Consider the following 60,948-nt stretch of genomic DNA (forward strand, 5'->3'; position numbering starts at 1 on the left):
TATGGTGCGCGATTTGACTAAAGTAGACCATTATTGTTTTTGTGAGCGGGGAATTCAAAATTTTCGAAACCAGTATAAATTAAAAACGTTAATCTCTCCGTTAGGAGTTAATTTCAGTAATTTTTGTTGCGCGATCGTGTTTTACAGGGTATGCCATAATTTCTTCATTTTCAAATTCCCTGACTTTCCCCTGACTTTTTTTGCTTTTCCCTGACTCCAAATTTTTTTAGTTCACTGACTTTTCCTTACCTTTGAAAAAAATTTCCCTTGGGGGGAAAAAAAAACAAAAAAACAAACAAAAAAACACTGACTTCCACTAGGCTTGGATCGGTAGATGTGTGGGAAATTCCCTGACTTCTCCCAGTCACCGTGGCGGTTCCCTTTCCTGGTTTCCTAGACCGCCGGCGCCGGCAACTCTGCATGTATGAGAATTCTTCAGTCCGCATATTGTCAACTGGACGTATTTCTGTTACACGGAACCAGAGACAGGAGACAGGTGGGAAAGAAGCGGTGTGCTCGTTAGTGGTCGGGCGGTAAGAATGGACGGGAGTTATGAAGCGCCAGTGACGTCAGCGGCGACAACGACGAGCAACGCGCTCTTTAACTCATGAGCCCTGTCCACAACGATCTTTTGCCATGCCCACGGCTCACGAGCCCCGCAGCCAATAGCAGCTCATGACAGTTCCGTTTGACCCGATGTAAAATTCCGCTTTTCCATTTCCACAAAACGAATCACGCCCACCTGCACGCTGTCTCTTTAAGCAACTCAAACGAGCACACCCCATCTTTCCCACCCGTGCATACTTCCGTTTAGCAGAAACGCGTCCAATTGCAAAATGCAGTCCACTTTGCTGTAGGTATCGCATGCCTGCAATATCCCCGTTTTTCTTCCTCTCCTCAGTTCCTTCTTCTCCCAGTTGTATATTCGAACGTATCCTATGTGACATTGGACGTATTTCTACCAAAAGGACTATGTGCATTGAGACATGAGCCCTGAAACCCATGAGAATATGTACATAACACTGCCGTGATAGCGAAGAGAGCCGTAAGTGCAATATTTTCGAAATCGAGTTTTCTTCAAAATTCGTCTAAACTCTTTTAGATTGAATTAACTGAGACAGCAAAATTCATCCTAATTTAATGAAAACGAGACGTATGAAAAACCGTAAGTGTACAAAAAATGACATAGTTTTTTTCAAGACAGCCGTAGGTGCATAGGAGCCAATGAAAACAGTACTTTCAAGAGGAATGCCGCCCTCATCTGCCGATTTCTAACCTGAAAATGTGTTTGTTGTGTGTCCAACACGCTACCACAAAAGCACGCGGAAGATGGCACTTACGGCTGTCTTGCCAAATACTACTTAACCTAACATGAAACTGAATTTTACCTTTTTCATGTGCTTTAAAATAAAATCGGTCGAGTTTTAATCCCCCAAATGATTTATATTAGAGTCTATCGAATGATGGGTTGCAATTTGACAAGGAACGGAGGCTTCTTTCAATAAAATGTTTCACTCTGAAGCTTCCCGGCGTATTTTCTCAAAACTTCATTTTTGCACTTACCGCCCTCTCTGCTATCACGGCAGATTACGTGCATATGTCTGGAGTCCTACACGATTGCATACTCTTTTTCAATAACTTAATATCCATATGATCCGATGATAGTCGAGCTGCGGTTCTTGAGCCACTACCGGCTCCGGCCCCGTGTGGTTTCGCAACGGCTCCGTGACCCGGCCCGCGAGTGGGCGCCCCATCGCCCCGGCGCCCACTCCCGCGTTGCCGCCCCTTCTCGAAATCCCCTTCAAAAGGCGACTTCTCCTTCCGTTCGGTCAGGCTAAAAGGGGCGTCTTAATCATTCACTTTCCTGCTTTGTTTTTCTTCCGCTTTCCCCGCTTCCGAACTTGATCCGACTGTTTTATATCGTCTCTTTCCTCATCTTCTCGATTTTCTCCTGTGCACCGAGATCCTTGTCTTTCTCCCTTTTTTCACTCTGCCCCGATTGGACGTCAAATCGCACCCGTGGCCAAACGTGCTATCGACTATGGTTATTCCTCATTTGAAGCTATGGTATACCTATGGTATACCTAGAGTACCTTCATAGGGAGAGTATGCTGCCGTGATAGCGAAGAGAGCCGTAAGTGCAAAATTTTCGAAATGGAGTTTTCTTCAAAATTCGTCTAAACTCTTTTAGATGAAATTAATGAGACAGCTAAAACAGCAAAATTCATCCTAATTTAATGAAAACGAGACGTATGAAAAAACCGTAAGTGCACAAAAAATGACATGGTTTTTTTCAAGACAGCCGTCATGAGAGCCAATGAAAACAGTACTTTCAAGAGGAATGCCACCCTCATCTGCCGATTTCTAACCTGAAAATGTGTTTGTTGTGTGTCCAACACGCTACCACAAAAGCACGCAGAAGATAGCACTTACGGCTGTCTTGCCAAATACTCCTTAACTTAATATAAAACTGAATTTTACTTTTTTCATGTACTTTAAAATAAAATCGGTCGAGTTTTAATCTCCTCAATGATTTCTAAGAGTCTATCGAATGATTGGTTGCGATTTGACAAAGAACGGAGGCTTTCTTCAATAAAATGTTCCACTCAGAAGCTTCTAGGCCCATTTTCTCAAAACTTCATTTTTGCACTTACCGCTCTCTTCGCTATCACGGCAGTATGGACAACTCGATTTATGTAGCTCTTAGGGCCCTAAAGGGTGACAACGTGTAAAAAGAAATTCACTAGAAAAGTGCCGTTGTCAACCTATGCATTTGAAGGAGTAATCAATTAGGCCGACAGCGCGTTGTAAACCGGCGTTTTTAAGGATAAGGACTTTAGAACTGAGAAACTTTATGTGAAATCGAAGTTTTATACGTGCTTTTATAATTTTTGATCAGTTATGAAACGACGGGTAGTAAGAATTATGAAAATTATTACCATTGGATAATTCGAGTTCATAAGATTAACAGCCCTTTTGGGCCCCAAGAGCTATAAGACCTGATCAGTGATCAAACCTAACCTCCAAATTTTCGAGTTGTCCATACTCTCCGTATATAGGGACTCTATACCCTGATAATGGATCCTTATCCATACAGGGTGTCTATAAGATTTTCAAAATGAAATTCCCTGACAATTCCAGGTTTTCCATGACAAAAAATGACAAAATTCCCTGACTTTTTGGGTTTAGCCATACGATGAACTAGTCAGAAAATGTTAAAAAAAACTATCCTTAGGAATGACCCCGTAAAGTCATATTCTGAATTACCATGGCGTCGGAAGGAGTTGAGTAATACTTTTGAAAGGAACGAGATCCAAAATACTCAAAATAAAGCTAATTTCAAAATGGTATACTCAGACTAAAATTCACCTTCAAAATTTAATTTTTAAGCTCTACTACGCTCTCTTTGTGACATATTGCCCCGTATACTTTTGAAAATTCAAACTATAGTTCACCCTGGTGGTTTCATAAATATTGGCATATTACTTAGTGCCTGAAATACAAGTATCTTTTTCTTAAATTATAAAACAAGAGTTGTAAATGTGCTTAACTCAGGTAGATTTTGCTATAATCAAGAGGAAATACGAGTCTCTTCTCGATTTTAGATAAATTTGCTTGATTCGGGATTTTTTTTTTTTTATTTATTATTATTTAAGGTGATAGGTCAAAATGTCCAAAAAAAAGATTCTCCAAAGATTCTCAAATCTTCCCCGTCGTCTCCATGGATTCGAATTTATTTAGTATTCAAGCCGACAATGTCGCCACCTTCTAATTTTTTTGCAAAGGGAATGGACTTTTGGGCATTTTTGTCTTTGGACAAAAAACCAGTATTGGACATTTAAGATACTTGGACATTTTTACAATATGGACATTCTCAACTCTGGACATTCTTGCTTGTTGGACATTTTTTTTGGGACATTTTGACCTATCACCTTATTTAAGGTCAATTAATTCAATGGATTCCAGAACCTATTGTTGGTATTGAATTTGTCTTATACTCAACAAACGTTGGCTTGTTAGAATATAATCCACCAATAATATTTCTACAAGATGGATGCACCAGTTGTGAACATGCTGATTTAAGAACCAGAAAAATTTCATGCAAAATGCAGTTGACATTAAATATTTCTTTACTCAGTTAAAGAAAAACTAAAATTCTAGCACTTTCATTAAATTTCCTAACTTATTGAAAAAATTGTTTAACCATCTGCTCAAAACTGGGGCACTTAGTTTCCTGTCATTATTTACTGTAATTTTCTGCTGTTAGCAAGTTAACTTAATTCAAGTCTATTTAGTCTATCTTGCCATTTGGCATGAATTAAGTAGATAAATTAAATAGGGCAGATCGATTCGATCTTTAACGTTAGCGAACACACAATAGTGAACCTAGCGGCCGTGTTGCAAACTGGTTGAACAGAGCAGTTTACATTATCAGCCACGCGAGCGCGCTACTCGGCCAATTCGGCAGTGACGAGCAAAAATAGCCGCGAAATGTTCGAATTGCGAAAATTCCCTGACTTTTGCCGCAATCAGACGCTGAATTTAGCAGCTGACTGTGGAAGTCAACAGTCATCGCCCAACGGCTGAAATTTAGCAAATTCGAGTTATTTTCATCCAGATGTGTATTAAATCTACTCGAATAGTTCAGACAAATTCAAAATTGGTCCGATGGTTGCTGAGAATCGTTGCTGAATTTTGCGCGTCACGCGCAAATTTCAGGCATCGGGCCGATGACTTCCACATTCAAGCCACATTCAGCTCCCACATTCAGCGTGTGATTGCGGTGTTTCACCGGTTTCCGATCGAATTCCCTGACTTTTCCCGGTTTTCCAGACAGTGATCAAATTCCCTGATTTTTCCCGGTTTTCCAGACCTGCAGACACCCTGCCATAGGTTTAAACGGCGGCAGATGGATCCACCCATCGCAAATCGGACGTCAAGACGAGTGCACTCAATCCATCGTCTTCATCGTCGGCTTCCTTTTCCTGGCGGCCGCGGCCGATGAGGAGACACGCCTCTCGCGCCTCGTCTCCGCGCTCCCAATCAATTTTCTCCGCCGCGCCAAGCCGCGCTCCCACAGGCGGACGCCGCGCCGCGCCAAGCCGCGCTCCCACAGGCGGACGCCGCGCCGCGCCGACGCGACCAAAACCAAGCTTCCCGTGATTCTAAAGGGCCCATGCCGGAATCACCTGCTGAATTTGGCGGCTGAATGTGCAAGTCAACAGACATCGCTCAGCAGCTGAAATTTTCCAAATTCGAGTTAGAGTACCTTTATGGGGAGAGTATGGACGACTCGATTTACGTAGCTCTCAGGGTCCAAAAGGGCGACAACGTGAAAAATGAAAAGCACTGGAAAAGTGCCGTTGCCAACCTATGCATTTGAAAGATCACTCAATATGGTCAAATGTGCATTACAAACAAGCGTCTTATAGCATTAGAACTTTGAAACGGAGAAAACGTAAGCGAAATCAAAGTTTTATACGTGCTTTCATACTTTATGATCAGTAAAAATAGTTGAAATGTAAAAATTGGTACCGCTGGATAATTCGAGGTCATAGGTTGGCTCCCCTTTTGGGCCCCAAGAGCTACATGACCTGATCAAACCTAACCTCCTTTTCGAGCTGTCCATACTCTCCCTATAAAGGTACTCTAATTCGAGTGATTTTCATCCAGATTTGTATCAAATTGTTTCGAATAGCTCAGACGAATCTGACACTATCCGGTGGTCGCTGAGCCTCGTTGCTGAATTTTGTGCGCCGATGACTTCCACATTCAAGCCACGCTCAGCTCCCACATTCAGCGTGTGATTCCGGCTTCAGGTTCGTTGCAGGGGTACGGAATCTTCTGGGCTACCAGCTACCACGTTTCCACGCGCCCGCCAGCCGCCTTTCCACGTTTCCACGCGCCCGCCAGCCGCCTTTCCACCTTAATCTTATCGCTTATACACAATATTCTCCACAAATTTCAAAAGTGTGGACCTTCTTCCTCTTCTGTACTTCAATTTTCGACTTTTGACCTTTAAAAATGTTCCTTCCTTCTATATTTGTGAGGACCTTTCCACGTTTTCACACGCCCGGGCGGGCGCGTGATCGAGCATTCTCAGCACCCCTGGTTCGTTGGATGGACCCAAACATTGGGAATTTTTGAAAAACACAAAGGTGCAGTAGTTTAGGGATCCCAACTTTGTCAGGTGGGACCGCACTAGAGATGGAAAGAGGAGGGAGAGGAAGACGGAGAGGACGCAAAAGAAGAGATGAAGGACGATGAAGGAGAGAAGTAGAGAGAAAATGAAGAAGTAGAGAAGGAAAAGAAGAGAAAGAAAAAGAATGAAAAGGCGAAGAAAAAAGATGAAGGACAGGATGAAGAAGAAGAAGAAGAAGAAGATGAAAATGACGAGGAGGAAGAAAGAAGAAGATGAAGAAGAAGAGCAGTAAGAAGAACATCGTTCTGGCTATTTCAGTGATCTCATCTGAAAGAGACATGATGAATACTGAAAGATACTCGGCTTGGAAAATTTGAGAGTCATGCAGAGGTCTCTTGGCTATCACGGCAGTTCGAGGAGGAGAGCGGTGCGAAGTGCGGAGTCAATAAACTATATCTATATAGTTTAGGTACATGTAGTTATCTGTATAACAACATCTATAATCGTCACGGTTGGCGCGGCGCCGCCTGTGTGAGCTGGCCTCCGTCTCGCGGGCCGTCACAGTCGGCGGGTCAAGCGGGTGAAACGATACCTGACGGTAATTTTTCACCAACTCAACCGCTGCTCGGCTCCTGCTCGCCGATGATTCCTCCCGTCCGCGGCCGTACCGCACCCACCTTTACGGTTCCGCCGCTTTAAAGGCGGCTAATGGTGTCCCAGAAAAGAACACACACAACCTCCAAGCGGTGATAGGAGCGATTAGCGCTTCGTCAATTTAAGGAACTCGCCCGAGAGCGAGCAGTGCTGCACAGTCGCACAATGGATGGGATTAGAGTACCCAGTACCTGTGTGCGGAGGACGGAAAAGCCAGTAATGACTGCCTTTTCCGTCCTCCTTGCGTCCTCGAAATGTCGAGGTTAGGTCATGGAGCTTTTACGGCCTAAAAGGACAGCCAATCTATGATCTCAAATTATCCAGAATGATCTATTACTCAAACTGTTGCGACCCTTCCTTTGTAAAGCCCCCCCCCCCCCCCCCCCCAAATAAAAGTTGACTTGGTAGTGTAATGGGCTTTCGGGGAGACTTTAAACTCAGAGGAATTCGTGGCTAATGAATAAAGGAGTCAATTCCGTTCCTTTCTTTTTTGATTTCGACCGGTGAAATACATGAGATCATCGCTTCGAGCGGCAGCGCACTCATTTTAAACGAATCTTTCGATGCCGGTTTGATCGAAAAGTTTTGTTCGAAACGTCTTGAAAGTAGTAGATCATAACTAAAAATTAGTAAGTGACGCAGGACGCCGAAGGGCGTTGTTCTGGCGTCAGTCGCAATTCTTGTAAGTTGGCACCTCTTTTCTCCTGTATTTAAATGCGTGTAAAACAATCGACTCTTGGTGAGACAGCTTGCCTCACCTAAAATCGATATTTTAAAAGGATTTAAGTAAATGAAGGACGCCACTATGCCGTGTTACTGCCGCCACAGTGGTACTGGCGATTCTACCTATGAGGCAGGAGGCCTTACTCGAGTATGAAAGAACCGTTCAACCAACAGTAAACCTCTTGACAGATGTCGTCTACTTGAGATTCGCTTTCGATTTCGCTGCACAGGCAACGAACACATCAGCTAGCTAGAGTATTTATCTGTTCAAATAACGCACATTGGGCCTTTTGCAAACTTCAGCTTGCTAGAGCAAAAAGAAAATTTGCATCTAGTGGAAAACGACTCAGAAATCACGATGAGCGCAATAGAAGAGTCTCCTAACCTATGGAGTGGATACACTCCTAACTTCACAATCTGCGTAAGGAATATGCGTTTTTTGAGCTTCCCGCTTTAAAAACCTGTCACAACAACATGTCACTAAGGTTATGTAATGGTGTTGTGATTTTTGGTCACCGGCGCCAAGTGAGCCCAACTTGAGCTCTGAGTGGCTGCAACGCACGAACACTGCCGAAGCAGTCCGGGCCCACCCGAATCCGACGGACCGCACGCCTCGCGGAGGCGGCAGAATGTACGTAAAAAGCTCTATTCAACTCCCTTTTTAATTATGAAAACGTGATGGATACCCTTCAATATGCTTTAAAATTATTCATCACATCCTGATATCAGCTACGCAAAGAAATCAAGTCTAGACAGAAAAATCAATTTTTCGCGAATTTTTCAAAATACCGCATTTACACGTATTTGACACAGGGTGAACCTGAGTGTATACCATGTGACGTCACGGTGTCCTAGTTCCGAGGCGCAGGAAAAGACCCGTTCCAAATCATTTTTGACCGCGCGCGGGGAGCTTTTCCTCTAAGTTCAGAGTCCGGAATTTTTTTTATAAAATACCTTAATAATACTCAGTAGACTTCTACCTTGTAGAAATTGAATGAAAAAAATGTCATGCGACTACCCCATTCCCTGACTTTCCCGGTTTTTCAGGCGTGCGGCGACCCTGGGATATCGTCCTGGTCGCTCGCGATTCCCTCGGATTTTGCAAGGTGCGAACGGAGGTAGATCCGCGGTTTTGTCCCGACGGCAGACGCAGACGTCACGGGAAATTAGGTTCTCAGCGGCGACGAAGACGAGAGGCGAAAGGCGAGGAGAAATTATATTCGTCGATAAGAGTTTTTAATGAGATCCAGCTCGCGGCGCGGCGCACGGTGGATCTAGTCAATAGGAGAGGTCGGACGAAATTTGGAAACTTTAAACGCTCATAACTCCGTTTGAGCAACTTTAAGGCTCTAAGAGTGGTTCCATTGGTTTCCTCGTGAAATTTTCTTCCAAAATCGCCCATTGAAATTTAAAATGTGAGGAAATGAACATCAACATTGGCAGTTTTAGTCCAAATTTTTGTGTCCGACCTGTCTACTGGACCCGACCGCGGCGCGGCGGCTCCGCCCTGCAAAACGTATGTACATACTTTTACATGGCATACTGCCGTGCTAAGGAAAAACGCCGTATGCACATCCGAGAGTTGCCACATTTACGTCGATAAACTCTTTATTTTTGAGGAAAGTTGTGAATATTTTTCCTTCTAATTTTCAGAATCATTCGGTGACATTGCGAACAAAATTATCTGAAAAATTTGGAGGCAAATATTAATAAGTTTACCAGAAAATTCACGTTTTATGAAAGGAAGTTTGGCAACGCCTGAAGGTTCATACGGCGTTTTTCCTCAGCACGGCAGCATAGCCGACGCCCGACATCCCGACGCAGCTATGTGGGATCGGGGATCGCCGACCCCTATTTTGCCGTGCTAAGGAAAAACGCCGTGTGAACCTACAGGCATTGCCAAATTTCCTTTCATAGAACATGAAGTTTCTGGTAAGCTTATGAATACTTGCTTCTCTTCCAATTATTCACATAATGTTGATTGCAATTTCACTTAAAGTTTCTGAAAATTCCATGGAAAAATATTCGTAACTTTCTTCCAAAATAAACATTTTATCGAAGGCAGGGTGTCTACTAAAACAGGCTGGCCAAAAATCAGTACTTTTTCAGTACATTCCCGAGAAATTCAGTAGGTACCTCCTCAACAGGAACATTCAGTACTCTTTCAGTACTTCTAATAGATGGGATTCGAAAAATTTCATAAATTTGATTTTCTCGCTCGAATTGCGACAAAAATGACAAAACTTCCGCACCATCTAAGTAGCGGAATTATGGGACCGCCAAATCCTCGAAGTCTGTTGTGAACATATTTTTGCCGGAAAATCGACTTAATTCCGAAAAAAAATATGGTTTTGATTCCCCGCGTTACTTTCAACAAGGATTGAAAAAATGGTCGTCGGGTGTCTGATTGGCTGAAATAAAAGCGCGGGAGTATCTGGTGGTCACGCACTTTTTTACGCATAGGATAGTTTCTTTACTCCTCTGCCTGAACAAACCTGGTCGGCGGAGATTGAAAAAGACTGCCCGCACACGCGGGAAACTTGAATAAGCGTATTATAAATTACGTAGGTTGCGCGATAAGGAATGGATTCCATACTTTTTGACGAGCCCGACGAGAATTTCGGGCGATTTTACCCGTGAAGAGAATATTCAATTGACTATATCTCTTGCGTGAAACAGAGCCATTGCGCTGAATCGATTGACTTGCCGTTTGAACCTATAGGAAAGGATCGATTATCAGAGTGCTCACGATAAACACCTCAATTATCGATAGTTTATCATGGTTTCGAATGGGAAAATATCGATTATCAGTGCGAACACAGTCGGCCCCGATTTCGATGGTTCACCACCTCTGAACCGCTGCTTGCAAAGACGAGCGCAGGCCGCCAAATTTGGAAGCCCGCTCTTCTTACGCCATCGTTTGCTCCGCCTTACAGAGTGAGGAGGGGAGGGAGGGAGGGGGAGAGAGAGAGAGAGAAAAGCTACTCGCAGGAGCTTTCCTACCACGGCTTCCGACGGTAGGTATCCGTGATCTGTGCCAGTGTCCCAGTCCACAAGCTCAAATAGACTACATTTTGCAATTACAAACTGCAGTGGGTCACTCAGCCATGAGCGAAATACTTTTTACTTGAGAATGCATCTTTCCGAAGATAAATGATGCGTGGAACGCGATGCGGGGGGAAATTTTGCGGAAAGCCAACCGAAATACTGTGGAAAGCCGGCGCGGCGCACAGTGGAACGAGTCTTTGGAATAAGTCGCACATGAAATTTTTCACAAAAATTGTAAAAATTTACGTTTACCTCGTCACACTTTTAATTTTAAGGGGTGCTTCTTATAGAAAATATTACGGGAAACTAATGAAACTTCTTTTAAAGCATCAACATTTGATATCAATGAAGATATACGCTTTCAGAGTATTTAAATCGTGTCCGACCCCTCCTACTGACTCGATCCACTGTGCGGCGGCCGCATGCGTGAGAGCGTGGAAGCTTACGACCCCTGCGGGCCGATTATTGAAATTGATAAACAAAGCTAAAGACAAAGAAGACAAAAGAGATATGGAGAGATCCTATTGGTGGAAGCGGGTGGTTGCAATGAACAAAGGGGATAGGTAATAGACTAACTAACGGCAACCCACGAGAGACCCAACAGTTAGTCTATAATTTTCTCCCTTTGTCTATGGGAGCCACCCATTTCAACCAATAGGATCGCTCCATACTCCCTATGTCTCCTTTGTCTATAACTTTGTCCATCAATTGCAATAATCGGCCCGCTATAAAAGACTTCCTCTGCCGACTAAATTTCTCGCCTATCTTCCCTGCCACACAGTCCTACTCTGAATAAATATTGGATTTTTTCATGTTCAAATGGCTAAACTTTCCGTTTGAAGAGGCGACGGTGAATTCTCCGTGTTTCCCTTCAAGATATTTGAGTTTTACCCGCTACCTTGTAGAAACCTGCGCCGTTGCAGCGTTTTAAACACCAAAGTCAGTGTACTAATTTATCGAAATCAAGGCGCTTTTAGAATTTTCAGCAAAAAATATACTTCTAATGTTTCTGATTCGCTAACGCAACGCCGCGAATACGAATTATCGCGGGCGACAAAAGGCGCGCCTGCGTGAAGCGCCTGCAACGTCTTGGGTATACTTCAAACGCTACATTGTTACACAAAGGTCTGGCTTGCAAATTGCCCGTACTTCGCCTAACTGAGTGTACACCGTGTTTCGAGGTGAATAACATCCACCGACACCCCCATCCCCCCCCCCCCCCCCCGATCCACGAATAAGCGGCAAGGTAGGCAAATCTGGCGGAAAATTGCGGATTTCTCAGCACTGGCTGGCAACAAGGATGGGCGGTCAAGCACATTTAGCACGCTTGACAAATCGACATTTCAGAGGCGGCGCGATGCTAGGGCGCCTAGGACCCTAACTCAATATGTTCGAATGGCAAACCCTTTTTTGCGATGCACTATCGAAAACAGCGTAAAAAAAAGAGGAATTTTGGCACGGACTGAAAGTCTCTAACATCGCCTAGGGGGACCAATTTTTGGATTTTGACCTTTGGAATCTTAAAGTATGCAATTTTAGACGATTTTTCGTCCAAACCGGACGTCAATATCTTTTTTCGTTCGAAAGATATCGAGGTTCACAGGTTTTGACTTCCACCTCCCCCCCTAGTGCCCCCCAAAATATTTTGAGAGTCTGAAAATTTGGGGAAAGAAGCGCTCCAGTATGAGTAACTGATAGACGAAGTTTGAATAAGTTTTTGTGGGGGGGGGGGGGGGGCGAAAAAAGTCGTTTTTGCATACGGCTCTTTCAACTTTACTGGGCCACCATTGTGAACGGGTAATACATACGCAGGAGCCTCAGGTTTCTAATGCTTCTTATTAATGATGCACCACTCAAAGAGTACCAAATAATTTTGGCCCCCTCGAATGAAGTTTATCTTGAACCACCTTCGCCTTTGAGTCATGCACCATTGAAAAGAGATGGAAGAGAGAATATTTTTAGAGCAAACCTTGGGTTTCTATCTATCATCAGCCATGGCTGCATACTGCCGTGCTAAGGAAAAACGCCGTCAAAGGCCAAAAGGCGTTCAAGCGTTGCCGAATTTCCTCCGATAAAATGCGAGTTTTCAAGGAATCTGTTGGATGTTTTCGTTCAAATTTTTCAGAAGATTCTGTACAGAATTTGATCTAAAACTTCTGAAAATTTCAAAGGAAAATCTTCAGAACTTTCCTCAAAAATACACGTTTATTCTGGGGAAATGTTTCAAGTCTTGAATGTTCATACGGCGTTTTTTCTTAGCACGGCAGAATGAATAACAGTACTTTACTAGGAGTGACACTAAAGTCTCTTTAATTTGTTCGCTAGGTTTATGAAGAAATTTTTTCAGAGTGCAAGAATATTAGGTCCTTAAGTACTTAATTATATAAAAAAAAAAAAAAAAAAAAAAAAAAAAAAACAAATGTGGTACTGATAATAAAGTTACATTTTTCATTGCATTAGAAAAATTCCTTGCCTCAAAAAATACCTCTTAAAGTAATTTGAGGGGTTTGGTACAGGTAATTTGGGACTGTTTTTGAAAAAAAAAAAAATTATGTGCACACAAAAGCAGGGGTGCAGAAAGTTCTTCCGAGCAAAACTTGTCACAGTTTTCACTCAACAAAAATGTTGAGAGTACAGAGCAAATTTAATGAATCTTAGCTGCTTTCAGTTGCTTTCTCTTTTGCCGTTGAAAGGAGGAGGGGAAATCATTTTTTTTTTAAAACAATCCTCACCAACTTACCAGTTTCCTCATACCATACTCGATCAGAGGCTCTCTGAGTGCGCCTTGCTTGCTCTATGGACACTACTAGTGTTTCGTCAGAGAAAAGCGCCATTAATCAATTCATTCTCATTGGTAGAATTGAAAGAGGTTACGTCATTGTTAAAGTTTGGATCTAGTTCGATATAACAAAGGATCCCTGTGTAGAGGTCAAAACACTCACGAGTTTTTGACATTCAGGTGATCAGAGCCGGATTTAGGTTTTTGCTGCCCCCCTCCTCCCAGATATACGGTGTAATATCTCACAGGTGCATGCAATGCGCATGAAATTTAAGTTACAGAAACACAGTAAAAGCGTAATCCGATTCTACGATAGTGAGAAGGATGCACATTTGTGCAGGAAAGTGTCGCAAACAAATATTCAGGGCGGAGGAAATGATTCTTCAAGGAATGAGGAATTGTGACTCGAAAAAGGCGAAAATGAAACATAGTAAAAAATTAAATTAAATGTTGATGCTGAAGTGCCGAACCTCGTATCTCCGTCAAGGCATTTCAGAACTTCCGCTTCTATTTTACTTTTCACAGAGAAACAACCAAACTTTATGGCTTAAGATTCATAATCATACTGAATATTTTGCTTACAGAGTAAGTATTTCAAGAGAGTTTTCTAGAAAATATGTTGACTTCTTTTCCAAACAATAAATAAGTAGAGTGTCACAGGAAGTCTGCAACGCCGCAAATGGAGATTCGTCGTTTCCCACTTTGGTCACAGATGTACTCATGTTTTCCGAAATTTGCCTCCCAGTACCTTGGCACCATGGGCCCCCCTACTAAATTTGGCTCTGCAGCTGATACGAATTACACTTACTACTATTGTTCATAGAAGTTGATTCCAAAACTTCAAATTTTGAGAAGAAAAATATTAAAGAGCACTTTACTGCCATGCTAGGGAAAAGTGACAAGTGAGCCTGAGCCTTCAGACATTGTCGTACCTACCTCCCACCATAAAATAACTATTTTTGAAGGAATATATACATCTTTTTTCCTGTAATTTTTGGATATTTTGGATTAAGACACAAAAAAATTGTTAGAAAAATTTAAAGGAAAATATTCACAATAGCCCCTGTAAGTGGTGTAAGAAAATTAATTATGTGGTGGACGTAAAATGACAACGTCTGAAGGCTCATACAGCATTCTTTCTAGCCACGACATTTGGGCTCTTGCTTTACGTCTAGTGGCTCGTTAACTATAGTCTAGAAAACTACAGGACAAAGTCTGATTTAGAAAAAAACATTTGATATTATCTCTTCAAAATTTTAAATAGAGAACGATTTATACCATGATCACGCGATCTTGAAGCTCCTATATCAACTACTGAACAAGGCACTATCAAGTTAGTATTGGTAACACAGAAGAATCAAATGGAGGTTACTCAGATTATGTACAAATTGTCATTTTGACTACATTTCAAACTAAAACTCATACGTTAAACAAGAGATGATTTGCAGACTTCCTAGTAGATATCTTGTTCCTTATTGCATGTGGGTTAATTGATTTCTGGGCAAGGTGTGAATTGAAGCAGCATTCACAACTCAAACAACTGGAAATCGATTACTAAGCAAGATGAAAGAGTTTCCTGATGACATGATTCATATGGTCACTATTCGTAAAATCTACCTTCCATTAGTTTTCTACATCAGGGTTGGTACGTTGCAACATGTTACGTTGAAAACATGTGACACTTCCACTTCAGTTCAGACCTTCCCCAGCAACCCATTTTGGTTACAAATGTTTGGAGATTAAGTACAAATCATTGAGTAGGATACTGATTGATTCAGGATTTAGAATTTTGAAATTAAGTTGAGTAACGCAACTCACCCGTATTCATTCCTGTCCTGCGAGGTGAATCCTTCGGGAATGAGGGAGCTTTGAATTTTCGTCAACTCCTGCTTGATGTAGTTGTTTAAGTTGAAGCGAAATTCCATGGTAGGTAACACTTGATTATCCGCAACGAAACACACAAATCACAAAGAATATCGAAAGGAACTAGAAAGATTCACGAGCAATAGTCGAAATTGCGCCCAAGGAGAAGAATTCGCGACCTACGCAAACACAACGCGATAAATTTGGGACTATTCTATGACAACGACCGACGAAGCCGAACTAACCTAACCCCTGACCAACAAACCGGAGACAAATACAAACTGCCGACTGAAGCATAGAATAAAGAGACTAGTTCACTGGGAGTAAAATCGTTCTCAGGAATCAAAAGACTAGGTTGAGGAGGAGCGTTGCGTTGCGCTTGGCGCTTCATATAGAAGGGAAGGGCAAAGAGACTACACGATACACTTTTTGCTTATAATAACCGGGCTGATTCTATCAGACTCGTATCCGTATCCGATTGCGCATAGACTAATACACCCGGGCCACCCGCCATCCGCGCAACAAGAGGATGCCGCATAACTAGTTCTAGCGACCGCCGCGCCGCCGCAGCGCTGCCTACCGTAAATTACATCGGCCGACACCCGTTCACATTGTCCCCCTCAACTATTCGATATTTCCCCGCTATTCCTTCCTCTATACCTTCACCCTCCCTATTTTATAGAAACAATACGTCAACCACCGAAACCATAACCCGAGGAAAGTCTCTTCCTAGCCGAATTACCCCCATCAGATTCCCCTTCCCATCCACGATTTCTCTCCGGAATGGCAATCTTCAAAAGTTCGTAAAATTTTTTGAAACGTTCAAGTTCGATGAAACTTTTTCTGAGCCCTCCTAGCATACCTAGGGATGGATAGGGATGATACCACCGGAAAAGCCCCCATCAGATCGGCCCATCGTTCGATGCATTCACTCCGGATCATCAAATTTCAAGAGTCCATAAAAAAAATTTGACGCATACAATTTTGATGAGACATTTTCCAGGCACCCTCTGCATCCCTAGGTATCGGAAAATGTGAAAATTATCGTGTAGAAAAGTTTCCTACTGCCGGAGAAGCCCCCATCAGATTGCCCTTCCCATTCGCGATTTCTCTCCGGGATTGCAATTTTTAAAAGCTCGTAAAATTTTTTTGAATCGTACAAGTTCGATGAAACTTCTACTGAGCCCTCCTAGCACATCTAGGGATAGATAAAAATGAAAATCGTGAGGGAGAAAATTTTCCTACTACCGGAAAAACCCCCATCAGATTGCCCTTCCCATCCGCGATTTTTCTCCGGAATGAACAATTTCAAAAGCTCGTAGAAAATTTTTGAAACGCATCGAACGGAGAGCCGATCTAAGGGGGGCTTTTCCGGCAGTAGGAAAATTTTCTACACGACAATTTTTACATTTTCCGATACCTAGGGATGCAGTGGGTGCCCAGAAAAGGACTCATCAAAATTGTACGCGTCAAATTTTTTTATGGGCTCTTGAAGTTTGATGATCCGGAGTAAACGGAAACGCATCGAAGGAAGAGCCGATATGATGGGGGCTTTTCCGGCAGTAGGAAAATTTTCTACACGACAATTTTCACATTTTCCGATACCTTGGGATGCAGTGGGTGCCTGAAAAAGGTGTCATCAAAATTGTACGCGTCAACTTTTTTTTATGGGCTCTTGAAGTTTGATGATCCGGAGTAAATGCATCGAACGAAGAGCCGATCTGATGGGGGCTTTTCCGGTAGTAGGAAAATATTCTTCCTTACGATTTTTATTTTAATCCATCCCTAGGTATGCTAGGAGGGCTCAGAAGAAGTTTCATCGAACTTGTGCGATTCAAAAAAATTTTACGAGCTTTTGAAAATTCAAAATTGTAATTCCGGAGAGAAATCGTGAATGCCTGGGGAATTTGATGGGGGTTTTTCCGGTAGGAAGAGACTTTCCTCGGGTTATGCTTTCGGTGGTTGACGTATTGTTCCTAGAAAATAGGGAGGGTGAAGGTATAGAGGAAGGAATATCGCGGAGCGGAGAAATATCGAATAGTTGAGGGGGACAATGTGAACGGGTGTCGGCCGATGTAATTTACGGTAGGCAGCGCTGCGGCGGCGCGGCAGTCGCTAGAACTAGTTATGCGGCATCCTCTTGTTGCGCGGATGGCGGGTGGCCCGGGTGTATTGGTCTATGCGCAATCGGATACGAGTCGGATTCAGCCGGATTCAGTCGGATTTAGAGTACCTGTATAGGGAGAGTAGCGAACAGATCTGAAACTCCGAAAGTCCGATCAGGCCTTCACCGATGCCTCCGCGAAGTAATGTTAGGGCCCAAAAGAGCAGCCAACCTATGAATTTCGAATGTCCATGAGCGATTTACAAATACAATTGTACGAACCGTCGTTTAGAAAGCCTGTATTTGGCTTAACTATTTTGAGCTATAAATTATACTTATTTTTGCGATAGAACGCTCATTTATGTACATTCTTAGCCATCTTGGTTAGAATTGAAATCTGTAGGCTGGCAGTGAAATTTTGTGTGTTAGAAGGTTGCTCAGAAGGATTGGCTGCACTTTTGGGCCCTAAGCCTCCATGGAACCGATCTGTCGCTACTCTCCCTATACAGGTACTCTAGTCGGATTCAGCCCGGTGATTGGAGGGTTTCTTGTTTTTGTTTCTGCTCGCAGGTCCGCGTAAGAGAGGGAACTTGTTCTAGCTATCAATCTTCTCGTTTCAAAAATGTCTGAGTCTGCCGGAAACTGGTGCCTAATTGAAAGCGATCCCGGTGTATTCACAGAACTAATCAAAGAATTCGGTAAGTTGTTCTCAACTTTCAGTTAACCACCGGCGAGACCGATTTTGAGGTTATGTTTCTCTTGTCGCATCATATCCTCCGTCTAATTTTTGGAAAATGATAAAAGGAGAGCAAGTCTCCTTTCTTGACTCTTACGAGTAAATAATATTTTGCCTTGGTTTTTTGAGGACTCTCGACCTTTCTGAGAGTGTTAACGCCAACTTACAATGTGTTGGTCCCGATGAATCTGCAACTTTGAGGAGAATCTAAACCAGAAGTAAACGATCATAAACGGCTTTTACTATCCCAGTTTCTTTGTCATTATTTTCTATCTTCAAAGCGCTGATTAAGTTAAGAAACCTGAAACACCTAATTATTCCTGAAAAATCCTTTCTTTACCCTGAAGTGAAGTAAGATATTGGAATGGAATCAATGCATTCTCCTATTGGTATTAAACAATACATTTTCGCCTTATATTACTTTAAATCTCACTTCAAGATTACCAAGAAAGATTTCTAGGGAAGAGTTGTCTGAAATGTGTCCTTGAGAATAATTGTTCCATATTTGGGTAACTTTTAAGTGAAAGTCAGTACTTTAGTATAACCAGTTTGATATCTCTGCATCAGCTCACTTCTGGGATTTATTAACCATAATTTGTACAAGTAAATAACTTCATGGCGTTTTTTTTTTTTTTTTTTTTTTTTTTTTACTATTCACTTCTAAAGCATAGAGAAAATACAGAAGTGGTGGCAAGGCAGTCATCTTAAAGATTGGCTGTGACGTAGAAAAGTACGCGGACTGGCGCGCTGTTAAAAAAAAAGCACATTTCATGATTTAACCTGTGCAAAGGCCTACATCACCATTGAATCTAACATTGAAAGTCATATAATTGAACATTAGTTACCATGACTCTCCAACTGCTGCTTTTTTGACGCTCAGAATGTAATTTATCATAGTTATACCTTCAAAACAGGACGAGTAGAGATAAATGTCATTATTATAAGAAATATATATTTTCAACTCATAAATTATTCTCAATTACAGTCGAACATCGATAGAAGAACATAATGAAACAAAAAGTCAACAGTTACGAGTTTTTAGAGCCAAAATAAATGGGAACCTCACAACCTTTCCTGCTCCTTTTTAAATTTTAAACAGCTGGTCTTGGTTTTTCCGCGGGTACCATTAACCAATTAGAAAGGCGGCCTCATTTTTAGCCGTGACATAGAAAAGTACATTTCTCCGCTTGCCACCACCTTCTGTATTTTCTCTATGCTTCTAAAGAATATTAATGGTAATGCGCCATCAAACTGTTGATTTTCTTGTAGAAAGCAGTTCACATGCTGTACAAGTATCCTTGTGAAAACGCACTCATTTGCGTATCAGCAGATAATGATTCCAGTAAAATATGTAGTTTTTTTTTTTTTTTTTTATAAAATCACCAACAATCATGGTGGAATTTCCTCAAAATCTGAAGGATGATCGAGCATCGATGTAAAGTCTTTTTTACTACAAGAAACAGGGATTTATTCATTTGATATCATGGGTTTTACCTAGTAGAATGTGGCATTTTTTGCTTGTCTCCATGGCCATGTACTGCCTATAATGACAAATAAATCTAACAGACCGCAAGACAGATATAAAATCATGCTCTACATAACATCCTTTCTCATCAAAATCTCAAGCTGAGCATGTTGTAAACTTCAGGAAGTAACTGATGAGTGAGAAGTAATCATTCTTAGTCTACATCATTAACAGTAAGTTCAAAGTTTCTGCCCCTCGGAAAACCATAATCAACATTCAGAAAGAAGTTATTAAAAACGACAATGCTTCAGTCATAAAATGTACAGATAAATATTGGCTGAGGGTTTGATTTGACTTAGGTAGACTCTGTTTTATTTGTGAGCGAGAACTTTGAATGAACTCAGAGAATAACATTTTGTAACGTACAAGGTTGATGAGGAAGCATGTGTTGTAGTGCATAATTCTGTACTCAGCTGGATTGAGGTCGATGTCTAGTTCAAAGTTGTTTTGCCTTTCGATCCAAAATGTTTCATGTAAGAATCCCTCTCGGTAGTTGTAACAGTGATTTGCTTGACTTTTTCAGGTGTCAAAGGAGTTCAAGTTGAAGAACTATGGAGTTTGGACGCAGAATCATTCGAAAAACTGAAGTAAGCTGAGATGATGTTCGTTAAATAGTCTGGAAGCTGTATGCGATTATCCGTGGGAAAAGGCACTTCAGTTCCTCGGAGTCCACAAGAAAATATTTAAATCAAAAGATAGTTGCCAGATTGTGCTGAAAAGTCAGCTCTTTTCCCTTTATACACCCATTCAAAGTATTCATAATTTATCACACAATCTGACAACTGTGAATAAAAAGAACCATCCATCCAAGATTGGGACATGAGGCTGGTCTTGCATGTATTCTTATGCATCTCAGAGCTCATGTCAGTATGGGTGTACATCCTTTTGATATGGATACGTTCAATTTAGATTATATTTTTTAACCATTCATTTCAACCAATAGGACTGCTCCATACTCCTTATGTCTCCTTTGCCGGTCAATTTCAATTAATCAGCCCACTGTTTGATTTTACAAAGCAACCTATTTACTGCATTGGATCAAGTATTTCACTGTAGTGAGTGCTAAACTGTATAAATTTGAAAAATGCTCGAGGCACTCAAAATTTCCTGATCCATGACTGATTTTCCTGGTGATATCAAATTGCCGTATTTTTTCCAGTTTTTACTGACAATGGACACCCTGTCAGTAGGTTGTATGGTTTTCGTTAAGTTGGTTAAAGAAATCAGAGCTTGAGTTTTGGGGAGAAGGCTTTTTTCAATGCCCAGTGCTTTCCTTTTCCATCCTATTTCTCTGGCTTTTCTGACTCATTTTTCTTTTTCTACTCTTTCTATTCAATTTTATTCCTTTTTCTTCTTTCCTCCTCCTCCCTCCTCTGAAGAAAATTTTTTCTCTCCCTCTTCCTTTTGCTTTCCCCCATTTCCTGCTCCTCCTTTTTCCAGTCTCACAAAGGTGTAAAAAGTTTTTCACAGAAAAACCAGTGGAAAATTGCGCACCACAAAGACCGTCAAATATATCTGAATCTAAAAATCTCGGAAATGTTTTTGGTAATCTTTTTCCCCCTCATTTTTTTGTTTTAATTTAAAATGAAATTTAAAAAAATCAATCTTTCTGTCGAGAATTTCCCCATGAGCTTACAGATTTCCCCCGCCTAGCTAGGGCTCTTGCACTCAAGTGTTCTCCTTCGCGATCTTCTTAAATTCTTTTTATCTGTCCTCTTTTTTTCTCTACTTTTACTCCCATTATTTTCAGCTCATACTTTGTGTACAGATAGGATGGGATGGTTTTGGATTGCAATCTTTCAGACCTGTAGCATTACCCTCAGCCTATTCTCTGGGCAACTAAATTCAAGTAACGATTGAAGCTTATCTCGTGCATTTAAATTCTACTAAAATTATTAGAAGAAAAAGTTTTGCTTTTTCACTTTGCTTTTACTTTCAATTTAACCCAAATTCATCCCTTAAATATGCTCATTCTAAAGAATGTCTGTACTTATCGCTCAGCGACATCTGCTTATAAATCGCTCTCACAAAAATTTTTTCCTCTCATCATTTCAGACCCATCCATGGACTCATATTCTTATTCAAATTGGTTCACCAAACAGACGAGCAATCAGGGTCCATTGTCCGTGACAGTCGACTCGAAAAAATGTTTTTTGCACAACAGGTGAGTGCAACCTATTCCCTCTTGAATAACAACAATGGAGGCGTTTCTCAGTAGAAAAACCTTACACCCTCAGCAGCTCATGCCCTTTTTGTGGAGAATTTTCTATTTTCTATCAGATGTTTGGAAAATTCGGAAGGTACCTGATTTAGAATGACAAAATGACAACTAGATAGATAATGAAATTTAGCACTAAAACACATGTAAAGTGTACAATTTTGATACAGAAACTTGTATTGCATACAGATGCACGCAATTATCCTTCTTTTATTAAATTAAATACTTCACTATTCCAAACTACTCTTAATCAAAATTTTTACCCACCAGGTCATCAACAACGCCTGCGCGACGCAAGCTATCCTAAGTATCCTTCTAAACTGCAAGCACCCAGATGTTGCTCTAGGCACCACGCTAACCAACTTCAAAGAGTTCTGCTCTGACTTTGACCCGCACATGAAAGGCTTGGCTCTGAGCAACTCGCAGGACATCCGATCGGTTCACAATTCCTTTGCACCGCAGACACTGTTCGAATTAGACTCAAAACTCCCGTCAAAAGAAGAAGATGCCTATCATTTTGTAAGTTATATTCCGCTCGAGGGGCGATTGTACGAGTTGGACGGCCTGAAGGAAGGCCCGATCGATCTGGGGCCAATCCCTGAGGAAAAGGATTGGTTGGATGTAGTTAGGCCGATCATCGAGAAAAGGATCAACAAGTGAGTATCAAACAGATGGAATCTCGTTCTACCTACGGCGGGAGGTTCGAAAAAATGCAGTTAATTTTACTAGCATCCTAGTAGCATTCTTTGTTATAAAAAAGTTAACAAACTCGTAAATTTCAGAGAAGAACCTCTCATTAAAACAGAAACACTGAAATATATCCGAAAAAAGAAAGCCTTTATATGATATTATGTAAAAATGTCATTTTGTGAGTTTTTAATGATTTTTTTTTTAGTAAACTCAACGGAAAATTTTGCGTAAATTTTACATAATATTTTTGTGTTTTATGTTGCATATTTTGCAGTTTATTTTGTGTCAGGCATCAGTATGAGTGATTTGTAGAATTGAACACAAATGTATTGTCAACATTTTTTCGTACTTTTTTTTTTCAAGAGAAAAAAAATGTAAATTCACATAAACTTTACTCTAAGAACAAAATGAGTTTCCCATTTGGTACATTTTAACATTTTTTCACGTTTTTTGTAGTCCAAATTTAACAATGTTTAAAATCTCTGATCACATTTTATTTTTGTTAGAGAACACCAATCGAATTTTCATCCGCCTCTTCCTTTTTTCTTACCCTTTTTTTCTCGTTTCTTCCTCTCGTTATAATTCCTCTGCTTCTTGTTTCTCCTGTCATTTTCATTCCCCTTCCTTTTTCTTTTCCCCTCTTACCCTCTTTCTCTGCCTTTTTTAAAAACGACAACGGAGAGACAGAACACGAGTTAGAAGAAAAGAAAAAAATAAAAAGCGGAAGAAAATAAAGGACATGAAGTTAAGAAGAGAAAAGGAGGAAGAGAAAGAGAATATTATTTTATTTGTTTTTCCCTCCTTAATTTCTCAATTTTCCTTCTCCTCCTCCTTCTCTTATTTTTCAAAAAGATGAAGAAGAGGCAAAAAAGGAGTTAGAAGAAGAGAAAAAATCAGGAAAAGTGGTACCTAGAATTGTAAGGATATGAGGTCAAAAAGGGAGGGAAAAAGGAAAATAATATCTTCTTACTCTCTACTTTTTCCCTTTCCTCTTGTTCGTTTGTTTTCTTTCTCAGTGAGATTAGAAATTTCACCTTGATGGATTCCCTTTTATTTTTTTATTTTTTTTTTTAACAGGTATAACGAAGGTGAGATTCATTTCAACCTAATGGCTGTGGTATCAGATAGGAAGTTGAAATATGAAAAGCAGTTAGAAGAATTACAGAAAAAAATCGAGGTAAGTTTTCTAAGAGCGTTTTGAATTCAATGAATAATGAACAGTAATGAGAGTTTGCTCTACCTCAGTCGATGAGATTCAGCAGCACCTTGAGTTTTTAGCGTTAAGCAAACCATTAGCATTTTCCTAAGTATGCTGAGATCATTTGAAAAAGACAAGAGAACTGCATTTTGCTATTAGAAGTACAATTTCTAGCTCATCTGTAGAAGCTTTTATGTGCATAGGGAAACTAATGGTTCCTACTTTGTTTCTAAAAAAAAAATGGCTAAATATAATCAAAGAGTCAATTAGTTTGTGATTCTTATTCTGCTGCGCTAAGGAAGAAAGTCGCATGAGCCTTGATATGTTGCCAAAAGTCCTTTGATAAAATATGAATTTGCAGGTAAATTGGTGAATTCTCTTCCTCCACTTTATCAGAGAATTATATTCGCAATCAGATCTAAATAATCTGAAAGTAATTCTTAGAGAAAGTATCTATAATTCCTGAAAAATCAAAATTTTACCGGAGGAAATAAGGCAACTTACGAATGTTGATACGGCGTTTTTCTTTGGCATGGCAGTAACACAGGGTCCTGCGCCACCCCTTAACCCGGAGGGTTCTTGTTCCTTCTCAGGGTGGTTCTTCTGAAATTTTGGGCGTTCCCAAAAGTCGTTTCCTTTCACCTAGGAGCACTCACAAAATTTCAAGCCTCTGTCTCCATTCATTCAAAAGTTACAGGGATGATGCCCCATGCTGGACTTTCAGAGCATTCTGTATATCAATGGCCCAAGTGAAAAATGTGTATCTCAGTTTTTGGTATTGAATGCTGTTGCTCATGTTTAATTTTTTTGAAGGTAAACTGACCAACAGTTAAAAGTGGAATTTTTCATGAGTCTCCCTCGCTCATTGTAAAAAAATTTGATGAAATCGCAAGGAAACATGGTGATTACTTTTCCTAAAAAAAAGTACAACGTGATTGGAAATATTTAATTATTACAGTGGACAATTCCATTGGGAACAAACTTTAGAACCTAGGAATTTTCCCCCATCGAAATTTCATACTGAGCCAACGGAGGCATCAAGACTTTCCAATTTCGACTATTTGACAAAATTAAAAATGTGTTGTATCAGAGGAGGAAGGCAATGTGTTCTCCAAAGTCCATAACATCCACTTGTTTCAATCAATTGGATCATTGTCTCCTTGTTTATTGCTTTGTCCATCAATTTCAACAAGGATGTTTTGCATTCCAGAGTAGCGGAATGGATTCAGACTACAACCAGCAGGAAATCGACCGACTGAAAATGCTGATAGATCAAGAGGAAAACAAAACTCGAGAATATCAGATGGAAAACATCCGGAGGAAACACAATTATCTGCCGCTGATCGTGGAGATCCTGAAAGTGCTAGCAAAAGAAGGGCAGCTCTTGCCGCTCTACGAGAAAGCCAAACAGAAAGCGCTGGAGAAAGAGAAGAAGAAACAAGTCAAAGTTTAGTCTCAAGTTCCGTAACGTTCAACACTCCCGGTTGCCATTTTTTTTTATTAAGCAGTTTGAAATTGTGAAAAATATTCTTCAAACTTCAAGAAAGATTCCATAAAAGTTCCAAACTTCGGAAAGAATTATTTAAAAGTTCTAATTTTCAAGCAGATTCTTCGGAAAGCCCTTTTAAAGAAGATTTTTCAAAACCTTCCTAGTTTAAAAAAGACCCTTTAAGTGTCTCAATACTTAAAAAAGATGATCAATCAGACATATTTCTATCAAACGGACCTAAGCGCCATAGGGGGAGGAAGGTAGAGGGGGCTTGGATTGGCGGCGGAATTGGGCGTCCGGCTTATTCCGTCCTATACTCGGAATGCTTTTCCATGGCGCTTAGGTCCATTTGACAGAACGCGCTCTCCGGGATTCTAAATTCCTCAAAAGGAACTCAAATTGGCGCTTAGTTCCGTTTGATAGAAATACGTCCAACTGTTCAAAATTCTATTCTTGTAAGTATCTGCCGTTTGTAATAAAACTTTTTTAACTTTTCTCAAATGTTATTTATTGTTTATTTTTTAAAGTTTTCCCCTCAATTATGCTTTTCTTGCTATGCTATTTATGCTATGCCTGTGCCTTTTTATTGTTATTCTCCCATGCTAACAATATTTAGCCGTCTCCAGGCGCCATGCACCTGGAAATCGGGCTTTGGCGCCCAAAAGTTGGGAGAGCTATGTCCTCGCGTTAAAATGTTGAAACCCCCCATTAAATCTGTTCAAGTCGCGATTTCATAGGTACGCCATAATGCATATGCAAAAAGTCAATTTGGCTTTAAAAACTGGGCTCTCCCGTCTAGGTGGCTCCCACAATTTTAGGGGTAAGGCAGAAGACTGCTAGCTAACCTGATGAGCAACCGTTCGTTAAAATGACCTTAATTAGTGCTGAAAAATTTGTAATAGACCACTAGACAGAGAGAGAAATAAAGCATTAAGCACATATTTTGTCATAAAAATTTCTTGCAGGACGCATCGTATTAATCAGAAACATTCAAAAGCGAACTAAATTTTGCAATTCAAAATTACAATTCCTGGCTCATCTGAAAAAACATGCACTAATGTGCTTGCATGTACGTCCTCAATTTACTTTACCAACAGTAAATTCAAACTTCTCGTTCACAAAAAACGATAATTAACGTAGATCTAATTAGGTACCTTTTGAAATCAACCTATACTTCAGACCAATAACTACAGCTTGGTTTTACACACATTTCGATGGCTTAAGTGCGAAACCACGAATCTTCGTTCGCATTGTTGCAGACTTTTCGTTATACTTTATTCTTTTTTGGAAATCAACTTAACAGATGTTTTTGAGAACTTCCTTGATTTCTCTTCTCTGTTTGCAGAAATTTCTGTATAACTTTCAAGCTACAAGATTGGCTTGTTCGCCTGTGGAAGAATAAAAAAGTAGCAGAAATGTTGAAACGCCCCTATGGAGATATACGTCGTTACGCACTTAGGCCATCGATATCTTTCCTTATTTGATACTGAGAGCCTTTAATCTCGTAAAATAAAAGACACTTCACAGGGAATTTTTTCATGGTGAAGCATGCTGACATTCATTTTGTGCTCAATTTGACTCGCATTTTTTTGTATTCCTTATTTTTTGAGCGGTAACCTTAAATACCGTTGGCAAAAACCTTTATTTTCTAAGTGAATGGTTTAGCTTGGAAAATAAACACTCAATATACTCACTTGCACAAGAATAAATAAAATCGGTTCATTTTTATATATTTTATGTGCAAGAGATGTTTTAATAGTCTTTCATAAATTCAGTCATTTAAACTTAAAAAGTTTTGATGCGTCTGTCATGTTCTACGTGAAATTTTGATCTGGAAACAAAATATGTGCCTAAAAATCCTGACTGGTGGTCCATTGAGAAATTGGCACAACTGTTTATTGGAGGAAAGTTAGACAAATATTTTGACCCAAAAGCACCTACCTACTTGCGTGGAGGAACAATTTTTTTTTTTTTTTTTTTTTTTTTTTTTTTTTTTTTTTTTTTACTACTTTAAGTAGCCCACAAGGGCTAATCCTGCGCTGTAAGTCCCATCCCTACTGAACCAGTCCCAGGCAACCATTGTTTGAGACCATCAAACTCGGGTCGCCTGGTCGCGAATCGAACCCGAGACCTTCCGATCATAGGAACACACCACTACACCATAGGAGGCCAACAAATATGTTGAACGTAATCTAATGACAAATATGTTGTTTCTCGAATGAGTCAGAAATAATTCCTTATTGCAAAATCTTGTCTAATCGACTCAAATATGAAGAATGTTAGCCATCAGTTTTGACAATAATTTAACAATACAACAACAGTTTTAACAATAATTATTATGTTTATTTTGGACTCAAGAAAGACATAAAATGTTGAAATTTGAAAAAAATATCAAATAAATTAACTACTTAATCATTGATATTTCCATTGGCTGACAATGGAACATATGGCAAAAGCCGCAACTAAGCTTTGAAAGAAGCGTTTTCTGATCAAAATGGGACAGTGGCAAGGAATCTGGCCATCTTTCGATGCCACCAAGTTGGTGAGAATTGGTCTGGCCTGCATGACCGCATGACTAGACTGTAATTTGCAATCCTTCAAAAATTTAATTTTTTTTTTCCTGCTCCTGTATTGGAACGATAAATAACATTGAACAAATTATGAAGGATATTTTGATTTATTTGTAAAGTCACAATATATAAAAAAAATATAACTTTTTTGGTTGTGTGATGAGAGAAAAATAAGAGATATGTAATTTCGGATTTTTTTTTTATTATTTTTCCTGCTTTGACAACACAGAATTATAATCGGTCCAGTTCTGAATCATTATTCTAGATACACATAATCTACATTTAAAATAAAATAACAAAAACAATTACGAAACAATCATAAAAGACCTAAAACGTTTTATGGCGGTTTGAGGTTTCTATATAACAGGATTGTAGAATAGTGCTAGGTCCAGTGTTCGAAACTCACATTTGAGTTTTAGGAGCCATGTGGCGCATATTTTTCCCCGATTGGCCCGATTTTTCGGCACCATTGAAGATTTATTAGGGGCCAAATTGATTTATTGCGTATATATTACGGCGCATTTAGTGGAAAGTTAGACGCAAGATGTTTTCGGAACAGAACCAGTGAGTAGCTGTAGCTTGGGGAAGACAAAAGCACTAAGAATGGAATTGTGAAGAATAGAAAAAGCTTTCACTGATTGTGGTGCTGAAAATGCTGAGTTTTTTTTTTAAATTCAAATAGATTTGTTTTTCTTTCTATATGTGACTTCCTATGAAAATGCAGATGTTTAGGGGGCAATTTTTAGGGGTCACGTTGGTGCAGGGCCTTTATTTTTCAGGCGTCATGACCGATTTTTTAGGCGCATTTGGCGCGTTGGCGCCTGTGAGTTTCGAACACTGGCTAAGTTCACACTAATTTGCAAGGAAATCAAGGTGAAAACATTAGCAGTAAAATAACAAAATAAACTGTGGTGAGTTCCAGCGCAAAACCGGGGATTTTTGGATATTCTTATTGCTTTGAGTTAACCGCAGAATCGAGTGGACCCAGCCCTTTCACCTGCAGTTTTCAGGTCACATTTTTAGTGTTTTTTCATTTGCTTAAATACAGTCAGAATTGCATACAATTTAGAAATTATGACAAATTGCTTGAAATGTTACACCTCTGGTAAAAAAACTAACCTGAGTTAAGGCGAAATTTTGAAGAAGAATAGAAAAGATTAAATCACTTAAAAATCTGTTTTTTTCCAAACGTCTAACTATTCTTATGAAAATTGAAATAAAAGTTGGTACGACTTTCATGAAAAAAAGTAAAAGGAAAAAACTTTGAATAACTACATCGAAAATTAGAGGGAAAAAATTGTACTGAAATGTATGAAAACACTGATCTTTGATCGAAGTTCCAATTACTTCGACATTCCAATGTCAGATGAAAAATACTGGCAGTCAATTAACTTTATCATAAATCTGTTATGGTTACACAATCAAAATAATTTTTACCATTTACTTGTTTGCATAGAAAAATACGAAAATTGTAAAAAGATTAGAAATGTATGAGGACACAAAGGAGCCGTTCTTAAAAAAACGTGACTTTCTAGGAAGAGGGCCGTGGACAGCGCTGTAGAAATTTCTCTTAACATGGTATGAGATAGGGACCTACACAAAAACATTTCGAGGTAGGGAGATGGAGGGGGTCAAAAAATTCCAAAGTTATCATTACATATTTAATGAATGGCCCCTTGGGATACCAATGAAAATAAAATGACAATAATAAAAAGTAGCAAAATGTTGCCCAAGTCCTATTGAGAGCTACTCGGAGGAAAGTCAAGGAGCAACATGTTCAGGTGAATGATTGCTAAAGAGAGCATCTGTGTATTGAGGGAATCTAATTTTAGAGAGGTACACACATAGAATTTTAAATTATTAACAATCAAACAAACGTTTCGAACCAGAAATCCGATTTTACGTGAAAAAGTATGTAATGTAATTCCGGATATAGGTATGTAAAAAAATTCGTGCAGAATAAGCCTTAAATCATGCAAGGAGAATGTAATTGAAATTCAGCAGTGACGATTTTCGCAAGTCAGTACTGTACTAGTACCTAGATGCTCATGTGTTCACATCAATAGATCCTTGGGGCTGCCTATCTAAAATTTGCTTCAAGTTCTACATACTGACTAAAATTGCAAGCCCCTGAGTAGTTATCCTACGTGTTTCAATTGTATTTTAGCAAAAAGATATTAAGACGTGCTGGGACATACTGCTTGCCAGAGTATGGCAGAGCTAATAGTCTAGGAACCATGAAGTCTCTTTCTTGTGCCACCCTGAAACATTTGGACCGCGTTAAACAGAAAGGAACCAAGCCACATCAGTTATTGCCAAATTTAATTGCGCAATTTAATTTTTTACATGAAAACGGTATTTTCGTACAAATTTCAGTGAAAATTCTCCGTGGTGCGAAGCAAATTCCTCCACATTTTCAAAGAAATCCGAACAACCGTTCTTTAGTAAAAAATTTAATTGCCCAGTTAAACTTGGCAATCGTTGATGTGTCTTGGTTCCTTTCTGTTAAACTCGGTCCATTTAAGGTAACTTCTAGGGCCTTTGAGACACCTTTTTCTAGCAATTGAAACCTTCGTATCCTGGGGTGACAAATTCAAAATGGCCGCCATGTCCAAAATCGAGGAGTTCGGAGGTACACTAAAAAGTTTAAGATTTACCCGAAAAATATATGAGTAAACCTGAAATCTACTTCTGGATGTGCAATTGGCGTAGTTTGGAACACCTTTCCTCGAATTTCCCACGTCTGAGGGAAGTTTCCAATCACCGATTTTGGAGGCAAGTAATGGCACCTCACGATTAGCGGTAATTGACAATTTTAAACATGATATTTACCAACAAAACCTGCCGATTGATGAAATGGAGAGATGGTTTGCGGGGACAAGCACCACTATTAAAGGTCACGCTTTTCATGCAAACAAGAAAAATAAACGACAAGAACAGCAATTACGTAGCAAACTATGCAGATTATGCACTAGGGAGCATAAAAGACTTTTTAAAGGTGACCATTGTGCCATTTTACCCTTTAAAAATCTACTCACACGTTTGTATTTCTATACCGGCAACAGACATATTATAAGTCAAAATTTATTTGCAGCATCTTTTCCAAAGAGTTTTCAAAATTGAAGAAGTTCAACATTTTCTAGGATCATTTTAAGTACATCCACCAGTTACCAAGTTAGGACCCATTTTGCACGATTTTTTGTTTGATGTTTCTTCCGCTAAGCCTTGCAATCATCACTTTAGAGTATGTTTTTTTTCTCCTTCTTAAATTTATAAGCACTGCTCGAGACCTGAACCAAAATCAATCTTCCATCTTCCGTTTCATTTTAAAAGTTAGACCTATTATTAACGATTAAAAGAAAACTTTTCAAAGAGTTTCATGTTAAATACAGGTGACAAACGAATCAATTTACGATTTCACAGATGATGAGACATTTTTTTTTTATGATAGGAAACTTGATCAGCTTTGATTCTATGCAATCTTATTTGCTGCAACCGACAGGTTAAACCATAATAATGCAGAAAATCATGGTTAAGGACTTGTTTTTAGAACTGCTTTCAATAAAACAGGAAATGGGTATTCAACGTTCTCTTGATACATGATAAAAATAATGAAAAGATTGAGGAAAGATACAATTTGTTTCGTTTTGTGTAATCTGTTATCAATTCACGGAAAATAATAATTTTCCCCATTTCTTGGACCTTGGCATGATCCTTGACTGCATTTTGTTCCAGAGAGTAGTAAGAAGAATACAAAAATTTCAAAGGTCAGGATTTTTCGAGGTTGGTAACCCACAGTGTTATTTATTGCAGATTCTCATTCTAGCGGACAACTGAATGCCAAAAAAATATTCCAATCTTTTCAGGTGTTGGAACCCTTTTCATTCATTCTACACACTCTATCTAGCGAACGATGAAAAACAAAATTACTGCGGAGCATTTTCAATTTCAATATTTTTCTTTACTGTTTCTTATGAAGAACGCACATTATAAATTTAGGATTATCAATAACACTAAAGTTTGATAGAAAAAAAAAATATAAAAGCTATTTGCGACTTAATATTGTATTGAATATTCTTCAGATTGGACATTGGAATACCAACTGAGTTCCAATTATAAAATATCGATAGTTATACCTTAATGATTGGTAACATTCTTGATGATCAATTGATCCTACACAAATTAGAGGATGAATAGAAAAACAAAAGAAGAAAAACGAAAAAAATTAAAGAAAACATTCATACGAGGTCTGTCCGGAAAGTATCCGACCTTGTTGGTTATCTTGCCATCAACGATTGATAAGAAGTTGGGGCTTTGGATTATCTTTGCAGGGACTCTCCTGAGTGCAGGTGCGCAGCGTGATTATCACACGTTGAATCAGTCATTGGTAATTTGCTGATTAGTGCGTGGTATTCTGCTGTGATCGTCGGATTTCGTTTTTCCTAAAAAGAAGAAGTTAAGGAGAGTGGGGTGGGAAGAGTTTGGGAAGAAGATCATCACAGAGGACACGTCTTGGGACCCTGAGACAAAAGTACAATCGTCAGTTTGGATCACTCCTGTGAGACCTCGCCCGTAGAAAGCTCGGAGGAGTCGCAGCAATGTGAAGACAATGTTGACTGTCTTCTTTGATCATGAAGGTGTCGTCCATCAAGAACACGCTCCCATATGCTCTACTATCAGTAAAGAGAGCTACCGAGAAACGTTACGTAGCTTAAGAGGCCTTGGGGAGCATGTGCATGATGGACGACACCCTCATGATGGAAGAAGACAGTCAACATTGTCTTCAAATTGCTGCGACTCTTCCAAGCTTTCTACAGGTGAGGTCTCCCGGGTGCGATCCAAACTGACGATTGCACTTTTGTCTCAGGGTTGTACCCGTAGACCCAAGACGTGTCCCCCGTGATGATCTCCCTCACAAACTCTTCCCACCCCACTCTCATGAACTTCTTCTTTTTTAGGAAAATCGAAATCCGACGATCACAGCAGAATACCACACACTAATCAGCAAATTACCAACGACTGGTTCAACGTGTGATCCGGCTGTGCACCTGCACTCAAGAGAGTCCCTGCAAAGATAATCCCAAGCCCCAACCTCTTTTCAACCGTTGATGACTAGATAATCAACAAGGTTGGATACTTTCTGGACATACCTTGTAAAATAAAACAATGAAACAAACTTATCACAGCGCTGAGTCAGTGTAGCAAACAACACATCCAGGCAAGACAAACTAGCACGATTTAGCTCCTTTTTGATCTTGATTTATCAAAGTCGATGAGCGAACTATCGACCACTTTAGCCTCAATGCCATCAGGGCAGTAGATCGTAAAGACGCCCAGTTTCTTGATGTCTGCGATGTTTCTGAACTCGTCATCGAAGAACATCATGTCCTCATACGCAACATTTGTTTCCCTGTGAATTCTATGGGAAAGATACAAAATTAGTCACCAGATGGTATCAACAATTTTTGATCTCTTTAGAATGGACCACTTAAGGAGGTGCAACTTAAGGCATTACGATAAGTTTTCAAATTAAAACAGTCACATGGTACAAAATTTGTACAACGAAAATTACTGAAAGTACCTAACTCCAAACTAAGATTATAAATATTTTCCAATGCATAGATTCAAACTTTCGACTTACAGAAAAAACAATAATCTACTTGAGTTTAAATGCACACTAAGTATTAGCACTGAGTTGCCATACTTTCTTCAAATTATGCTTCTTTTTCCTCCTTTTTCGGGTTGACTCAGCATACTATACATCTTCAAATTCTCTGACTCCAAAATTGTCTAACTTTTCTTGGCTTTCAAACAGAATTTTTACATTTTTTTCTGTTCTTTAAAAGGTATGCTAATTTATGCTACATTTTGGACGAAATTTCCTGGTTTCGAGATCAAATTATAGAAGAAGGCATTCAGCGGCTGGTTAAAAGCTAGCGAGCCTTAAAAAAGACCGGAAAGGGTTAACAGTTGGAAGATCAGAGGTATGTTTTGGTAATCAGTACAGATGTTAGAAATTCCCAAACTTTTCCCGGTTTTCAACTTAGCTGGCAGCTCTGATCCGTGACCATCTCTGAGGTATAAAAATATGCTCAATCTCTGCGCATTGATTCAGCTGTAGGACATTGTTCACACTTTGAATGACACAGTATAAGGAAGAAAAATTGCTTATTTAAAAGCCTGCCAAAACCGTTGTTGTGCGTTATTTGATTCAAGTAGACTCATGTTTTTTTTCCTGAGCAGGAGATTCAAATTTTTCGTGACCAATGCTGAATAAAAACGTTATTATCTTGGTTTTGAGATAATACCGGTTATTTCTGTGGCATGAATCGTTTTCTGCATGAAAGAACCCCATGTTATCCTTATGAGAAATCCCTCCTGGTTGCATGAACAGCAAATATCTCTCACATGGGATCTCTTTGGGACCATGAGAGCTTTCGATCAGAATGACTAGATGAGCAACATATCCAAGTTTCATCAGATTTGACCGGCAGGGGGGGGGGGGGGGGGGGATTACCCATAAGGATGGTACAGGGTTTTTTTGAAGAGGAACTCGTTCAGAATGCTTTAATTTATACATTGTCAAGCGTTCCTGAGTTTGCATAAAAATGAAGGGGAAGATAAAGTTTTTCCAAAAAAGGTTGCTCAGCGGTACCTGCCTGGAGTCTTCCGTGAGCGATTTTTGTACTCTTCATTTCTGAAAAATGTGCCTTTTCATCGATGTAGCATCATATGTTAAATGCTGTGGATACTAATTTGACAGAAAATACTTCGAGATCTGATTAGAAAGACTTTTTACCTTCTGCTTCTGATGTGAAATTTTGTTGTGTTGAATATACAATGATTATTTCTGCCATTTACTCGGCCATTTTTAGGTATGCGAAAGTAAGAACTGTATGAACGCAATCACCGTTGATTTTAAAAAAATACTAAACTGTACTAAACTAAAAAGGAACATGCATGAAGCATGTATCGGGTTAGCAACTGCGAATTTCCCGGCGGATAATTAAAATGACAAAAAGTCATATGATTTTCACCTTGATATTGCAGAAAAAACGCAATTTTTATTTATGCCCGCCAGCTATTCATAAACGTCAGTACTTAACTTTGGATCAGCGAAAACCTATGCTTTTCCTTTAATTTTGCGTGAAACCACATGGCTCCTTAGGAGTTCAAACCGGGTACTCAGCTGGTAAAATATAATTTTCTCTCTCATTCCCTGACTTCTAATGAAATTCCCTGACTTGACTTGAGTAATAACACTTCCTGGGTTGTTGTCCCTATGGCCAATCACGAAAGAAAAATAAAGTTTGAAATTGTCACGACAATACTCACTTGGAGAAATGCGCTACTTTGCATCCTGGGTATATTTCAATATGACTGAAATATTTCTCGAAATCAAACAGTTTTAGGAGGGATTTGGCTCCGGCAATTTCTCCAGTGCGCGACACTGCTGCCAATTTGATACCTCTCCGGTGGAGTTCTTTGAGGATATCCGGCACGCCAGGGATGAATTCGACATGCCTCTTCCTGGCATCCAAAACAGTACCATCGCTGTTTAAAAAAAAAAAAAAGAGCGGTCAATCAAAAATTAGTAACATAGTAACCTGACAAGTAATCTGCCAAAATCATTGTTCACTTTATGATTCCTTCCCGCAGACGTTGATTCTTCAGCTCTTGCCTTTTCTTTCCCTCAAGTTATTCATGAGAGAAAACATTCCTAAAAGTTTTTGGCCAGCGTAACAAGACGAAAGAAAAAAAATCATTTAATTTTCGACTGGTGGATAAATTTGTTGAAAGCTGATTGAGAAAATGTGAAAAACTGATTGATGAACAGGCAAGTTTCAGCTTGGCTGTTCGTTTCAGAGAAAATTAGTGGTGCTACCAGGTTGCTAATAAGATTTTACATACATATAACTACTTCAAACCCAAATCTCTGTAACAGGCAAGAGGTCAAGCGATTTTCCAATTAATGCTAATATGTTAAACTAACCCAAATTTTTAGAACCAAAAACTAGTTAAAATTTGATTAATATTGGCTCAACCCATGGTATGGATGGGTACTTGGACAGATTGAAACAGAATCAACAAACACACCACATCACCTACTTTTCTCTGACGTTTGACTTTTTAACAGAAAACTAAAGAAACAGTGAAACTTGATATTTTGTGATTACATTCTTCATGTTCAAAGATAAGGTCACAGAAAGTTTGAATACACTGATTGATCCAAAACTAGGTAACTTGGAATGGAGTCAGCCTGAGTTAAGTTAAACTCATTTATTGCATCATTATTCTGGCACAAACGGTGAGGCAATTTTAAAACCAGGTAGGTAACCAGAATTGCAACGGTTCGAAGTTTGCAGTAAGGGAAAAACATCATCCAGCGAAAAAGTCTGTTGACTTTTGAAAGTGCAGAGTTCAGATTCAAAATCATCAGATTGAAAGGCAAATTTGAATCCTATACTGCTAGCTGATTTTTGATATTGATAGATGAAGACAAAATGAAGCGATCCTATTGGTGGAGGCAGGGGGTTGCAATGGATAAAGGAGGTGAGTAATCAAGTAACTAACCGTAACCCATGAGGCATCCTATTGTTAGTCCATCTTTTTCCCTCTTACATCTATAAGAACTATCCATTTCAACCAATAGAAATGCTTTATTTTTCCTTTGTCTATTGCTTTGTCTACCAATTTCAATAGGTAATTAGCCTGCTGATGTGTGTCAACGCATGAATGGGCTAAACTACTCTGAACTGGACTTAATTTTGCAATGAGAGACTATCATTTCTGGCTCACCCATAAATGCACTCACCTGCATATGGAAACTTATGTCACACAGGCTGTTCCTAAATCAAGTCATAAATCAGAGCAAAATTCAGTCCAGATGAGAGTTGAGGAAATACCAAATGCTTACTTACTTGCTTTTATTCCATTCTACAGAATTTTGTTTGGTACATAGAAAAAACTTTCGGGTTGAGGCGTTACTTACACGATACTAACGTAAAAAATAAATGTTACACGAGAATCTTGAAACACTGCAATGAGTTGGACGTTAGCTACCCAACTTCAGCCATCGTTATTTGAAACCTAATAAGGTTGGAAAGTAGCTTGAAAAACTCTGCTGAAAAGGTACTCACGCATTTTTGTGGAATGGTGGTGTGACATGAGTATCGACCCAGAACGGCCACAAAGTACAATCTGAAAAGAGAGAGAAGAAAGGGATAAGAACACAGAGAAAAGAAAGAAAGGAAAAATGTAGTGTGAATGGTAATCACAAAATGAGAAACAACTTAATCAGCCAAAATACACATGATAAAAGAACAACTTAATTTGGGGAAAAGGCTGCAAATAAAGAACAAAGAATAAACAAAACCCGGAACGTTTCAAAATAGTTACAGTTTCATTTTCAACTGGAAAATAAATTAAAAATAAAAATGAGCCGTCGGTAATCACAAAGATCTTACTGGATCCAGAGGTCCAGTACTACCCCTTTAGCCCTTAGGGTTCTTGTCCCTTTTCAGGATGATCCCCTTAAAATTTTAGGAGAGGGGGGGGGGTCCCAAAAATCGTTTACTTTGATCTAAAAGTACTCACAAAATTTTGAGTCTCTATCTCAATTTTTTCGAGAGTTACGGGACTTTACGGGAGTGATGCCTGGTGCAAACTTGGACTTTTGGGACACACTGTAAGTTGCCGGGTCATAAGATAAAGTTTGGATATCTTGCATGGACTTAAAGGGGATGAGGGCTGAATTTGAAGCACCATCTGGCAACATACTGATATGTCCTGTGTACCCCAGCAGGATTTTTGGACGAAGTTAACGCTGCAACCAGGGGTGCAAAAAGTTCCAAAACCTCAACCCTTATGATTGATTCGGTGTGCTCGCCTTGCATAAGCATAGATATAAGTATTCATCCAAAGCTTTGAAAAAGCTGGACAACTCATGGTTTAGGATCAAAGTCTCTCATGTGTTCATAATATAGAATGTAAAATTGACTTTCAAGGTTCCCTCTGACTTTGCGAGGCCTGATAATCCATCTGGTAGGATTAAAATATTCTTCAAAATTGTTTGCAATGGATTCAATCATGATCTAAGAGCATGACAACCAATGGATCTGAAGTATTGTTGAAATATACACTAAATAATGGTTCTCTGAAAATGTAGTCGTGGTCTAACTTTTAATTCTGGCAGCTTGACAATCCATTTTCCTTGTGGGAAATCATGGAGGAAATAAAAATCAACCATGAGGTACCCTACAAAGGAATGAGCCTCTGGACAAGGAGTAAATCATAGCAATAAACTGCCTTCTCCCTCTTCAAAATTAACAAACGCCACAACTGAGCTAGATTGGTTGTGTCACAAGTTGCCTTCCATTTACTTCTGGATCGTTTCAAATATATAGTATTTTATGAATGAACTACACATTGAATTATAATTGCCTATGATAACTTCGGTTAAATTAATTTAAAAAATGTTGAATTCTAGCCTTAGGGCTCTTTCAATCAGACAGACACTGCACTTGGGAAAAGTAAGGTTAGAGGTGTTGTCGGATAAGATGGCACTTGTTTACATAAAGTAATGAGAGAGCACAGTTTGAAGTGTTCTTACCTAGATCAAAAGCGATGATTTTAGGGTTGATCCACTCGGGATCTTTCATGCGAACAGCACTTAGGGACAGAACGTTGTTTACGTCGGTCATAACTCGCCGGCTGATTCTTGCGAATGGCGACGGTGCGGCAGGAGGATCTTGACCTTCGTTTATCAGAAGTATGTTCAACACTGATGCCAAGTTCACGAAATTCCCGCAATGGTTCACTGCGAGCGGCATTTTCTTTTACTCAAGCAGAGTCTGCTGTCTTCAAGAATGTTGTGCGGGATGCTTAAGTACTGTGATATGAAGGTAAGCACCTAATCTCCCTTAGCTACGCGAGTAGGCAAGTATTGATTTAAGAGTTTTAACCGGTTTGTAATAGCACCAGAGGCTCTCCCAGAAGTTTGGCGACGGATGATGGCGCTTAGGATTGGTCAAAGGGCCGGAGGGGATGGAGCGTTTTGGCCATTGACTTATAATACGATCTAGACCGCGCGCGTAGAGTCCCTTTATACCCAGAGTTAAGACAACTCACTTTTGGTTCGGCTGAAAGTGGCCTAAAAAAAAATCCAATTCTGATTGGTTCTCGCTCATGGAGGCCGAAAACGAGTGCACCAAGATGGCGGTACCTCGAATATGAACAAGAATAATGAAAATATCACCTAATTGTGGTTTATCAAGAGTAAATTGTCATTTCCATCGGTCCAAAATGAAAATAGATTAAGAAATTATTCACAAACCAATCTCATTTTCTTTTTAATTGATCAATTTGTTGATGTTGTTGTTTTTGTGTGACAGACATCGCAGGATTTCTGATCCTTATCCCTCAATATCGTTCGTTTGGGTGCACTCGTTTCGGCCTCCATGGCCAGCCAAGGCCGGCTGCCAGTCAGCTGATAATCGAGTTGTCTTAACTCTGGGTATAAAGGGACTCTACGCGCGCGGGGCCCGACTTTAGGCGGAATTGCGAGAGGTAAGTAGACAGCCATAGGGTAGGGGTGTTCAAACGAATTCTTGCCGAAACACTATCGACATATCGTCTCTTACCGAAACTGGCGGCAGTACCGACAGTTAGAGTACCTATATTGAGAGAGTATGGCCACTGGTGTTACCACCTCTAATTGGCTCAGCCATCTTAGGCTGAATGGAGCCCTTAGGACCCAAAAATGGCGGACGCCATAAATTAATGTAATGCAAAATGACTCAAAATGTAGTTTTCTTTGCTTATCGTAACGAGAAATTTACCAAAATGCACTATTGCGACCTCTTTACATATTTTTAAGGCTAATCGTGCGCAATTTTTAAGAAAAATTATTTTAGATGTCGTAAGATTGGCAGCAAGTGCGATTGATGATAACCGTCAAAAGTTGGCAATGACCCCACTCCCATTCACAAAAACCAAAACAAAGCACCGCCATTTTTGGGTCCTAAGCCTCTCCAAGGGGCCCAGTGGTCATACTCTCTCAATATACTGGGTGTCCCAAAAGTCCCCTCCACCCCCTCTAAAATATTACCTAATTAATATTTTGAAACGAAACTTTGGGGATGTTCATGGATCAATGTTAGCTACTTTTGGGGCTCCTCAAAATTTTCGGGCCCCCTCGTGGGGAGGGGTTGCGGACCCCAACTTTTTTTATTCGAATAGCAACCTCCCCCCCCCCCCTTTGTGACACATCAATCGAAAGAGAACAAAAAAAAGAAAATTTTTGGCGCAAACCGCGAGTCAAAATCTTAATTTTTGACAAAATGGCGGCCGGTCAAAGTTCAAAATAATGGAAATTCGACATCTCCGTTTTTTTGAAGGATTGGGACGTAAACTGGTATCCGGCGGTTTTTTGGGACGAGGAAAACGATTCTGGCATTAGTTTTCCGGGCATCCTGTTCTTCTCACAATGGCGGCGTTCAAAATGGCGACCTGGAGCGGTAAGGGAATATTTAGACTGTTTATCGGTGGATTTGTATGGAACTTTGCGTTGGGGGGGGGGGGGGGATTTAGGCATGAGATAAACGAATCGAATCGTTCATTGGGTTTTTGAAATTCTGAATAACATCAAAATGGCGCAAGAAAATGGCGGAAACTTGGAATCACAGACGATTACGGTTGGATTCACATGAAACTCGGGGTTTTGTTGGTTTCTGGTTGGAAATTTTTGAAATGTTGCACACTTTCAAAACGGCGGCCGAGTTTGATGCGAATCCAACCATAAACGTCTGTAATTCAAAGTTTCCGCCATTTTTTCGGCGCGATTTTGAAGTTATCAGAATTTCAAAAATCCAATGAACGATTCGTTTTTCTCATGCATGCTTAAATACCCCCCAATGCAAAGTTCCATACAAATCCACCGATAAACAGCCTAAATATTCCCTTACTGCTCCAGGTCGCTATTTTGAGAAGGACAGGATGTCCGGAAAACTAATGCCAGAATCGTTTTCCTCGTCCCAAAAAACCGCCGGATACCAGTTTACGTCCCAATCCTTCAAAAAAACGGAGATGTCGAATTTCCATTATTTTGAACTTTGACCGGCCGCCATTTTGTTAAAAATTAAGATTTTGACTTGCGGTTTGCGCCAAAAATTTTCTTTTTCTTGTTCTCTTTCGATTGATGTGTCACAAAGGGGGGGGGGGGTTGCTATTTGAATAAAAAAAGTTGGGGTCCGCAGCCCCTCCCCACGAGGGGGCCCCAAAAGTAGCTAACATTGATCCATGAACATCCTCAAAGTTTCGTTTCAAAATATTAATTTGGTAAAATTTTAGAGGGGGTGGAAGGGACTTTTTGGACACCCTGTAGGTACTCCACCGTCAGTGGCGATGATATCGTTAACAGGCAACAGCTGGTCTTGTCGGATTTTTGAGAGCTCACACTCAATGCATTGTTGCCCCCTGTGTCGGTTTATCAGATTATCGGGCGCGGCCGGCGGTGCGTAAAATATAGAGGTACAAATAATAGAAGCAGCTTATTTTCGTCAGCTCCGAAAACTCCGATCGCTGTCGGCAAGAGGGCTCTTATAGTAACTTTTTGTGACGGACAGTGTTGGGGATTTTTTCAATAGAATAATCGGAAAAATCTCTATTTTCCTGAGTCGAATAATCTTGTAAATCGATTTGAACGAAGAAAGACCAACTTAAGCCGAGTTTCTACGAAGAAATTTCTCTCGGCGCGCTTAGTTGAGATGATACTTGGTTGAGTTGTTGGGGATGAAGAGGTGTCTGCTGTTATAGTTGTGGGTGGGCAATAGATCAGTGGGCGTTATTTTTTCCCTTCCATTACAGACACGCATTTGAAAAATCGCGGGTTTAATTTTTTTCGATTTTTAATCGATTATTTTGAAGAAATCCCCAACACTAGCTTACCGACAACCGATAGAACATGCCCTAAGCTAGGGAGGGTAAAGCAAGGTACCTAAAGATGCCCCTTCAGCTTATACAGGGTGAGCGAAAAGTCCCCGACCCCCCCTCTAACTTTTGAACGAATTGAGCTAAGGAAATGAAACTTTGAGAATGTTTCCTATCTCAAAGGGGACCATCTTTTGAGGGGGTCAAAATTTTGGTCCCCCCCTCAGGGGGGGACAGGGGCCCCCCAACTTTTTTTTTTCAAATAGCAACCCCTATCTTGTGATACTTCATTCGAAAGAGCATAAAAAACTAAGAATTTTGGCGCAAACCGCAGATCAATATCTCAATTTTTGACCGAGTTATGATAGGTCAAAGGTCAAATTTGACCTATTTTCAAAAAATCATAACTCCGGTTCAAATTATCGTAAAGAAAAAAATAAAACGGGAAAATTTACCAAATTGTGTTCGCTTTTACGTAAAAATTTCAGAAATCACTTCGATTTAATTTTAAGGGGGGGCTCGGACCCCCAAATACGTCAATTCAAAGGTCATTCAATTTTCCCGCGAAATAAGCCAATTTCCTCAGGATTTGCCTCCACATTATCTCAGTAAGGTCAAAATCAGTTCAACATTACGTTGGCAAGTCCCCAAATTTCGGGAAAAGTTAAAAAAACGAAATTTAAACGGTCAAATTTAATCACCTTAAATTTCGTTTTTTTAACTTTTCCCGATAGGGGTTGCTATTTGAAAAAAAAAAGTTGGGGGGCCCCTGTCCCCCCCTGAGGGGGGGACCAAAATTTTGACCCCCTCAAAAGATGGTTCCCTTTGAGATAGGAACATTCCTAAAGTTTCATTTCCTTAGCTCAATTCGTTCAAAAGTTAGAGGGGGGGTCGGGGACTTTTCGCTCACCCTGTATGATACAACCTGATCAAAGACATTGAATCAAGTAGACCGTGCATCCTGTGTTACGGAAGGCGAAGCAACTTTTAAAAATTCGCATGTGATGAGTGGTGGCACTGACCCGCATCGATGAGTTCGTGTGTCCCAGTTGCGCACATCTGCGCATGCGCAGTAGCGGCTCCAGTGAATTTTTGTCGGATTGTGAGGCTTTTTTCCTCGGTCAATAATTAGTTCGGAAAAATGAAACAATGCTATTCGGGTGTAAAATTATGTGTTCTAAAACTTTTCTTCCTAGGAATTTTGTCTGAAAATGGACTCTAAACGAGGTATTCGTGAAAAACCGAGCGCGGGCATGAATTCTCCATTGCCTCTTTGCAGTCTCTTCGAGTGCTTGGGACTCACGCTCTCTCCCCTTCCCCGCCCGCCCATCATGGGGCTCCGAGAGACTTGCCTCGCTCCGCCAGTACTAAACCGAGCCGGACGCACGGTCTACGTGATTCAATGTCTTTGAACCTGATATACATGCAGTGCCGACCGCTGCTAGTATCACGTGAAAACTTCGTACTCTTTCTGCGAATTAGTGCCGCAGTTATCTCGTAATGAAAGGGTTCACTGCCTCGGTTCCATGATTCTTGAGAAGTTAGAAATTACTTACTATTTCAGGAAGATATAAAATAAAGGACTACGTGCAAAATGGATCATTTGGGGCTCGGGGCGAATACCTTTGAGACTTGCCCTATTCTTTCACTATCAATACCCCATCTTTTCCCAAAGTTTCAAGCCCCCCAAAAATTTTGGGGAGACGCGGTGGGGGGTCAAAATTAAAAACCGACAAAATTTTCGCGAATTTATTACTCGAAAACCCAGAAACGCCCAGGGCCGGAACGCTCAAAGAAGACCCCTAATTTTTTCACGTTTGGGCCGTTTTAAAAGAACGACATTTTTTTATTTTGATGAAAAACTGATATGTTGTTCCTGATTCTCTGTAGCCCCTCTAGCTCTTTACCGCATGCTGGGGAAATGTTTTGGTCGCGGGTTATAAGCGCGTAAGGGAGCGAAGGTCGGGAAAATCGGCTATTTTAAACTGCGCGCGGCGAGGGATCAGGAGACATGTGGCAACAATGCGAGGTCGGCAGAGGAGTGTTCGGCGAACAAACCCTATGATGTTATACATTTTCTGAAAGTTCTCGTCACGTTGAATACGCTCGTTTAAACCGCGTTTTCCGAAACTTCTGGGTTTTCGAGTAATAATTTGGCGAAAATTTTGCCGGTTTTTAATTTTGACCCCCCCACCGCGTCTCCCCAGAATTTTTGGGGGGCTTGAAACTTTGGGAAAAGATGGGGTATTGTTAGGTGAATGAATAGGGCAAGTCTCAAAGGTATCCGCCCCGAGCCCCAAATGGCCCGTTTTGCACGTAGTCCTTTTTAGCAGATATTTTGACTTTGCAACTTTGATTCCGGATGATTATTTCATGAAAAAAGAAGTAACTATACATAAGAAAATGTGGAAAATAAAATATTTGGGGGGGGGGTGGAAGGATACGTAATTTAAGTGCACTTTAAAAAATTGATTCAACGAGTAACAAGGAAAGCTGTTTTTAATTTTAAAAAAGAACAGAGAAGGAAAGGAAACTGTCACATGAGTTTGATGTTGGTAAATACCCTGTGCCTTTAAGTCAGATTTCTTTAACATTTTTCTAACACTGGGATGTTCCTCTTTTTGCTACAAAAAATAATGTCACTCGCTGTCCGTAAAACGTCATGCATGAAGGAATGAGTTGATAATAGGTAATATTTACGATCAGGAGCAGCATCATAACTGAAAATTTCAATTTTTGTGGAAAAAAGGAAAGGAAAATATCAAAATTAGGTGCAAGAACATTTTAAAAAAGGGTAATCATCCATTCACGTGGTAACGACGAAGACACTGGCAACTTGGCAAGCTAGCCGACACTACATGTAATCCGGGATGCCTATCGTCTCATTAAAAGATCTCATTAAAAGATAGATTGTATTATAAGTCAATGGTTTTTGCATTCAGAGACTCCTCGAATGAACGGGATCCCAACTTATCCTTCGCAGCGAGTGTATTTGCACTCCCTGATCTGCAGAATAATCGGACGTCATATTGCAATAGGTTTGTTGCACTCGGGAGGGATTTGGAGAATGATGAGCCCACCATGGGTAAATTCTCACGAAAAAACGGCCGGTGTGGTTAAAAACACTCTCAGCTTGATATTAAAGCTGCAAAAGCTAAATAAAGTTCTAAGTTCCAACGGAGGCCTCTCATTGGTCGGCTCTACGTCACAACCAGCATGTTTATCTCCCGCCGTTTCGATGCACCTGTGCTACCCCATAGGGAATCTAAAGTCGTTTTTCTATAACGAGTTTAGGTCAATTTGTAACTTATCTTACCAAATTTTCTTGCAGTTATCGGCTCTTCACATCCTCTACTTTACGACTGCATCTACGAATGTTTTAAAATTGCATCATATTAAAGCTTAATACATTTATTTAAGTCCCGTAAGTGAGGTTATGTCTCCTTTTAGAGGGTTTCGCTGGTCAAGTTAAGTAATGCTGTTTGCCCGTATTTGCTCAAATACATCAACGCATGTATTGGATATTGGATACCTAAAACCAAGTTTGTATCCATTATTTGACTCTTAATGATGACTTATTGTCTGCAGTATTTCAGTGCATATGATGTATGCGAGCCAAATTTTGCTACTACGAGTAATAACAGGACTTCCACGAATACAATTTTTTTTTGTACGCCTACCTTGAGGGTTAATTTCAATTTTTACTTTTTCATGAGACGTGGCCCTCGAGAGAGTGCATAACGTAAAGTTGTCCATGGGTGAATGCAGGCTGTGGCAGGTAAATGCCAGCACGATCTAATGTCACAAAATGGCTACAATCTACGAGCATTTGTAATTTTAAATTTTCCCGCCAAAACTTTTTGAACGGTACAGACCCGCCTCGTAAAAACACTTACACTTAAGAGGAAACTAATGGTAGGTACAGACGTCGTTTCTAAACTAAGGCAGTTATTGCAGTTTCAAGTTTCAAAGTGCCAAGTTTGCACATCGATACGCTCACGCGGAAATGTTCCGTCTGCGCCCAGAACGCATGGATTTACACGCAGGGACGTAAGTATTACCACAGGATAAATAGACTACGCAGGCGTAGTCTATTAAATTCTTATGGCTTCAAGTAATGAGACCTCGACAATTAAGAAACGACCGTGAATATGACCCCTCGATGCGCCCAACCTCACATTTCACACACATTGCAAGAAAACTTTGGAAATTTTAGCCGGCCAGGGCTAACATGGAAGAGCGGTGATCATCGCCGCATCCATGGGGTCGAAAGGGGGACTGTCCCTCCCTCTCCCCCACTCTAAAAAATCTACTTAGCGCCCGTTCCAAGAAATGTGACGGATTTTGGAAAAAGAAAGTAAGACATAATTATTTCACACCGTTGGAATTTTAATTCGATTAATTTGCTGGCAAGAACATCTCGCAACATTGCTTCTGCTGATCCTTGAAAATTCGTACTTTATCGCTGGAAAGTTGGAAACTTCTGAAAGGCCCGTTATATGGTGTTGTTTCTTATGGCACGGCATGCTATGGATACCTGTAGATGTGTTCCTGGATACGTTTGGCTGCTGAAATCGGAAACAACTTTTGTGTTTCCCTATCATGCACCGAATTTTGGGATAATCTAATTTCCTCCGAAGAAGCTCACGGGGGGAGGGGGGCGGCTAATAATGAGGAAACAATGCGAAAGGTTGTTAGACGGCTGTCCAAATTACAATAAACTGGCACCTTATTTATCACAAAACAGCACGAGTCGGAAGTGTTTTCTCGACGAGGGATAGGTAATGATTACGATTATATTAATAATGAATGAATCGCTTTGTTTGAAAACGCCATTCCCACAAGCACAGCAAAATCACAGAATGCATAGCCTACATATTCTGTTGTAGAAGTAGGTACCTATGGTTTTATCAAGACATCGGCCATTAACTTAATTATGCCATTGAAATTTGAAGAGCAGAAAAAAAGTCATCGCTCCGATTACAAACGTTGAAAGTGAGTTGCCGGTCGGTCGGAGCTATTCAATAGAATTTTTGAGGGGTCTTGTTTGCCCACAATGCTCCCTACAATATCTGTGGTATACTTGTTGACCCAAATACCCGTCTGTTTTCTTCAGGAGACCACAGTTCTTTCGCCCACGCACCTGGTGGAACCGACACAGATCCCACTCTACAGGCCGAAATTGATCATTTTCGAAACAGGTAAATCTTATTCCTCCTTACAATGCCTACGGCATAATCGAGATTGATAGACAAAGTGATATCGACAATGGAGAAAAAGAGAAAATAAGCCGATACTCTTAAACGGGTGTTTCTTTTAGACTAAGGGAGAAAATCATGGGTTAAATTCTCTCTTGTGGTCTCCAGAGGGTTGTAGTCTATTTCTTATCTCCTCGATCTTTCACAACTACATGCTTCCACCAATGTAGGATCCCTCTATTTTACTGTCGTCTTCTTTTTCTATATAGCTTCGTCTATCAACTTAAATTATCAGCCCGAAGTAGGGTTTTTTGAAAAATAGGACTTCCATTTCACAATAGGGAACTACGATTTTTGGCTCATCCATAGAAGCACCTATCTACATTGGAGAACCTATGACATGCTTATGCGTGGTTTAAAAAATGAGCCAAAATGTAATTTTTATGTATCACTGCGGTTTCTGTATGCAGCGGGAAAAACGATCGACAAACTAGACAGAAAGAAATAAATGTAGCGATCCTATTAGTGGAAGCGGCTGATTGCTGATACTCCTCCAGCTTCAGTTGCCTCAAAAGCAATTTTGAGCAGTTCTTGCCAACAAATTGATTTTAAAAAAATTAAAAATTGAGAAATATGTCACATTTTCAGCTAAGTCCCCCAAAAAATCCTGGGAGATTTTTCGAGGGGGTAGCCCTTCCTCGTCCTGCCCATGACAGGAGTTCAATGAAATTGAGTATGTACGTCTTTTTTTGGGGGGGGGTGGGGGGGCGAGGGAACAGTGTCTGCATTTATCTGTAGGTATATCCGCAACGCGGACAGTCGCAGCGCACAAATAGTTGCCTCTATGGGTGTTTATAGTACCTATATTAAGAGAGTATAGCCATTGGTGTTACCACTCCTGATTGGCTCAGCTATCTCAGGCTGAATGGAGCCCTTAGGCACCAAAAATGGCGGACGCCATAATTAATGTAATGCAAAATGACTCAAAATGTAGTTTTCTTTGCTTATCGTAACGAGGAATTTACCCAAATGCACTATTGCGACTTCTTTACATATTTTTAAGGCTAATCGTGTGCAATTTTTGCGAAAAATTATTTTACACGTAGATGTAGTAAGGTTGGCAGCTAAGTGCGGTTGGTGATAACCGTCAAAACTTGGCAATGACCCCCCTCGCATCCGCAAAAACCAAAACAAAGCACCGACGCTTTTGGGTCTTAAGCCTCTCTATGGGGCCCAGTGGCCATACTCTTTCAATGTAGGTACTCTATGGGTGTTCAAACGAATTCTTGCCTGATCACTATCGATATTGTCTCTTGCCGAAACTGGCGGCAGTACCGACAGTGGCGATGATATCGTTAACAGCCGGGCTTATCGGATTTTGAGAACTCGCACTCAGTGCATTTTTGCCCCGTGTGTCGGTTTATCAGATTGCTTGGTGCGGCGGCGCGTAAAATAGATGTACAAATGGCAATAACTTATTTTCGTCAGCTCCGAAAACTCTGATCACTATCGGCAAGAGCGCTTTTATCGTAACTTTTTCTTGAGGAACTGTTTTGGTAGCTTACCGATAACCGATAGAACAGCCCTAGTTGCCTCTGAGCGACAAGCTCGGCGCTACAATGGACTAAAAGAGAGGGAAAAGGGCTAGACGTCTTAAAAGCATGTGTCCTCATCCAAATTCCACAGAGAGCTCGAACGTACAGCTTGAATTCTAAAAAAAGTCGTAGACGAAACATGAATGTCCATTACATTCATCATTTGACAGACTGCTTCCGACCAATACATGAAACCTATCCTTTTTATTCTTTTTCCCAGATCATTTACTGTGGCCGTTTTGGGTGGACTACACGAACGTGATCCCTCCTTTCAAGAAAGACGAGTGAGTTCGTGCAGGCTGTAAAAAAACTTTACAAACTTGTTTTCAAAGAGAAAGCTCCTAAAAAACTGTGTAAAATATCTGAGTTAAGAGACCTTCTTCTATTTTTTACGTGAAAATGCCACATTTTTCTCTTTTGCAAGTCTTTCATCGCCTTGATAACATTTTTACACGAATTTTGCTATGATTTTATTTTTTTTACCTACCTAGCATGTTTTGCATTTAGTTTTTTGTTTAGCATCTATATAAAAGTAAGTTTTGGGATTTAACAATATTTTTGATGTGAATTTTTCTTTATAACTTATTTTGATGAACGGATAAATTTCACACACATTTTCCATGGAAAGAGGAAAAACGGTTGCCGACAACTCGAGCCTTTTCGATGATTTTTTAAACATTTTTAATTTTTTTTTTAAACAATGGGCCTGTTGCATGCAAGAGATACAGCCGCGCGAATAGACTTTTTATAGGTTAAATGACACGAAAATTACGATGGTCACATTAAAAAAGTCTGATGTACACTCCTTACTGCGCAATTTGCGTTGTTAGGAACGCGCTTTTTCAAATTTCCCGCGTCTGGGGGCAGTTTTCTAATCACCGGAAACGAGCAAACGGAGGGCTCGGTGATTTCCGGAAGATGCCGAGTCGTTTTTGTTGTTGTTATTTTTTCCTTCAGTTTGTTTACAAACCCAACGTGATCTCTTATAGTGGTCCATATACGCTTTATGCGGTAACCAAATCGATCAACTTTTAAATATCCAACGCAATCCTTCTACATTTCATTTCACCATATCACGAGCTCCGATTTTTAGGTTATGTTGTCAGTTTTAGTTGAGCGGAAATAGCCGCGAGTTGCCGTTAATTGTTTCCGTTAGAAAACTGCCCCCAGAAGCGGGAAATTTGAAAAAGCGCGTTCCTAACAACGCAAATTGCGCAGTAAGTAGTGTATTTCAGACTTTTCTTAATGTGACCACCGTAATTTTCGTGTCATTTAACCTCTAAAAAGCCTCTTCGCACGGCTGTATCTCTTGCATACAACAGTCCCGTTTTCTTGCGTTTTTTTTTGAAGTTATTTAGCTAGTCAATACCATTGGGAAATGTCTAACAGACCCGAGTCTGCAAGACCCACCGTTTTGATTACTGACTCACAATATCGGACGACTTTGATCTATAAATCCCTATCTTAACTAGATCTGGCTATTTTATTGATCACTGTCGTTCTATATAGACTGAATCGTTATCGAATGATCTATTTGATAAATAATTCCTATCTTAACAATGCTATTTTATCGATTTAGGTCATTCGATAATGATGCAACAATCAATCCGCTGGATATAATTAGATATATGGGTTATGCCACATAAACAGTTCTGGAAAAAAAAACCCAAAGATGTGCAATGTAGCTGAGATCTCCTAACATACACGTACTACATTTTGCAAAAAGGAACGAGTGTTTCTTACTCATTTTAGAAACAACATATGTGCCATTAGTTTCTCTACGCAGATAGGTGCTTTTGTGAATGAGCTAGAAATGGTAGTTACTTCCTTGCAAATAAACATAGTCCATCATGTCAAGTAGGGGTGCATAAAAAATTAGGGAAAGGGAAAGGAAACGGAGAAGATACGAAGGAAAAGAAGAAGGGAGGAGAAGCTGGAGAAGAAGGAGGAGGAAGAGGAAGATAAAGAAGAAGAAGCAGGAGAAAAATGATGAGCGGAAAAAAAGAAGAGAGAAAAGATGAACAGCAAAAAGGAGAAAGGGATGAAAAAGGATGTTTACGAAGGCGACAAAGAAGGAACAGAGGAAGAAAAAGATGTAAAGACTAGGAAGATGGAGAAGTGGATGAAGAAAAATGAGGAGAAGAGGAAAAAGCAGGAGAAATATATGGAGGAGAAGGAAGCAGAAGGATAAGAAGAAAAAGAAGAGGAAGAAGAAGAGGAAGAAGGAGAGGTAGATAAAGGCCATCTCATAATCATTCCAACCAGTCATTCAACTCATCGTCTCAGAATGTGTCTGAATTTTCACTGCTCCATAGCAGAACCATAGAAGGAAAAGATATAATGATTATGTGCGAAAGTTAATTTTTTTTATATAACGCATGCATACGAAAGTGTTAAAAGTGAAAATTTTTATGTAATCATTATATAAAAAAAGTCATAATTTTCGTGAGATTTTCGCAATCATACTAAAAAATCTTCTAATTCGCGAAAAGCTCATGAAAATGATGACCTTTTTTCATATATAATAGTTACAAAAAATGTTTACTTTTTACACTTTCGTACGCATGCGTTATATATATAAAAAAAAAAAAAAACTTGTCTCTTTAAAAAAAATTACCTTATCTAGCTTTTATCATTTTTCATATTTCATGGTCAAGTCTGATCTTAGATTTTTTTTTTATGTAAGCGTTACACGTTTTTATATGTATAAAACTACCATTTAGATAACAGATATGTTTTTTTTATACTTTTTTTAGAAAAACAAAAATTTGTTCTACTATTAGGGTTGGTCAAAAACTCTCAGAGATAAAAAAAACTCGAAGTTTAGAGGTATCTCCTGTCCTGTCTTTTTGCTTACTTTTTGTCTCGTTTTTGCCAGTTATCGTGACAGTTTCCAAGTTTTGCGTGCTAAAGAGCCTCCCAAAATTTCGCCCCTTTTTCGGTATTCGATTCGACCAAGGTTTAAATGGAAGCTCATAATTACAGAAAACTCAGGAAAAAATTTCAAGATGAGTATTGGAACCGATTTAGAGTTACAGGGGAGGGGGGGGGGGGGCAAAGGGGTCAAAATCCGGCCTTATTTTTTGCTGTTTTCTTGTTGAATTGATGTGACCACAGGGTTCTTACCATTGTTGGCACACGTCAAGCGCATCGATTCCTACGTATTTTTACACGTAAAATCGATTTGAAACGTTGACGAGTCGATGTATCGATCGGTTTTATCGATTTTTAGCGATTTTTTGTGGAAAGTAGATGATTTTTCGGCTCTTTAATAAGACACTGTAGTCAAATTTTTAGTATATATGAAATCCCGAGGAAATCTTGGTTCTAGATGATGGGGCCATAAAATACTTCGCTTATCCGTGTACCAGTCAGATATAGCCTCTTCAGTATACATGACTGATAAGTGGTGTTAAAACGTGTAGTAAGGAAACTTCGGATCTCATAATCGCTTTTTCCGAATATGAGACATATAATATGCGCTTTTTGAGACATATAATAGAAGTCTCCCATTTCGGCGTTTGTTTTTCACACGGATGTGTACATTCCTCTTTTTTCTTTCCCTCAAGGAATAGTAAATATAACCCTTGGAATAACTGAGAAAAAAATGAAAAATACCACTTTATCAGGCTAGATACAAAGTTTGAAAATGTAGTGAAGGGAAAGCTCATTACGTTCCTACGACCTCTGTCGGGCAGCTTGCGAAACTACGCAGACCCGCAGCGGTGGTCCCCTTCAGATGGTCTCTGACGCAACCAGCTTACCTTTGAAGCAAGTTTAGTTGCACGAGCCGCTAATATAAGGAAACATTGATGGATTTGTTCCCTACTAGAAGATGCCGAGGGATATAACAAGCAGTTCTTTCAGTCTTAAACCTCAAAATATTTGATATCTTAAGAAGTCAAGATTTTTTACCATTTCCTAAACTCACGTTCATTTACATTTTGCATTTAAAAAAAAACAAAAATTCAACTCTCATACATCAAGGAACTTTATTCAGTTTTTCGCTAATTCATTGCATTGAGTTCAAGTAGCCCTAACTCTTCTGACCTACAATAGTTATGTAAGGAACCATTTTAATACTTACGAGACCTCCCCCATTTGGATCAAGAATAGAATAAATATTTTGAATTCAGAAGCTGGCATCCTCTTTGAAACTAAAAAAAAAAAAAACACAAGTATTTCCACAGAGTTGTCCCCTAGGCAAACACTACATTTCTGTATATGGTAACAAAAAAGCTTAGTATGTCCTAACTTTAAACATTTCGTGTATTGAGGAACTTTTCTATACTATGCGGTTTCAAATACTCTATTTTAACTACATATTCTTCCAATCTATTTATTTCCTTCAGTACTTTTGTAGCTCTATTATTTCCTTGTATTTCAATTTGGAAAAGTGGGAGCAGATATTTTGTAATAGAATGTTTAGTCTGCACTACAATATAAACCTTAATACATTGTTTTTTTTTTTCCGAAATAGCTTTATACTTTTCTTCAGGGAAATCTCCTGGGAGGCCCCTTGTCAATATTTTAATAATTTTTCCTTTAACCCACTGAGAAGAGTGAAAAATAAGCTTTAAATTCGCTAACGATTTCTTAACTTTAATATAATCTACTCCATTTGTTATATTTATCATAACTTGTCAACGCTATTAACGCTCACCATGACAAATAAATGGTAATATGGTAATAATGCTTACACATGAAACAAAAAGAATTACTTTTAAGTTGATGATAGTTTATTATTCTTCTTTCAAAAACATTTTCGCTCGTCTGGTTAAGGCTCTTAAAATCATACGTTTCTACTTATTTGATTATATTTTTTCTTTTCAATGTTTGATTTATTTATATTATTAATTATTAATTATTATCATGCTATAAAATAAGAATAAAAATGACAATCGTGAACACTGAAGAAAGTAAACATTGTTGTTGGAGGGGAAAAAATAGTTCGTGATAAATTGTTAATTTTTATATGGTGAATAATGAAAATTCCTTTTCGTAAATAGTGAATGGAAAAAAAGAAAAACCAAACAATCTGATGCGTTATGCATTTCACACAACTTAGACGGCAAAAAAATGAAAAAGTAATTTAGTAGGATATGCAAACACTTAAAATTCGTCACTTGGAACCCCAAGCCCGGATGGCTCAGTTGTTAGAACACGCCGTTTGTAATAAGGTAGGTCCCGCGTTCAAATCCCAAAAAAGACGGAAAAATTTGATAGGTCGGATGGGATGACTCTGGGTTGAGAGTAGTATCGGAAGTGTAACTACATTAAAATACGATTAACGTAATTTATTTCAATTTGTAGCCCTTGACGTACTCGTATGTCAACACGATTGTTATGTTAAATCAACATGACAGCATGTTAAGTCAACTTGACGACTTCGTATGGCAACTTGATAGTCATGTTGATTTAACATGACGGCTATCATGTTTCTTCAACATTTTTGATATGTTCCCGTAACATGACGTAAGCTTGTACCCGTTTTTAAGACGCCCGTCATGCTGAATCAAGCTTGCTCAAGCTTAAAGTCACAATTTTTTTGGAGTGGCACCCTATACATTGGCTTAGTCATTTTGGTCAACATTTTTGGTACAATTTTTTGGTGGTGGTCCTTGAATATTTATCTTGTCCAGGGGTTAATTACACCGCATGAATTTTTTAGTTTTTCATGACAAATTTGAACCATTGATGTTAGTGCCATTTCCTTCCTTCATGATGTGAAACTAATATTTCATATTTTTTTTTTAACCACATAATATTTCTTTCCGTTTTCAGGCACGGTAATGTCACCGATCAAAGAGGTTTGGTGCTGAAGCCTTACCCCGACGTTCCGCTGATCTTGAAGAAATTGAAAGAGGCGAATCACACATTGGCCGTGGCAGCGCGAGCAGATTATAGAGAAGCGACGGAGACCCTACTCAGATATTTCGACCTCAGACAATTTTTTAAATATGTCGTCATCCAATCATGCTCCAAGCGATTCCATTTCGAAGAGTAAGTACAAGCATATTATGTATAACTAACCCTAGTACAGTGCACATCCCGCAAAAACTCGTCTACACCATAAGCTCTCAAGCATCCTAAATTTTTCATTTCTAGTAACGCTTAGTTCTGGCATTCCACCGGACCGGTTTTCACAATTTTTGTGGTTATCGATACGCAATTGTCTTTAGATGAGCCCGCTTTATTCAGATTTTGGATATATGGCCCACACTTTTTTATATGACGTAGTAAAGTTGCGAATTCTCCCATTTAAAGAATGTAAATTTTTTTTGTCACAGACCATTTAAGCCTTTTATAAGGCCCTTTTCCATGATTTTTGCGGCTATTGACAGGTGACAGTCCCTGGATGAGCCCGCTGTGATCACAGTCTTAAAAATAGGACCCGGTTTTTTTTTTTTTTTTTTTTTTTTTTTTTTTTTTTTTTTTATACATATAACAGTAGACCAGGGAGCTTAGAAAGGGGGCAAAATTTGAAATTCCCGCCGATGAAAAATGACAGTAGTTTCAAAAGCGGGAATTGTTGAATCTTGGTCTGTTAGTAGGGTAAAGTAAGTGAATCGAAGGTATGCTTCTTTGCTATACAGACTATCCAAAAGCGACGAAACGCTCCGTTCCGTTCGTTTCGTTTCGTTTCAGTCTTGGCGGGAAGTTGGAGATAATAATGCCGATGTTTGTATGCGATTTGTATTGGTCCAATCGCTCCCGGCTAGAGGGAGCTGGAAAAATGAGAGTCGGGTATGAAAATCTTTTAATTTTTTTTTTTTTGTCGTTTTCTGTCAAAGCGGGTTTCATTCTATGTATCGTGATGGAAATTATATCATGAGTTGATTAAAGCAAAAAAATCGGACGTTATGGTCCATTTTTCATACTTCGAATTCCGGATTTTGCCTGAGTACCTGTACCGACCTACATCACGGGGGTAAACAGTCCTCAAGATGTAAACACCTCCTTTTCCTCCCTCTATGGTTGGCGAGAGCTGGTGCACGGATTCGAGCTCAATCCTCGAGGTAGGGTTTTTGGGTTTTGTCGATTATGTAGAGCGTTGTAGGTTTTGAAAATGTAGATTATGGATTTTTTATAGTTAGTCGTTTCTTCTGTTTCGATCTCTTTTTTCTTTCTTTCTCTTTCATCTACCTGCTCCGTGTTTTTTACTATTTTTGTCGAATTATTGGTAAGTAGTGTTTTTAATTTTTTCCTGATATTAAAAACTCATACGTCGAGGAGAATTTGGCTAGTTCTTTTTTTGTTCGTCCCCTTTTCTTTATATTATTTGTTCCTTTGATTAACTTTTTTAACGCCTACTTTTCCCTTCTCTACTCTGATCACTTCTATTCTTTTAGCTGGTAACCCTGGCTGGTCTGGCCAGTCAGCTCTGACACCGCAATCACACGCTGAATGTGGGAGCTGAATGTGGCTTGAATGTGGAAGTCATCGGCCCGATGCCTGAATATTGCGCGTCACGCGCAAAATTCAGCAACGGTTCTCAGCAACTGTCGGACCAATTTTGAATTTGTCTGAACTATTCGAGTAGATTTAATACACATCTGGATGAAAATAACTCGAATTTGCTAAATTTCAGCCGTTGGGCGATGACTGTTGACTTCCACATTCAGGTGCTAAATTCAGCGTCTGATTGCGGCATGAGAATTTCTCTCTTTTTCTTCCACAGAAGCAAGGGGCGCGGTCTGGCCACTAACCCTGATTGGTCTTACCGATCAGCCTTTCCAACCCCCCTTCCTTCAACTATCATCCCTCTTCAGAGCAATAAGGGACGCGGTCTCGCCGCTAATCCTGATCGGCCTGGCCGATCAGCGCTGAGGACTTCTTTCTTTCTCTTCGGATTAGAGCAAGGTGCGCGGTCTGGCCAATCAGCTCTTTTCCACCTCTTTCACAGTCTTTTATCCTTTCTCCCTGTCTGCTCTCTTTTGGGGGGATAGCGGGTCATCGATTTTGTCGCCACATATGCATGAGGGGTTTGGAGGACAAGGCACATACGTGCAGTTTTCGAAAAAAATTGAGATATTCATGAACGACTAAAACTAGAATGAAAATATATTCTGTGAAAAATTCTTGAAGTATCAAAAACTGCTTTTATGCGCCTTGTCCTCCAAGACCCTCATATGTTAAATACGGTTTGATATTTCCTCCGGAAAAAAATACCAAAAAATTTAAAAAGATAAAGAGAAAAGAAACTCGTCTAAGGTAAAGATATTATGAGGGTTCAAATATTTTACACGAAAAATTCATGAACAAAGAGTCAAGAATGATTGAGGAAGCGAAGTGGATATTTTTTTTTCTTGTTAACAATAGGTACTACCCATACCCACGCAGTATCTTCTGTTTGAACTAGAATATCACCTCCATTTCTTAATTCTAAAACGTATCCTATTCTTTTTCTCTTACTTTTCTTGTCATTCATCCTCTTCTGTTTCTTTTTCTACTATCATTCAGGGGTGTAGAAAAGCTCCAAAACGGTAAACGGTCGTCGAGATTCGGCGTTTTTGCCTTACGACACCATATTAGATTTGCCTCGTAGTAAAACATGCAATTTTACATCATAATTTTCCAGAAAAATCGGCAATTTGTCCTTATGTATGGAGCCAAAAAATAAACTTCTTAAAAAAATACCTATTCACTTCTGAGAATTGCCTTATGTCACTTTTTCTCTTCCTCTCTGTTTTTTCATGAAGCATGCGGATAATGGTACATACATTGTTCTTCTTCATATTCTTTCTCCCTTTCATATTCTGATTTTCCGTAAGCAGAAATGTCTATGGTGCTTTGCAAATAGGTGTTTCTCATGAACCAGAAACAGTAATTTCTTTTTGGAGAATATAATCAATTTTCGAACGTCCCGTGTTGCAGGCTGAAAGAGTTGTCAGGTGTGGATTTCGGGGATATGATGCTGTTCGACAGCGAGACGCGAAACACGGAAGCCGCCCGCAAAGCCGGCGTTCCGACCCACCTTGTCCGCTTCGGAATGACCCTCCAAGTTCTCAAAAAAGGTCTCGATGAGTTCGCTAAAATCAAGAATGAGGAGATCCAGGAATGGGCCAACGTGGACCTTTAGACACCAACTTCGGAACGTTTTGCGATAGTTGAATAACAAGTGGCAAATACTCAAATTCCTCTCAAGGTCTTTACTGTTACAGGCCACACTCCCAACAGCTGTAAGGGCTACATTTTGCAATTAGGAGCAACAATTTATGTCTCAATTTAAGAACAATGTATACAATGTATGTACCACTATCCCCATGCTTCATGTTAATTTCCCCGTGATTTTAAGTGTTTTTACAGATGAGTCAGAGATTAAAGTTCCCAATTATAAAATGTAGGTACAGTGTAATTTCTCCTCCTTTTTCTCTTTCTGCCTCTTCGTTCATGTCCTTTTGCCTTTGTACATTTTCTTCCTCCTTTTCTCCTTCCTTTCTTCTTTACCTCTTCCACCTTTGCCTCCTTCTTGCCCTCTTCTTTTCATTTTTCATCTTCGTCCTCCTCTCCTCTTCTTTCTTCCTTTGCCTCTCTTCTCTCTTTGCCCTCTTGGCTCGTATTAAATATATAAAGCTAAGTTGCCAAAATTTCATCAACACTTTACAAAAAAACTGTCGAAGCGATTTCCTTCAAACTTGGCAAGAATGAAGCCAAGAACCACCTTTACAGTCTGAAAAATCAAATTTGGAGAAAAATGCCGCTGAAACCTCAAATAAAAAGAAAACAAAAGTTGTTTCTCCCCAAACTAATGCATCGGGGATACGAGGTTGTTCACGCGCATCGCACCGAACAGGTTTAATCCTGTCGCGTGACGTTACAGCATTATAGACGAAATTTCAGGTTTTAGGGGGTATTTTTCGAAGGAATTTTGTGAAATCTAGTGTCGGAGGATACTTATAGGTGGGAAACTCGAATTCTTGGTCAGATTTTCAAAATTTCAAAATCCAAGATGGTGGCTGTGGCCTATAATGCTAAATCGGCTCCTGTTCGATCGATTTTCATGAGACTCGGTTTCCGGGGGTATATTTTTCGACGGGGAAGTAGAATTTTTGATCCAATTTTCAAAATTTCAAAATCCAAGAACCTATACCTTACCTACCCTCCTAACCTAACCTAAAATAAACCTAAAGTCGTTATTATCAGACGCGTTGTTAAAGTCAGAATTGCGACTTCTGAGTTATCCGCTGAGTTGCTGAGCTCAGCGAAAGTGTTGTTAAACGTTTTCTGAGGTTATCCGCTGAGCTGCCAGTTTGTAAACAAAGGCCGCCATTTTCTCAGCAAAATTGGTCAGCGCTCAGCTATGTCCCGTGGTCCGCTGAGCTGGCTGAGCTGCTATTACTACGTCATAGGCAATCTTTGTACTCCGAAATGGCGGACTGACGTCATTTCGCTGACTTCACTTTTTGAGTTTAACAACGCGTCTATCATCCTAAAGTCACTATAACGTCATCCTGAAGTCGCTGAAGTCCTAAGATTTGATTTGCTAGCAGTTTGAGAGAGAGAGATCCATCAACGCCGAGTTTACGATGGGTCAGTTGCGCTGGTCACAGAATCGTGTTTTGATGCTTGATTCTTGCACATTAGCGAAAAATAATAAGAACTGTCCAAACCGCAATTTTCTACGCTCAATATTAACCGAGATACCGCCCTTTGAAAACTTTTCAAAACCTGACTTCTCAATGAAAAGTCAGTCTTTAGTTCAATCAGTGATGCAGAGGGTGCAACTCGAAACTTCAACGACGTTAAACGTAAACAAACTCAAGGAACAGACGGATTCGCACTTTAAAGATCTTCTTATCAGGAGATAACGCACAACGCACTCCATCACTAATCCAACAAAAGAAGAAGAAACCAAGGGTGTCACTGCCGCGGTGGATGACGTCAAGAACCTAAGTTTTCAGAGGGCGATATCTCGGTTAATATTGAACGTAGAAAGTTGCGGTTTGGACATTTCTTATTATTTTTCGCTAATCTACAAGAATCAAGCATCAATACACGATTCTGTGACCAGCGCAACTGACTCATTTACCCTATCACCATCCAACAGTTTCCGATTTTCTTCGGGGTTTGCGATTTAAGTACCTGGTTTGCGTTTTATCTGGCCCCGTTTAGCAATGAATGACGGTTGCCTACTTCATGAAAGTTGCCTACTTTCAAGAATCACCACTGTTGCGGAGGGCCTCTGTTGTCATAGAGTACATAGAGTCGTAATGTAAATGGGAGAGCTGGCGCCATGTTCTGCTCGACGAGTTCCGAGCCCGGTGTGCGCCGAGTTCGGGTCACTTTTTCGATAGAAGTTCGATCCAAGATGACGGTGCGGAATACGTGGTGATCCCTATCTTCTTTGTTTACATCGAATGGCCGGGTATCCGTGTATCGCAAACAATCGATTATGTAACGAAAAAGTGACCCGGCGTCACACAGGAGTCTCCAAATTTGGGACCTGGAAAATGCTTAAAAGTGGCGCCAGCTCACCCACTTACATTACGACTCTATGTACTCTATGTCTGTTGTACATTGTTTCTACATATGATAAACTGTTGATTTTGTTTCAGTCTGAAGGAACAATCGGGCGTGGAGCTCGAAGATATGTTGTTTTTCGATCCCGAAGCAAGAAACATTTTAACTGCTCAGCGAGTGGGCATTTCGTCAATTCTCTGCTCACACGGCATGAACCTCAAAGCTCTTGACAAGGGACTTTCACAATTTGCCCAACTGAAGCGGAAAGGGTCTTTGTGACAGAATGTGCATCGAAAAAGACAATGTAGTTTTAAAAATTTAAACTACTCGTAATTAGGAATGTGTTCACGCACTTATTTTATATTATCATTTATTTTTGTCAGTTTGTTGGTCACTCATTTATTTTATTAGGAGAGAAATATTCCCCTCGCTTCTTTACCACGCGTTCCGATCGCGAGGTTTTCATTTATTGAGTTATTAATTTTTTGTATTTTTTATTTAATATTTTGTATTTGTTTTCATTTTCCCCCCCATTCATTTCCCTTTTTCATTTTTCTTTTATTAATTTTATTTTTTATTTTTATGTCACTTATTTTTCTCCATTTCTTCTCATTTTATAAACTCAGAGCACGAGGACCTGCAACTTGTCATAATTGGACAGGATAAAGTATTAGAATAACACTCACCTATCTACCTTTTTGGAGGGATTTCGAACATGGTCTAACAGAAACGCAATAAAACTCAGTCAAAGGAGAAGAAGGAAGAGATAAAGAGAAAGAGGTAGTAGAAAAAGAATGTCTTCCTTTTCCGGGTTTTCCTTATTCTTTTTATGCAAACAACGATGTCAGATTTCCCTAGAAATTGGTATTTTATCTAAAATAAAATTTTGCAACGTCGACATGACATTTCAACGTTTTCTGCAGCACAGCAGTTTCCGTGTTGAATAGTAATGATATGTGATGGAAAGTAGAATTTGCCCAGAGAAAACTTTTTTCGGCCACTTGGAAGTTGCGATTGGATAAGG

The 60,948-nt window shown here is 39.7% G+C and overlaps 4 protein-coding genes across 6 annotated transcripts in view; 2 read left to right on the forward strand and 2 right to left on the reverse strand.

Moving 5' to 3' along the window:
• LOC109031895 (alpha-tubulin N-acetyltransferase) overlaps nt 1-15,611 on the reverse strand; it is a 67,853-nt gene extending 52,242 nt beyond the window's left edge. Inside the window, exon 1 of the mRNA XM_019043716.2 lies at nt 15,165-15,611. Coding sequence (XP_018899261.2) covers nt 15,165-15,271 — 107 coding nt within the window. The 5' untranslated portion in view covers nt 15,272-15,611. The remainder of the gene's footprint in view (nt 1-15,164) is intronic.
• Uch-L5 (ubiquitin carboxy-terminal hydrolase L5) overlaps nt 1-25,670 on the forward strand; it is a 34,710-nt gene extending 9,040 nt beyond the window's left edge. Inside the window, exons 2-7 of the mRNA XM_019043815.2 lie at nt 17,884-18,011; nt 20,098-20,161; nt 21,630-21,738; nt 22,063-22,448; nt 23,560-23,659; nt 24,891-25,670. Of these exons, the coding sequence (XP_018899360.1) occupies nt 17,936-18,011; nt 20,098-20,161; nt 21,630-21,738; nt 22,063-22,448; nt 23,560-23,659; nt 24,891-25,133 (978 nt within the window). The 5' untranslated portion in view covers nt 17,884-17,935 and the 3' untranslated portion in view covers nt 25,134-25,670. The remainder of the gene's footprint in view (nt 1-17,883; nt 18,012-20,097; nt 20,162-21,629; nt 21,739-22,062; nt 22,449-23,559; nt 23,660-24,890) is intronic.
• A 2,251-nt stretch (nt 25,671-27,921) lies between these two features.
• Nucleotides 27,922-46,534, reverse strand: LOC109031903 (magnesium-dependent phosphatase 1). 2 transcript variants are annotated; one of them, XM_072305380.1, is made up of 5 exons: nt 46,397-46,534; nt 38,352-38,665; nt 36,880-36,940; nt 35,075-35,293; nt 27,922-33,158 (listed from the first exon to the last, which is right to left on the reverse strand). In XM_072305380.1, the coding sequence occupies exons 2-5, from the start codon at nt 38,569-38,571 to the stop codon at nt 32,978-32,980; spliced, it is 681 nt and encodes a 226-aa protein (XP_072161481.1). In that variant the 5' UTR covers nt 38,572-38,665; nt 46,397-46,534; the 3' UTR covers nt 27,922-32,977. The 2 variants fall into 2 exon arrangements, with proteins under 2 accessions (XP_072161481.1, XP_018899277.1); XM_019043732.2 differs by lacking the exons at nt 38,352-38,665; nt 46,397-46,534 and adding an exon at nt 37,920-38,201.
• An 85-nt stretch (nt 46,535-46,619) lies between these two features.
• On the forward strand, nt 46,620-60,428 carry LOC109031904 (magnesium-dependent phosphatase 1). Of its 2 annotated transcripts, none has more exons than XM_019043734.2 (4): nt 46,620-46,869; nt 48,682-48,745; nt 54,246-54,464; nt 60,020-60,428. In XM_019043734.2, the coding sequence occupies exons 1-4, from the start codon at nt 46,725-46,727 to the stop codon at nt 60,201-60,203; spliced, it is 612 nt and encodes a 203-aa protein (XP_018899279.2). In that variant the 5' UTR covers nt 46,620-46,724; the 3' UTR covers nt 60,204-60,428. The 2 variants fall into 2 exon arrangements, with proteins under 2 accessions (XP_018899279.2, XP_018899278.1); XM_019043733.2 differs by lacking the exon at nt 60,020-60,428 and adding an exon at nt 57,339-57,815 and having other exon boundaries at nt 46,627-46,869.
• Nucleotides 60,429-60,948: the final 520 nt, after the last annotated feature.

This window comes from Bemisia tabaci, chromosome 10, assembly GCF_918797505.1.
Source record: "Bemisia tabaci chromosome 10, PGI_BMITA_v3".
NCBI classification, from domain to species: Eukaryota; Metazoa; Arthropoda; class Insecta; order Hemiptera; family Aleyrodidae; genus Bemisia; species Bemisia tabaci.

Coding starts and splice junctions, on each gene's coding strand:
- LOC109031904 (XM_019043733.2), top strand. CDS start 46,725: ATGCTCCCTACAATATCTGTGGTATACTTGTTGACCCAAATACCCGTC. Junction 46,870..48,681: donor ATTGATCATTTTCGAAACAG/GTAAATCTTATT, acceptor TCTTTTTCCCAG/ATCATTTACTGTGGCCGTTT. Junction 48,746..54,245: donor CCTCCTTTCAAGAAAGACGA/GTGAGTTCGTGC, acceptor TTCCGTTTTCAG/GCACGGTAATGTCACCGATC.
- LOC109031903 (XM_072305380.1), bottom strand. CDS start 38,571: ATGCCGCTCGCAGTGAACCATTGCGGGAATTTCGTGAACTTGGCATCA. Junction 35,294..36,879: donor CCACCATTCCACAAAAATGC/GTGAGTACCTTT, acceptor TTTTTTAAACAG/CGATGGTACTGTTTTGGATG. Junction 33,159..35,074: donor AAAGTAGCGCATTTCTCCAA/GTGAGTATTGTC, acceptor TCTTTCCCATAG/AATTCACAGGGAAACAAATG.